The sequence below is a fragment of the Miscanthus floridulus genome, chromosome 9 (genome assembly GCF_019320115.1).
Source record: "Miscanthus floridulus cultivar M001 chromosome 9, ASM1932011v1, whole genome shotgun sequence".
In the NCBI taxonomy this organism is placed as follows: domain Eukaryota; kingdom Viridiplantae; phylum Streptophyta; class Magnoliopsida; order Poales; family Poaceae; genus Miscanthus; species Miscanthus floridulus.
This window is the reverse complement of record NC_089588.1, coordinates 140,188,688-140,260,776: the sequence shown is the minus strand read 5'-3', so window position 1 is coordinate 140,260,776 and position 72,089 is coordinate 140,188,688. Positions and strand designations below refer to the sequence as shown.

At 47.9% G+C, this 72,089-nt stretch overlaps 2 protein-coding genes and 2 pseudogenes across 2 annotated transcripts in view; 2 read left to right on the top strand and 2 right to left on the bottom strand.

Annotated features, from left to right (window-relative positions):
• The first annotated feature begins 14,515 nt into the window (after positions 1 to 14,515).
• On the top strand, positions 14,516 to 40,666 carry LOC136481106 (ferruginol synthase-like; annotated as a pseudogene).
• An 8,859-nt stretch (positions 40,667 to 49,525) lies between these two features.
• On the bottom strand, positions 49,526 to 51,918 carry LOC136481104 (disease resistance protein RGA2-like). Its single transcript, XM_066478473.1, has 3 exons — positions 51,901 to 51,918; positions 49,825 to 51,814; positions 49,526 to 49,656 (listed from the first exon to the last, which is right to left on the bottom strand). Exons 1-3 carry the CDS (start codon positions 51,916 to 51,918, stop codon positions 49,634 to 49,636), a joined length of 2,031 nt encoding a protein of 676 aa, XP_066334570.1. The 3' UTR covers positions 49,526 to 49,633.
• Positions 51,919 to 64,668: 12,750 nt separating this feature from the next.
• LOC136481103 (ferruginol synthase-like) lies at positions 64,669 to 67,952 on the top strand (annotated as a pseudogene).
• A 4,026-nt stretch (positions 67,953 to 71,978) lies between these two features.
• Positions 71,979 to 72,089, bottom strand: part of LOC136481102 (disease resistance protein RGA2-like) — a 3,496-nt gene continuing 3,385 nt past the window's right edge. The window contains exon 3 of the mRNA XM_066478472.1: positions 71,979 to 72,089. This exon is cut by the window's right edge and continues 62 nt beyond it. Within this exon, the coding sequence (XP_066334569.1) occupies positions 71,979 to 72,089 (111 nt within the window).

Here is a 72,089-nt window from a genome sequence, read left to right as displayed (position 1 = left end):
GTCTCTATGTGTTGTTGAATAGGCTGGGCTAATCTTTATGCTGTGTATATTGAAGTGGGCCAGAAAAATGGGTAGAAAAAATTGCGTGGGCTGTTAATCTGCCATGTGGCGTATGTGGGCTGGGCTAAAAAAATTGCGTGGGCCCATTGTTATGAACTAAAATGGGCTGAAAATATAAGTATTAAAAAGCTAAATGGGCTGAAAACTACAAAACAAGTGGGCTGTTTTTTTTTCTGGCCTGCTATAATCCTACCAACCACATGGGCCTTAACATGCCTTATTTTAGTTTTATGACATTCTTTTGTCTTGCCATGTTAGCGCCATGTCAGCTGCCTACATGGCATAGCTAAGGACTTGTGACAAAAAATCAATGTCATAACCTTGTGACATAAAATATACGAACGTCACATAATCAATTTGTGACACTGGTTTTTTGACGTTCGAATTTCCGTCAACTGGATGTCATAAATTATAAGTTGTGACATTAATTTCGTATATTTTGACATAAATAGAATGTCAAAAAACCACACATGTCTTGTAGTGATAGCTTGTTTTATAATTGTTCATCTAATATGTGCCAAAGTCCAAATTGTAGATAATTTCTCCCGAATATCACTTTCAAAAATGATTCTCACATTCATGTGATGTCATCTCTCAAGTAGTATTTTTTATTCTAAAATCAATGCGCATGTCTCCTACATTCATGTGATGTCATCTCTCAAGTAGTATTTTTATTCTAAAATCAATGTGCATATCTCCTACAAGTATTCTATACTTGTGTGCACAAATTTAGGAGAAGGTTACTCTACAAGTTGGATGATTTGAGACTAACACCTTTTCAAGCTTATCATGAGTGTAGTAGTCTCATTGCAAGGAAAATGTAGTCCCCGGAGTTAATCATCAGACTTCAAATAATCCACCACCTATTACAAGTGGTATAAATCAAATTGGTTTCCACATGTGGTATTTCTAAACCAATATCATCATGTTGATTTCACTTTGATATTTATATGCTTTCTCCACGCATTATATAGATTAAACTCTCTTGAGCATTAATTTGTCAATTATGCATAAACTACATTCTATCATATGTATGCATATATTTAGGGGGAGCTTAGTCTATGTAATGTGAGAGTCAAATTTTGTGACCTATTCCACTCCACAAACAAGGATCACAAAGTTTGACCATCCCTTGTGCTACTAATGTCTTTCTTTTCGGTGTTTGATTCCAAAGGGGGAGAATTTGTAGGACCAAAAGCAAGCCCGATCATAATATTTTACAAGTGGTAATGGTCCGAGAAAGGGAAGATAGTGGATTATAGAGTTAGGGCGAGGCTTAAATCCATAATGCCACAAGAGGATATTTGCAAGGGCAAGATAAGTTTCCAAAGATGTTTACATATTGTATCTTTTAGCATCATATAACCTTACCCTTTGCATTGCATCCTAGCAAGTAAAGAGTTTTTAAATTCGAAAATTTTTATTATTTGCTTGCTTTGGTCGTGTTGTCATCAATCACCAAAAAGGGGGAGATTGTAAGGAAAATGGACCCTAGGCCCATTTACTTTGGATTTTGGTGTTTGATGACCAACACAACTAAATTGGACTAATGAATTTGCAAGTAATTGTTTTGTAGTTCAATAAGGTGCAAGACGTGACTTGGACGAAGGCGACATGATGATCCCACGATCAACACCATAAGCAAGACCATAGAAGCACAAGAGAAGACCCAAGATATCAAGCAAAGTCTAAGCACAAAGATGGGAACCAAGCCGGACGCAAGATCGCGAAGAGACAAGCTCAGCAGAGGTGACCAGATGTGGCCCTATGAGGACCGGACGCGTTCGATCAGTTGCTTGGCAACAGCAGGCGTAAGCAGCAGTGACCGAACGCTGAGCGAGGCAGTGACCGGACACATAGACTTCACTGTTCATCGCCGTGGCAACAACTCAATGAGGACCAGACGCAGCGGCACTGGATGACTGGATGCACAAAGTGCAACATCTGATCGAGTCTAGAGAGGTTCCATAGTGGCGCAAATTCGACCGGACGCGTCTGATCGATGATGACCGGACTCGGTAGTGCCTCCGATCTCTACACGCGTGCTCAACGGTTGGGACAAACGGACGCGTCCGGTCAGGACGACAACAGCGTTCGGTCAGTAGCAGAAAGCTAGGTTTCGCTCCCAATGGCTACTTTCTCTATGGGGCTTATAAATAGACCCCCAACTAGCCATTTGAGCAGTGGACAGTTGAGGAAACATACCAAGGGTGTTGATACACCATTTTAGTGATCCCCACTTGCATAGTGCTTAGTGATTCATTAGGTGATTAGCATAGGTGCTTTGCGAAGTGCTTAGGTTGATTAGACCACCGTTTATGCGCTTGCTCTAGGTTTAGGCCTAGTGTTTAGTGAGGTTTGCACATCTCTTATCACTTGGTGCTTGCACACACCATTGTTGTACATCGGAGGGGCTTGTAGTCTTGCGAGATCACACCAACCGCGTTTGTGGTGTGGCCGCCAGCGTGTACCGAAGGGAACAAGGCCCGCGGCATTTCGGCTGGAAGCTTGATAGTGAAGATGGCGGGGAGCGGTCCGAAAGAGGCTTTGCCATGAGTGGCTTAACCGGAGACCCGCTTGCACGTGGGGAAGGCCCGGAGCTTTCCACGGAGTTACCCGATAAGGATCTTGGCCCTTGCTTGGGATTCCTTGCGAGGGGCTCCAACGAGGACTAGGGGGGAAGCTTGTGAGCTTCTCGATACCTCAGTAAAAATACCAGAGTCGTTGGTGGGAGTTTGCATATCTCTACCTTACTCTTTAACTTCCGCATTTACATTGTTTGCATAACTCCTTTTTGCGGTAGAGATAGCAACACACTAGCAAAACCATAGTTGCACATTTAAATAGTTTATCTTTTGCATAGGTTTTTGCTAAACATAGAAAAAGAGGTCATTGTTTAGAGTTAGAGTTTTAACTTGCCTAATTCACCCCCCTCTTAGGCGTTATGGTCCGTTTCAAAACCTATGTATTAGCTTTGCCATATCAGGACAAGAGCTTTATATCTACTATGATGCACCCTGTCAAGGTGTATGATGTGTCCAGAAGAAGTAGCGGTTTGTCGGGTTCATAAACCCGGGGTCCCTAATGGACCTGCTCCCTAGCAAAAGCTCAGCCCAGCAAACGACATTGTGAACGACGCGCAACTCCTGGGCCAGCCCAAAAACCTAACGATAGGCCAGAAGGGCGATCCAGTCTCTGACCAAAAGGCCTGGCCAAGGAGGAACAACGCTCGCTTCTGACTCCGACCCGCCTCTTCGACCGGGAGGCCTAGCCAAGGAGGAATAATGCTCGCTGCCGACTCTGGCCTGCCTCTCCGACTAGAAGGCCTGGCCAAGGAGAAACAATGCTCGCTTCTGACTCTGGCCCGCCTCTCCGACTAGAAAGCCTGGCTGAGGAGGAATAACGCTCGCTTCTGACTCTGGCCCACCTCTTCGATCGGAAGGCCTGGCCAACGCTGCTTCCGACTCTGATCCGCATCTCTGACCGGGGATGCACCAAACCTTTGCTTACAGCTCTTCTCTGACTGGCGTAGTTGGAACTGACTGGGACCAACCGACCGGGGATGCCCGCTCGATGAGGACCTAGGAAACAGGCGGAGCAAGTAAAGCAGGGCGCTCAAGTCAACTGCAATACCAAGGACCGTACCCTGCACACCTACAGGACAATATCGACAGGGCATGTTAGAAGGGTGCCCTACAACCTTCCAGGAATGTCAGAACCCAAGTAGTGTTGTGGGCGCCAACGTTTGCCCTATGGTGTTGTGGGCGCCATCAATTCCCATACCAGACGAACATGGTAAAACCCCCCCACATGCGTCTAACGTAAACAGTATTGTGGGCGCCTACAACCACTTGTACCCAATGGCGTGGGCAACAAGACTTAGTAGATACGTGCACTCTCTCTCTCTCACACACACACACATGTAAGGCCATCCCCTTCATCTATAAAAGGGGATGCGCTCTCTCCCAAATAGATCGATCGATTCGAACAACAATAGACGGATCACTCCGATTCACTCCCTGCTAGCTTTAGACACTCTAAAGCTACACGGAGCACACACTCTAATACCCAGCGCATGTAGGAGCTCCTATCACTCTCGACCCTTTAGTCCAGAGTCTGACCGGACCTCTTACACCCCATCTTACTCCCTCTCGTTTGTAACTCCACAAGCAAACTTCGAGCACCTGTGCTCAAGAATAAAGTCACCAACCGACTCAAACTGGACGTAGGGCATGTTTCCTAAGCTAGTATAAACCCTGTGTCATTGAGTGCTAGGCCACATTCTATCACAACGTACGACAAAACTACAAATATTTACTTGTTGGTCACTTTTCACACCGACAGTTGGCGCCGTCCGTGGGGAAGACGTCGTGCGTTCACGCTTTTGGTCATCGGATGGCCCACTTTTCCGCCATCTTTGCAATGGCAGGCTCAAGCAATACGACTCACTATGGCTTGCTGGAGTTTCCCACACTCCCACCTATTGGAATGTGGGTTCCTCCCATCTTTGAGCCATCCCAGACCTTCCTCTTCGGAAGTCTAGACTTCGTCGCCGATCGGCTCGGCGTGCTTCGCCTTCGTGAGAAGGCACTTGTCCCGGTGCCCATCGGAGGAGGAGCACCCTCTACTGGCTATAGGCCACCCGGCGACCTCAACGACGAGGCGCCTATGCTTCGCTCTGAGCCCACGCTGGGCTCAAACCCCACTGTGAGTAACATACGTTTTGTTCTTTACTCGCTATTTATTATTTTCTGCCAATTATCCAGAGGGACCTCGTTGTCCCCACTACGACCACCATATGATTGGTTCCCCTATGGTCTCGTGTCCCCTGTGGATGCATACACATGGGGGCTCTGAAAGATGCTAATGCCACCCCCTCTCACATCCGAATTCATGGGGATGGCGAGCTACGCTCCGCCTCTTTCCACGATCTCGTGGATGACAAGGTTGAGAGCGAAGGCTCCAGCATCAGTGACATGGCACCTAGCCACCGGCTGTCTAGGGAGTGCGCTATGGTGGACGCTTTGGGGCAGTCACCGGTGGTGGCAGAGTCCCTACAGACTCATACCCCTTTGGACCCTCGTGTGGAAGCCCTCGTGTGTGCGTAGGAGCATGGCAAGGAACTACGACAAAGGCGGCAGAACTAGCCGCCGCCTGTGCCAGCGTGCTCAGTGCAGCACGCTACGCCGTGCACGCGTAACCTAGTGAGCGGCGCTTGGAGGCACACCCGTCAGGTCCAGCGCAACATCATGGATGGTGGAAATGATCCCCCACAGTTTGCTCGGGCTGGCCAGAACATCGCCACTATGTCGATGCTTCTGCGCGGCCTTCCCGAGCTCGTCGACCCCAGGAACAGGCGATCCACCAGAAACTCTGGGCGCTGGTGGAGACCACCGCCGTTCAATAGGCATAGAGCTCTGTGTCACAACACTGACTTGCGACCTCTTTCCCCACCGGGGGAATGGGGGCGCACCAGTCTAGTCACTCCATCCGCTCACTGCTACAGCCGCCGAGCACGACACGGGAGGCGTAGTGGCACCATGGCCTGACCTAGCGCCTGCTCCACACCAATCCCCTATGCGTGAATGGCTCGGGCTGAACCGACATGCTCGCAGCGTCATCAACAACAGGCATCAAGTCTGGCATGATGATGACATCCATCATGCGGTGGTGAGAGCCGGCGGCACGGGCCCTAGCCAGACCATCGAGGGGAGCGATGAAACGCACCCTAGGCATAGTCGCTGGCTGGATGACTGGAGTCCTAGCCTGGATAGCCTAGGACCATGGGCCTTCGGCCGCTGCATCTAGAGAACGCCATTCCCACAGCGCTTTCGGCCGCCTGCCAACATCACCAAATACACCGAGGAGACGAATCCCGGTATATGGCTCGAAGAGTTCTAGCTTGTCTATTGAGCCAGGGGAGTGGATGATGACCACTTCATTATTCAATACCTCCCCATCTGTGTGGGGGAGCATGTTCGAGCATGGCTCGAATTCCTCCCGCCTGACAGCATCCGCGACTGGGTAGACCTCAAGAGGGTCTTCGTTGGGAAATTCAAGGGGATGTATGTCCGCCCTAGGAACTCCTAGGACCTCAAGAGCTGCTAGCAGGAGCCCAATGAGTCCCTATGGGATTACATCTATAGGTTCTCGAAATAATGCAACTCCCTTCCTAATGTCATCGACGTGGACGTCATCAGCGTGTTCCTCTCTAGAACAACCTGTGAGTCTCTGATCCACAAGCTTCGCTATCTGAAGCCCTGTACCACCCACGACCTGCTCGACGTCGCCATGAACCACACCTCTAGTGAGGAGGCGGTCGGAGCGGTCATCAACAGAGGTCGGGACAAGGGCAAGGCCAAGCGTGAGGATCAAGACAAGGGCCCCTCCACGCAGAGGGGTAAAAAGAACAAGAAGGATCGTCGCCGACCGACCAACTCTGCGTTGGTCACCGTGGCTTATCACACGGGCAAGCAGCTGCAGCAGGGCTAGCCTGACCACTTCAACAAGCTCTTGGAGAGCCCATGCACAGACCACGCCTACCCCGTCAAGCACCTCTACAATGACTGCGAACTCCTCAAGTGCTTTCTGCGATAGGCTGGTGGGCCGAAGGAAGGAAAGGGCAACGAGGCGCGATGGGCAAGGATGGGGATGGCTTTCCTGATCTCGAGGAGTGCATCATGATCTTTGGTGGATCTGATGCCATCTACTCCAAGTGCCAGCACAAAGTACGCTACAGGGAGGCATTCGTTGCCAAAATGGTCGTTCCCTCCTTCCTTAGCTAGTCGGAATCTCCGAGCACTTTTGATTAGAGGGACCATCCATCCCATGTTGCCAGACCAGGCCGCTACCCGCTCATCATTGACCCCATCGTCCGCAAGAAGCGCCTCACCAAGGTACTAATGGATGGAGGCAGCGACCTCAACATCCTCTACGTCGACACCCTTGACGCCATGTGCATCGCCCAGTCGAAGCTCCACTCAGTGAGCTCTCCCTTCTATGGCGTGATCTCGAGAATGTAGGCGTACCCGCTCGGGCAGATTGACCTGCCCGTCACATTTAGTGACTGAGCCAACTTCCGCTCAGAGGTCCTCACCTTCGAGGTGGTGGACATCCTCGGGTCCTACCATGCCATCTTGGGGCGGCCATGCTACGCCAAGTTCATGGCGATACCTAAATACACCTACCTCAAGCTGAAGATGCAGGGGCTGAATGGCGTCATCACTATGGGTAGCACCTTTTTGCACGCCTACACATGTGACCGTGATCATTTTGAGCTCACCACTACCATCATCAACTCTACCGAGCTCCTTTAGCTCGAAGAATTGTCGACCCCAGTAGTCCCGGACTACAACAAGTCAACCTCCTTGGCTGCCATCCGCCTGCTCGAGAAAACAAAGGCGGTGGGGATCGACCCCACTGACCCAACCAAGACAGTGCGGATTGGGACCCAGCTCCTGGCCAAATAGGAATGCGAGCTCGTCGACTTTCTATGCGCCAATCACGATGTCTTTGCATGGAAACCTTCTGACATGCTGGGCATACCACGGGAGGTCGCCGAGCACGCCCTCCGCCTCATCCCGGGCTCGAAGCCCACCAAGCAGTACCTGTGTCACTTCGACAACGAGAGGCAAGGGCCATAGGCAAGGAGATCGCCAAACTCCCGGCAGCCGGATTCATTAAAGAGGTATACCACTCTAACTGGCTTACCAATCCTATTCTTGTTAAAAAGAAGACCAGGAAATGGAGAATGTGCGTTGATTATATTGGTCTCAACAAGGCATGTTCGAAGGACCATTTTCCTTTGCCACGCATAGACCAGATAGTCGACTCCACCTCAGGATGCGAAATCCTCTCATTTCTGGATGCCTACTTAGGCTATCACCAGATCGCGATGAAAGAGTCTGACCAGCTCATGACTTCATTCATTATCCCATATGGTTCGTATGTTATGTAACCATGCCTTTTGGTCTGAAAAATGCTGGCGCCACCTATCAATGGTGCATGTAGCAATGCTTCGCCGATCAAATCGACCCACTCGACTAGCCTGATCAGGTTGACTGGCCAAAACAAACAATCGCCGTCTATGTTGATGACTTAGTGGTCAAAACGGCTCAAGCTTGTGACCTGATCGCGAACTTAGCCACAACATTCATAAACCTCCAAAGGTTCAACATCAAATTGAATCCCAAAAAGTCTGTTTTCGGGGTTCTGAGGGGCAAGCTGCTTGGATACATCGTGTCCAAACGCGGTATCAAAGAAAACCCCAAAAAGATCATGGCCATCTCCAACATGGGCCCCATATGCAATGTCAAGGGCGTACAAAGGCTCACCAGCTGCTTGGCCACCCTGGGCCGGTTCATTTCCTGGCTAGGTGAGTGGGGGAAGCCTCTCTACAAGCCTCTTAAGAGGACAGACATATTTGTTTGGACTGAGGAAGCACAACAGGCTTTGGAGAGCCTCAAAGCGTCACTAACATCAGCCCCAATCCTCGTCGCTCCTGAACGGGGAGAACCCCTCCTCTACGTCGCGGCAAGCAACCACGTGGTGAGCACCGCCTTAGTCGGTGAAAGGGAGGAACCAGGACACCACCTTAAGGCCCAACGACTGGTATACTTTGTCGGAGAGGTACTCACCGACCCCAAGGTCTGGTACCCCCAGGTACAAAAACTTCTATACGCTGTGCTGATGGTGACCCAGAAGCTCCTGGACTACTTCATCGACCATGAAGTCACGGTCGTCACTTCATTCCCACTCAGAGACATCGTCCGCAACTGCAACACCGCGGGATGGATCTCCAAGTGGGTGCTCGAACTAATGGGCCGCGACATCAGGTATATCCTACGCACTGCTATTAAGTCTCAAGCTCTCGCGGACTTTATCACCAAATGGATGGAGGTCCAGCTTCCGACCCCAGACGTCACCCACGAGTACTGGACGATGTACTTCGACAGGTCCATAATGGCACCCGGCTTGGGGGCTGGAGTGGTGCTAATCTCCATGGACTAGAGCAGGCTTCGCTACATGATCCGCCTCCACTTTTTGGCCTCAAACAACGCCGTGGAATACGAGGCCCTCATCAACGGACTATGCATTGCCATCGAGCTCGGTGCTATGCGGCTCTACGTCCGCGGTGACTCAGAGTTGGTCGTCGACCAAGTCATGAAGGAGTCCTCTTGCAAAAACCCCCTCATGGCAGCATACTGCCAAGAGGTGCACAAGCTCGAGGACAAATTCCAGGAGATCGAACTACATCATGTCCCTCGAAAGGACAATGATGCCGCCAATTTCCTCACGAAATTGGCTGCTAGGCAGGTTTCGACTCTAGATGAGGTCTTCGTCAATGACCTTCACGAGGCATCCACCCGCATCCTAGGAGGTCCGATCTAGGAACACCCCGACACCAACCTAGCACTCAGGGGCTCTGACCTCAACGCTTTCATGATGACGTCACCCACCGACATCGCCGTGGTAGCACTAGATCAAATAGACTGGCGAGAACCACTACTCGCCTACCTCCTCGAGGAGGTTCTCCCACCCAAAAGGACTGAAGCATGATGGATCACTTGACATGCCAAGATGTTCGTCGCACTCTCGGTGATGAACTTTACGAACGAAGTCCATCGGGGGTACTCATGAAGTGCATCCCTACCAAACGAGGGAAAACAGCTCCTCCTCGAGGTCCATGCCAGAATCTACGGACACCATGTGGTCCCAAGGTCACTAGTCAGAAAAGCCTTTCATCAAGGTTTTCACTGGCCCACCGCACTACAAGATGAATAGGAGGTCATCCGCAGGTTTGAGGGATGCCAGTTCTACGCTCGGCAAACTCATTTGCCGGCACAGGAGCTTCAAACCATCCCCATCACCTGGCCGTTCGTGGTCTAGGGCCTCGACATGGTGGGACCCCTCAAAAAGGGCCCTAGAGGCTTCAGTCACCTACTTGTAGTGGTCGACAAATTCACCAAGTGGATAGAGGCCAAGCCCATCACCAACATCCGCTCAGAAGAGGCAGTCAAGTTCTTCCTCGACATCATCTACCGGTTTGGTGTTCCTAACTGTATCATCACTGACCACAGAACTAACTTCATTGGGAAGAAGTTCCTAGACTTTAGTGATGGATACAACATCAGGACCAACTGGGCCTCAGTTAGACATCCATGTACTAACGGTCAGGTCGAGCGTGCCAATGGCATGGTCCTCCAAGGACTTAAGCCACGCATCTTCGACTGACTCAACAAGTATGCCAGGCGATGGGTTGCAGAGGTCCTAGCAATCCTCTAGAGACTAAGAATGACTCAGAACTGATCCATAGGGTTCACACCCTTTTTCCTGGCCTATGGAGCTGAAGCAGTGCTGCCCTCCGACCTCGACCACGGCGCCCCAAGAGTGAAGGCCTTCGACCACAACTGAGCTATGGAGGCTCAGCAAGACATAGTTGACCTACTCGAGGAGGCCCGTAAGATGACCATCATCCATTTCGCTCGCTACCAGCAGACACTCTGCAGGTACCATGAGAGAAAAATTAGAGGAAGGATCCTGGAGGTTGGAGACCTCATGCTTCGAAGGACCCAATCGACCAAGGAGAAGCACAAACTCTCCCCGCCATGGGAACGACCCTATACGGTGACTGAAGTAATGCTACCAAGCACCTACCAACTGAAGGACGACAATGGCGACGTTCTCACCAACACTTAGAACATCGAACAGTTACGTCGTTTGTTCCCCTAAAAATTCAGTCTTACCGCTTTCTTTCAATCAACGTTTGCTCCTACAAGCACCCTAGCCCAAACACTTTCGGCTCGGGTCACACGGGGGCTCCACGGGGGTGTGATACCACCTCTCTTTTTTACTATCATATGGTAAATACTTTTCACCCGAACGAAAGGGTAGTCCGTTCCTTTAATTACCCTATGTAACTTATGCTTTAAACATTCCGACCGATCACACCCTGCTATGACCTACGGTTACGAGCAGCTGAGCCTCGCGGGCCATGCCCAGGTTCTCAAGCTTGCAGTCTACGGTTCAAACGGGTAGGTGCAAAAAAGAAAGAATAAAAATAGAGCTATGCTAGGGTAAAAATAAGAAATGGATGGGACATGATTCCCCTTACAAAGTGATTCCATCATAAAAACAAAACTAATGTATTCATAAATACACAAAAATGTTTAACACGGGAACTCCCCCATGAACTTATCCCTTACACATATTGCCTATTTCTACTTTACATGCTATTGTGGCTGCCCGGCGGCATCGGCTGCCCGGCGGCATCGGCTGCCCGGCGCGACCGGCTAAGATAAAGGCTGCTCGCTCTTCGATGGGACGACGCACGGCTCGGTCGAAGGTGGGACAATGTTCACTTCCGACCTAGGCTCCACTCCATCCATAGGCTGGGCGATGTCTTCTTGACGTGCGCCTTCAGCCGCGCCCGCACGGTGAGCCTCCATCACCCACTGCGTGGAGACTTGCTCGGCCACTAACTGTGCGTGTGGCAGCAAGCTTTCCCCGAGCGCATGGATGGCATTTAGGCTCTAGCCCTCGGCATACCCGCTGCAGAAGGCGGTGAAGTCTAGGTCCAGGTGGTGCATCACCACCGAGGTCAGCACCCCCAACGTCCTATAGAACATCCCGTCAGAGATAAGCGCCCAAACTTCATCTGAGACATCCGCCTATCGGATGGCAGGCGTGTTGGTGCTCGGCGCCGACCCGAACACTTCCGAGACGACGACCTGGGCAACATTGTGGATCTGGTCAAGCTCCCCCTCGAGAGCACGTCGCTCTTCAAGGGATTTGGCCAGCGCCTCCGCACTCCGACCAATCATCGCCTTGGCCGTCTTCAGGTCCTGCTCTAGCGACCCCACCCTTCCGCCCAGTTCTAGAAGAAGGATGACAAGCTCAGAAGCAAGTTCAAGAAAAAACCAAGACATCAACCAAAAGTGGAACAGGTACATACCAAGGCAGGTGTTCTCGAGGATGGAAAGTCCTTCCTCCTACCGAGTCACCTGCTCATGCAGCAGAGTGTTTAACTCCTCCATCCCAAGCACCCGGCCCCGGAGCATGAGCACTTCCTAGTCGACCTTCGATCGGGCCTTCCGCTCTGACTCTAGGGCTTCTGGGGAACTCTGGAGCACCGCCTCGGTCTCCGCTAGGGACTTTCGGAGTGTCTGAAAGGATCAAGATGCCCAAGAGGGGGGGGGGTGAATTGGGCTAATTCTAAAATTCTTTGCAATAATTAAACCCTACACTTAGCCCACTTAACCCCTTGTGCCTAGAAAGTGTTTCTAATGTTCTAACGTACAAAAGTTTTGCACCCTAAGTTCCAACCCTACTCTAACATGGCAATTCTATGAATGTAAAGACAAGAATTGAATTGCTCAAAGTAAAGAGAGAAGGAGGAATGCGACGATATTTTGCCAAGGTATCGGAGAGTCGCCACTCCCCACTAGTCCTCGTTGGAGCACACACACAAGGGTGTAGCTCCCCCTTCATCCACGCAAGGATCAAGTGCTCTCTATGGATTGATTCTTTGACACTCCATCGCGGTGAATCACCCACAACCGCTCGCAACTTGAGTTGGGTCATCCACAAGCTCCGCCAGATGATCACCAAACTCCCAATCACCACTAATCCGTCTAGGTGATGGCGATCACGAAGAGTAACAAGCACAAACTCTCACTTGACCATGACAAGCCTAATGAAAAGGGTGGATGCACACTTTGCTACTCTTGCTTTCACTAATGAGGCCTTAATCTTGGATTCTCATACCTCAATCACCTCACTAGGACTTTGCTCTGCTTGGCACTCTTAAGGGTGTTTCTCAGCAGTTTAAATGAGCAAAAGTGATCCCTTGAGTGAATAGAGGAAGTATGTATACAACCTCATTCAAAACGAACCGTTATGTGCCTCTGTGGGGTGACCGGACGCCCCGGTCAAGGTGATCGGACGCTCCGGTTAGTTCACCAGCCACTAAGCCATTTAAGTTGTGACCAGACATAGACCAGCATCTGTTCAGCACTGACCGAACACGTCCGATCATGAAAACTACTCTCTGGAACCTTACTAGAGTTGACCGGATGCTGGCACCCAATGTCTGATCACTCTTCACTCAGCGTTCGGTCCCACCAGACGACTTCTGCTTGATCAAATGAACTGACCAGACTCTGCTACCAGCATTCGGTCACACCGAAACCCGCGTCCAGTCAATATTTGACCCTCCATTCACTTTCAACTCGCAATCATATGTGAATGAAATTTTCACCAATTGATCTTAGGGCTACTTAGGAGCTATGTAGTGCTAGATTTGACAAGTGTGCACCACACCTATCCCACTAGACTCACCTAGGTCAAGCTACTAGTCCATACCCCCTTAATAGTATGGTCAAAGGAAAAACAAAGTTCTAAACTACTCTAAGTGTCTCTTCAACACCAAACGACACTTAGAACTAGTCCATCCTTAACATTGTCGTCCATCCTTTGAAAACCGAAATGATTTCCATCATAGGGGCATGACAACCATGATTGCCCAATCAATTGCCATTACCATGACCTAACTTAATTGCATCTACAAAATACACGTTAGTCACAGTAATCTCGTATTGTCATTAATCACCGAAACCCAACTAGGGGCCTAGATGCTTTCAGCACCGCCTCAGTCTCCGCCTAGTGGACCTTCGCCGTGTCAAGTCCCCGCTCAGCGGCAGTCGCCTGCTCCACCATGAGCAGTTCTGCCGCCCGTGCTTCTATCTCCTCGGCTGCCTGGTCTTAAGACTCATGGCAGGTAGACTCCAGCTAGCGCTCAAGCTCAGTGACCCACCATGATGTCGCGGCCTCCCGCTCCATCCGAGCATGCTCCTCCTGGAGGAAATGGGACTTGCGGCTCGACATCTCCTCCAAGCCCTGCAAAGCAAGAAGCAAACACGCTAAAGCAACCAAGCGAGAAACCAAGGAATCAAGGACAAATATAGAAAACTTACCTCTATGACGTGGGGTAGGTCGACCATAACCGCCTAATGGATGGACTTGACCCGCTCCAAGGCCTCCTCAAGCCTCGCCCTAGTTTGGGCGAGATCGGACTCCATCACGAGTCCTCTCCCCCCAAGTATGTCCCAGAGCTGCACCTCCTCCTCATCCTAAAGGATGAACTGAACCTTCCTCGGGTCACTGGGGCAGGGCCACACCATGTCGGTGGTCACCCCCAACCCGCTGGAAGGCCCAGCCGATGACCAGACCATCGCTAGCTCCTATGACGGCAGGATGGCCGGTGGCTCCACATTGGTGCCTGCCTCGACGGGGTAGGGGATCCCCACCTCCTCGACCACATGGCCTGTCGACGGAAGTTTAGCCTCTGGCCTGGCCGCGTCGCCCCCCTGGCACCTCCAACTCTGACTAGGAGGGTTAGCCGTGTGTCCCTCTGCCAGGTGAGGCAGGGAGCCCGGTCTCCCTCCTCTCTTCCACCATGACGATTGGGGGAGGGACCTCAAGGGTCACCTCCGACCCAATCTCCACCGTCGCCACCGGGATCGCCGCCATCACCATCGCCGCCGCTGCCGCAATACTTGTGACCGACCGAGAGAGCTCGACCCCCGGATGGGAAGGTCATGCCACCACCAGTCTACTCTCCCTGCTGCTCACCATGGCTCGCTGCAGGGTGGGTCTCCACTCGTCCCGCATGGTGGTGGGGCGATGCTCAATCCCACCAATACCTGGCCGCTGTCAAAAAGGTTACATGTTAGTCACACTCAAAACACTCAACTGTGAGATAAAAGAAACACGGGTACATACCTAGGCGCAAGGGGCAGGGCCCTGAAGCCCCAACCCACCAGCAATGAGCCTACCAGACGAGGACCGCTCGTGGGTCATGACCTACACCCCCTCATTTCGACCGAGGGGGGAGTCGACCTGGCTGGTTCTTGATCGGCCCACGAGCCACCGTGACCTCCAGCTCGAAGCGCGTCCACCGGAGGAGCTAGTGGGGTGTCCCCCCATTGTAGGTCACGCATCGGCGCCAGCCCCAATGATGCGGGGGTGCGAACCCGCTCCTCCGACCACCTGGCCTGCCTCACCACGCTCGGAGCAAGAGGGGACAAGGCTGACGATGCCTCCGAAGGGTGCGGTGACCGTGTCTGCTTTGCCTCTCGCTCGCCGATGGCGTCCGAGCTTGCGGCGTGCTTCCTTGGCATGGGAACATCGCCACGCCTCTCCACATCCCACCTGCTGCTGGTAGATGTGGTCGCAGGCTCACGACACTCTGCCGAAGTCACGACGACGTCCCGGTCTCCATCCTTAGGGGAGCTCACGTCGTCATCCAACTCCGTGGGCTCCTTCAACTCGAGCTCCGCCTCAACGACGCTCCTACTTTTGCCTGCCCGAACTCATTAGGCGATCTCCTTCTCCTTCTGGTGCCGACACTAAGCCTTCTCAGCTCTCTTCTTCTTCTTCACATCCGCCACCTCCTTCAGGGTGGCATGCTGAGCCACGCTCTCCAGCCCCTTTGGAAGATGCGGCCAGGACTTGTAACCTTCGACTCCCTATGAAATGGACGACTCAAAGTCAAGATACAGGAAAGAAAAAGGGAAAAGAACATGGAATAAGGAGAGGGGAGCATACCAGATTGGACAGCTTTGAGGCATGAAGAGGTCTGGGCTTTTCGTCGAGGGACTCTTTGGGCCTTAGTCGCAGCACCCGGTGAAGTCCGCTCCAGACTTTGTCCTTCACCAACTCCTCCGACGACGTGCGATCAGGGTCTGTCGGGCCAGTGTACATCCACATTGGCCATGTCCTTTCCGCCAGCGGGGTGACCCGATGGTGGAAGAAGGTGTGGAACACCCGTAGCCCATTGAGGCCATGCTGCACCAGCTTCTAGAGCTCTGCCCCAATGATCTCTATCTTGGTCTAGCGGCTGGTAGGGCCCTACGACCAACTCTCTCACCTCTCCAGCCTTCTACCGGTGAATGGTGGGAATGGCGCCTCCACTAGGTTCCTGATGTAGAACCACTCCCCATGCCATCCCCGATTGGAGTCGCAGGGGGAGTACGTGGGGTAGGCACCCGATGAACTCGGTTTCTTCTACAGGATGAAGCCCCCCACCGGTGTGGTCCTAGATGGATCCCCCTCTGATAAGGCTCACCCGGAGAATAGCCATCGAAAGAAGTCCATGTGCGGCTCCATCTCGAGGAAGGCCTCACAGATGGTGACAAAGCCAGCGATGTGCAGCACCCTAGTTGGATTGAGGTCTTGCATCTACAGGCCCCACTCATTGAGGAGCCTGTGCAGGAACCAGTGCATGGGGTATCCTAGCCCGTGCTCGTGGAAGGCAAGGAATGAGACGACCTCGCCGGCCCGAGGTCACGAAAAAGCCTCCCACACAGGAGCCCTCCAGTGCTCCACCTCGTTCGGCGGCAGTAGCCCCTTCTCAGCAAAGGCGGCCAGCACTGACTTGCTTACATTGGATGACCTCCAGCTCAACATCGCGCCTTAGATTTATGAATAGATCTATGAGTTTTCCTCTCCCTCGCTTTATCTTCTCTCTCTCTTAGGAACCGCCGTGGCACATGAACGCACTTGGCGAGAAGGAAGAAGGAGGAGAGGCGGCAGTTGGAGAATAGGTGAAGGAATGGGACGAAAACCATCTCTCTTTCCCTATTTATGGAGGAGACATAGCGGTTGGAGAAAGGTGAAGGATTGGGGCAAAAAACCCTCTCCCTTCCCCTATTTAATGCAGATGGGAATGCGATGGGACACGTCCTGACTGATGGGATGCGCCCTACCCGACGAGACGGCACCTGGTTAGACGGGATGTGGCCTGGGCATGGCCCACCACTACCGCACGCCAGGTGCAGGAAACAAGGCTCAACCGCTGGCAAGCGGCCCTCCGCCTTCCCAGGCAAGACTTGGAAGGACCCAACAATGGGATCTCCACCTAGGAGAGACCAACGGGCTTCTTGAGTCGATCGGATGGCTCAGGTGAACGCCGATAGACAGGTAAGGAGCAGAGGGATGCCCCATGCGGGCTAGGCCGTCTCTGCCACGAACGGTGGACACGAATCCTGGTCGGACACATCCAACAAGAGCTCCTCAAACACATCACTCGAGTCCTCAACATAACTTTACCGAAACCTTTTATTTCATTTATTTGCACGATCATTCATTCATCATTTCTCATACATGCATTCACACATTCAGCCATGCACGCATTCATTCATCCATCCCATGCATCCAAAGCATCGCATATGCAGTTGATGCATCACAACTCTTCGTGTTGCGTCACGAAGCGGTAGTTGCCTCATTCAACATGAGCAACGACCAACCGAGGTTCGAAGGCCGACCCACGAAGGGCTCGAGGCCGCCTTGCATCAAACAGAGCTAGGGGAGAAAATGCAGATGAGCCCTAGCGGCCCTCACCCGATATGCTCAGAAGTAGACAGGTACATCTCAACTTCTCGTTCGATCCCATGGTTGTCCCTCGGCTATGCCCGACACCTAGATCTACGAGTCCATCTCGCCTGAACCCTCGGCACGCCCGACGCCTTGGTTGGTGACTCCAACTTACCTGATCCCTCAATGCGTGACTCTGACTTGCCTGAACCCTCGGCATGCCCAATGCCTTGGTTGGTGACTCCAACTTGCCCGATCCCTCGTTCCACGACTCTGACTCACCCGAACCCTCGGCGCGCCCGACGCCTTGGTTGGTGACTCTGACTCGCCTGATCCCTGGATCCACGACTCTGACTCGCCTGAACCCTTGGCGCGCCCGACACCTTGGTTGGTGACTCTGACTCACCTAATCCCTAGATCCGTGACTCTGACTCGCCCGAACCCTCGGCGCGCCCGATGCCTTGGTTGACGACTCTGTCTCGCTCGGTCCCTCGGCCATGCCCAAACGCCTGGGTCCACGCTCCCGGAAACGATGGATCAGAAACTAGAAAGAGGAGGTTACGCCCACCAAGGTGCACTCGCACGCACCCCCTGACAAAACCCCTAAGGCGATTCTGCCTAAATCGCTTGGGCGCTCGGGGCTACACCCGCGGGTGCGCTCGCGTGCACCCGCTGTCGAAACAAAAAATTCCCCCATTGGCAACACGAAAACCCCCGGACAATTCTACTCGAATCACCTGGGGGCTCGGGGGCTACACCCGTGGGTGCGCTCACACGCACCCGCTTTTGAAACAAAAAAAATCCCCCAGATGATTCTACCCGAATCGCCCGGGGGCTTGGGGGCTCCTATCGGGTTCATAAACCTAGTGTCCCCAATGGACCTGCTCCCCAGCAAAAGCTCGGCCTAGCAGACGACATTGCGAATGATGCGCAACTCCTGGGCTAGCCCAAAACCCTAATGATAGGCCAGAAGGGCGATCCAGTCTCCGACCAGAAGGCCTGGCCATGGAGGAACAACGCTCGCTTCCAACTTCGACCTGCCTCTCTGACCGGGAGGCCTGGCCAAGGAGGAACAGCGCTCGCTGCTGACTCCGGCTCGCCTCTCCGACTAAAAGGCCTGGCCAAGAAGAAACAGCGCTCGCTTCCAACTCTGGCCCACCTCTCTGACCGGAAGGCCTGGCTAAGGAGGAACAGTGCTCACTTTCGACTCTGGCCCGCCTCTCTGTCCGGAAGGCCTGGCCAACGTCGCTTCTGACTCCAACCCATGTCTCCGACCAGGGATGCACTGAACCTCTGCTTATAGCTCTTCTCCAACTGGCGCAGTCACAACAGACTAGGACCAACCGACCGAGGATGCCCGCTCGGTGAGGACCCAGAAAACGGGTAGAGCAAGTAAAGCAGGGCGCTCAAGTCAACTGCAATACCAAGGACCGTACCCTACACACCTGCAGGACAGTACCAACAGGGCATATCAAAAGGGTGCCCTGCAACCTTCTAGGCATGTCAGAACCCAAGTAGTGTTATAGGTGCCAATGTTTGCCCTACAGTGTTGTGGGCGCCATCAATTCCCATACTAGGCGAACACGGTAAAACCCCCCACATGCGTCTGACGTAAACATTATTGTGGGCGCCTACAACCATCTTGTACCCGATGGCGTGGGCAACAAGACTTAGCAGCATACGTGCACACTCTCTCTCTCACTTGCAAGGCAATCCCCTTCATCTATAAAAGGGGATGCGCTCTCTCCCAAACAGATCGATCGATTCGAACAACAACAGACGGATCACTTCGATTCACTCTCTGCTAGCTTTAGACACTCTAAAGCTACATGGAGCACACGCTCGAATACCCAATGCATGTAGGAGCTCCCATCACTCTTGGTCCTTCAGTCAAGAGTCCTACCGGACCTCTTGCACCCCCATCTTACTCCCTCTCATTTGTAACCCTACAGCAAACTTCGAGCACCTGGGCTCAGGAATAAAGTCACCGACCAACTTAAACTAGACGTAGGGCACATTGCCTGAACTAGTATAGACCCTATGTCATTGAGTGCTAGGCCACATCCGATTACAACATACGGCAAAACTACAAATATTTACTTGTTGGTCACTTTTCACACCGACATTTGGCGTCGTCCGTGGGGAAGACGCCATGTCTTCACGCTTTGGGTCATCGGATGGCCTACTTTTCCACCATCTTTGCCATGGCAGGCTCAAGCGATACGACTCGCTTTGGCTCGCCGGAGTTTCCCACACTCCCACCTATTGGGATGTGGGTTTCTCCCGTCTTCGAGCCATCCTAGACCTTTTGCTTCGGAAGTCTGGACTTTGTCGCCGATCGGCTCGGCGTGCTTCACCTTCGCGAGAAGGCACTTGTCCCTGCGCCCATCGGAGGAGAAGCGCCCTCCACCGGCTCTGGGCCACCCGACGACCTTAACGATGAGGCGCCTGCACTTTGCTCCGAGCCCATGCTGGGCTCAAACCCCACTATGAGTAACGTACGTTTTGTTCTTTACTCGCTATTTACTATTTTCCACAGATTATCTGGAGGGACCCTGTTGTCCCCACTGTGACCGCCATACGATCGGTTCCCCTATGGCCTCGTGTCCCCCATGGATGCATACGCACGGGGGCTCCGAAAGATGCTAACGCCACCCCCTCTCACATCCAAATTCGTGGGGATGGCGAGCTACGCTCCCGCCTCTTTCCACGACCTCGTGGATGATGAGGTTGAGAGTAACGGCTCTAGCATCGGCGATGTGGCATTCAGCCACAGGCTGTCCTAGGAGTGCGCTATGGAGGACGCCCCGGGGTAGCCACCGGTGGTGGCAGAGTCCCTGCAGACTCATACCCCTTCGGACCCTCATGTGGAAGCCCTCGCGTGTGCGCAGGAGCACGGCGAGGAGCTACAACAAAGGCGACAGAACTAGCCTCCACCTGCGCCAGCGCACTCAGTGTAGCATGCTACGCTGCGCACGTGTAACCCGGTGAGCGGAGCCCGGGGGCGCGCCCGTCAGATCCAGCGCAACATCATGGATGGGGGAAACGATCCCCCATAGGTCGCTCGGGCTGGCCAGAACATCGCCACTGCGACGATGCTTTTGCGCGGCCTTCCTAAGCCCATCGACCCCTAGGAATAGGCGATCCACTGGAACCTCCGGGCGCTGGTGGCAATGTTTTCCTAAACGGTAAACGGTCTTTATACGGTCGCCCTTCGTTTAGCGTTTAGGCTGTTTACATGGTGTTTAAACGAGGTTAAACGGTCTAAACGGTTTTTACTTTAAAAAATACATATAATTATATATGTGCATGTAAAAAATCAAGTATTCTAGCATTTATACATATTTATCCGAGTAAAAATCAAGTCTTTTGGTATGTATATATATTTATGCATGTGAAAAGAACCAAATATAGATATTTATGCATGTAACATATCAAGTGTACACATTTATAAATATAATAAACTTAAGTATACAAATTTATCCATACAAAACTAAACTAGATTTACCTCGTGTTTGCCTAAACAACCGTTTAAACAGCTGTTTAGCCCGTTTAATGTTGTTTATCTCCGTTCCATTTGGCCGTTTAGACCGTTTTTCCAGTTTTTTGACCGTTTAAATGGTCAACCGTTTAATTTCCGTTTACCGTTTACTGGCCGTTTAGGCCGTTTAGGAGAACACTGGCTGGTGGAGACCGCCGTCATTCAATAGGCGGAGAGCTCCACGTCGCGACACAGACTCAAGGCCTCTATCCCATCCGTGGGAATGGGGGCGCACCAGTCTAGTTGCTCCATCCGCTCAACTCTACAACCACCGAGCGCGGCATGGGAGGCCATAGCTCACCATGGCCTGACCTGGCGCCCGCTCCACACCGACCCCCTGTACGTGAATGGCTCGGGCCGAACCGAGATGTTCGCAGCGTCATCAACAACCGGTGTCAAGTCCGGCATGATGATGACGTCCATCATGCGGCGGTGAGAGCCGACGGCACAGGCCCTGGCCGGACCATCAAGGGGAGCGGTGAAATGCACTCCAGGCATGGTTGCCGGCTGGACGACCAAAGTCCTAGCCCAGATGGCCTGGGACCGTAGGCCTTCGGTCGCCGCATCTAGAGAGCACCGTTCCCATAGCGCTTCCGGCCACCTACCAACATCGCCAAATACACCGCAGAGACGAATCCCGGTATATGGCTCGAAGACTTTCGGCTCGCCTGCCGAGCTAGGGGAGTGGATGATGACCACTTCATCATTCAATACCTCCCCATCTATGTGGGGGAGCATGTTCGAGCATGGCTCGAACTCCTCCCACCTGACAGCATCCGCAACAGGGCAAACCTCAAGAGGGTCTTCGTTGGGAATTTCCAGGGGACATATGTCCGCCCTGGGAACTCCTAGGACCTCAAGAGCTACTAGTAGGAGCCCATTGAGTCCCTATGGGATTACATCGGTAGGTTCTCAAAACAATGCAACTCCCTTCCTGATGTCGTCGACGCGGACATCATCAGTGCGTTCCTCTCCAGAACAACTTGTGAGTCTTTGATCCACAAGCTTGGTTGTCTGAAGCCCCGTACCACCTGCTACCTACTCAACATCACCACGAACTAGGCCTCTAGCGAGGAGGCAGTCGGAGCAGTCTTTAGCGGAGGTCGGGACAAGGGCAAGGCCAAGCGCGAGGATCAAGACGAGGGCCCCTCCACACAGAGGGGCAAAAAGAACAAGAAGGATCATCGCCGACCGGCCAACTCCACATTGGTCGCCACGGCTGATCGTGTGGGCAAGCAGCCCCAGTAGGGCCTGCCTGACCAATTCAACAAGCTCATGGAGAGCCCGTGCACCAACCACGCCTACCCCGTCAAGCACCTCTACAAGTACTGTGAACTCCTCAAGCGCTTTCTGCGACAGGCCAGCGGGACGAAGGAAGGAAAGGGCAAGGAGGCAAGGCGGGCAAGGATGGGGACAGCTTTCCCAATCCCAAGGACTGCATCATGATCTTTGGTGGATCTAATGCCATCTACTCCAAGCGTCAGCACAAAGTATGCTACAGGGAGGCATGCATCGCCGAAATGACCGTTCCCTCCTTCCTTAGCTGGTCGGAATCTGCGATCACTTTTGATCAGAGGGACCATCCATCCCATGTCGCTAGACAAACTTTTCATCTTGATTTTATGTTGTTGGTGTACTATTCTAATCTATAGTCTTTGTTTGGTATACATGATTGCTCCTAGATGTTTGTATGTTGCTGTGTTGATCGAGTATAGATGGTTTGCAATTCGTGGGTGATCAAGAGTTCTATTTTGACGAGCAGGATCAGCAGGAACGCTTTGATCAAGGCAAGTGTAACATGGGATTATCCTTGTTTTCTATTCACCTTAATACATTTAATTCATGATTGCATGTGTCACCTTGACAAGGATTTTCTAGAATTGAACTTATACCTTGTTTCCTATGAATTATGCATTGGGTAGCTATTGCTAGTGCTCAACTAAACCATGATCTTATAACTTGACTAATGGTATATGCAATAAACGTTAAAACATGACTTTTTAGCAACATGAAAACAGGGGGCTAGAGTATTTAGCTACTTTCTAAATGCTCTAGATTCCTCTCTCTAAGGACTTATCTGTAAGTGATCATCCGAGACTTACAGTACAGCTGTGAGGGTCATATGGCTCTGGCTTTATCTCAGTACAAGGACCTTTTCTAGCTTGTTAGAGGTTACCTTTATAGCGCAAATGGGGTGTGCTTCGGGTTGGGTGTAGTGCGGCCTCTGTCCTTGTGTGTATATCCTGCGCGGAATGTGCCATCGAAAAGGGGAGCCCTACATTTGCAGGGCACAAAAACCTAGCGTCCCTAACTTGTTAGACGAACCTTTGAAAGGCTTCATAGTGTACCCTGCCTGCTCACCTTGGAAGTGTTTTGGGAGTTATAAATCCGGGCATATGGGTAATCACAACTCACAGTGAAAGTGTATAACCTCTGCAGAGTGTAAAACTGTTTATAACAGCCGTGCTCATGGTCATGAGCGGCCTTGGAACCCTTATGGAACAGGTGATCACTATTATATCACTTGTTTATGCTATTCATTAATCATGTTTACATTGATTATGAGTTTTACTTTGGGATTATGACAACTTGATGCTACTCTTATGCTAAAATTATGACAATTAAAAGCTAAACGTTGTTAAACCTGTGTCAAGCTTTTTGAGCCTCATGAACCCCATGTTATATTGCTGAGTACGACATGTACTTACGCTTGTTTATTTTTACTATTTAGAAAAATCCCGGATGGGTACTAGATTGCTAGAGTATGGAGAAGTTAGGCTTGTGATCAACCAGTCACTTGTCCATGTGAAATTAGAGTCTTCGCCTGATGAAGAACGGAGTGTCTTTCCGTTGTTTGCAGTCTAAGGTTATATCTCTTGTAATAGTACGTTATATTAAGCATTGTCTTTTGATATTACCCCTTATTTGTAGCTATATGTAAGATTTTACTTCCTGTGCTCATATATAGTGTGTATCTGGTTTTATCCTTAAAACCGGGTGCTACACATAGGGATATTTACCATAACGTTATAGTAAATCACATAGTAAGGAGTTACTATAATCTCATAAATTAGTATAGTAATTATAGTGGCTACAGAATAAGTTAATTTATAGCTAGATTACTTTGAGCTATATATATAATACCTGTGAACTTAGTTTGGTTAGATTCTTTGTACGTAGGGAGGCTAGCTAGTGCACAAATGGGAACGTTCATGCATGTATGTGCAACTAGTACGGTTGGATTTTTTGATTAAACCAAACTATAATTTCATAGGGCCATGCAACTAGCTAGCTAACTATAATTTCAAGAATTGTTTAAAGTTGTTTTGTCCTAAACAGGGTAAATAACAACTTCAGTAGTAGACCCAGCGCGTGCGGAAGCGCGTGCAAGCTCGTCCGTCGGTAACTGAGGGCACATGGGGATGCAGAGGTCCGCTAGAGGTGTGGGCGCAATAGAAGATGTGTGAACGGCTTAGCAGATAAATAAGAAGAAATAGGAGACAAAAAAAAAGAGCAAGAGAAGGGCATTACAGTCATTTCATTATTTTTGTCTGTCATGAGGAGCTAATTTGCTAAACAATTCATGAGAACAGCTTCACTTCTACCGATAGAGCTACACATACACTAGTAGAGAACAGATCTTTGATCCTCGGTCAAAATGGGCTCTAGTCCCGGAATTTTTTTTCTCCCGGGACTAGAAATACCTTTAGTCCCGGTTGGTGGCTCCAACCGGGACTAAAGGTCCCTGCCCAACGGCTACTGTGCCAGACAGAGGTGGCAGGGACCTTTAGTCCCGGTTGGAGTCACCAACCGGGACTAAAGGTCTACTCCCGGGCCGTGGCTGCGCCCGGGGTTGAAAAGTTACCTTTAGTCCTGGTTGGAGCCACCAACCGGGACTAAATGTTCTCCCTTTATATATCGGCCATCTCCTTCTTCCTCCTCAAGCCCGAGCTCAGCACATTTTGAAGCTCACTGCACTAGTGTTCTTGCTTCCTCCCTCCCTCCATTGTTCCTCCATCCATTCTTCGATTCCTCCGTCGATTTCTTTGATTCCTCCGTCGATTCTTCAGTTGTAAAGGTTACCAATCTCATACTCTCATTTTTCACCATTGTCTTATGCCATTTTGTTCACTATATATATATATGGTTCTTTATTGTGGTTTTTTTCATTTGTAAGCAATTTGAGCTTAAAATCACTTCAAGCTTGCATATTTACATGAAAGAAGGTTAAAGTATATATAAATATAAACTTAGAAAATAGTTAGAAAATTATAGCAAATCCGTACTAGTTGAACTTGCGGACCGTGTTCAGCTCGCCGAGCATGTTCTCTGCCGAGCGGTAACGGACGTCAAGGAGGAGCTTTGATTCTACGAGGGAGAGCGACAATGGTCGTGAAAGACCGTGTTCCCTTACTCGTAGAATCAGAGCTCTTCCTTGACCAAGTACGGTGCCGTCTGGTGGAGAAATGCTCGCCGAGATGATCACGTAAGCAAGGTCAACTAGTACGGATGGTTATTTATTCATATGTCCCGATATCGTCGCAATAGTCTGTCAATCACCGTACCTAAACGTAGTATATATAAATATAAACTTAGAAAATAGTTAGAAAATTATAGAAAATCCGTACTAGTTGAACTTGCGGACCGTGTTCATCTCGGCGATCATGTTCTCTGCCGAGCGGTAACGGACGTCAAGGAGGAGCTTTGATTCTACGAGGGAGAGCGACAACGGTCATGGAAGACCGTGTTCCCTTCCTCGTAGAATCGGAGCTCTTCCTTGACCAAGTACGGTGCCGTCCGGTGGAGAAATGCTCGCCGAGATGATCACGTAAGCAAGGTCAACTAGTACGGATGGTTATTTATTCACATGTTCCGATATCGTCGCAGTAGTCTGTCAATCACCGTACCTAAACGTAGTATATATAAATATAAACTTAGAAAATAGTTAGAAAATTATAGAAAATCCGTACTAGTTGAACTTGCGGACCGTGTTCATCTCGGCGATCATGTTCTCTGCCGAGCGGTAATGGATGTCAAGGAGGAGCTTTGATTCTACGAGGGAGAGCGACAACGGTCGTGGAAGACCGTGTTCCCTTCCTCATAGAATCGGAGCTCTTCCTGACCAAGTACGGTGCCGTCCGGTGGAGAAATGCTCACCGAGATGATCACGTAAGCAAGGTCAACTAGTACGGATGGTTATTTATTAAAACATGTTTTTGAGCTATAATGTTTTAAAAAATGAGTATAGAGATCTAGATAATTTTATAGTTTCTTAATTTTATTTGTTTATAAAAGGAGAAATTTATAGTGTATTAAAAAATGAGTATAGAGAGTAGATGGCAACTGCTTCCGGGTCCTCGGCCTCTCATGGGTTTCCAAAGCGACTTAGGCCGGGCCTCCCTCTCATTCCATACGGCAAGTGTCGTGATTAGACGAAGATTGTGATGGAGTACCGAGTGAAGAAGGAGGGTCCCAACAAGGATCGTATCTTCTACAAGTGTCCGGATCGCAATGTGTGTTATTTTATCGTATTTAATGATTATGGTTAGTTTATACCTATTTTCATGATGGTTGTGATTAAAGTTCTAATTTTTTGTTTTAATTTCAGTGGAATGGCAGTGGACGATGTTCAGGCTTCTACTGGGAGGAAGAGTATGTTGAACTCGTGCAAAAATATCTTACACAACAGGCAGATACGGCGGCTAATGAGGCAGTGATCCAGCAGAAGAAGCCCAAAGATGTTGCACAATCGGGGGATCTATCTGTTTTAGTTCAGATTGGTCGCGAAATCCTTGTGCTCCTGAAATGTATTTTAGCTTTAGTTCTTTTAGTGGTAGTTGGGATTGTCTACATTGTAGCGATGCTTTCATAAATTTGTATCTTTTGTGGTGGCACGCATGTTGTATAAATAATTAATTATGATCTAGGTTTTAATATGATATTTATGTCATGTAATGCAGATGAGCCGTCATTGGATGTATAATGCTGATGGCCGCTCCCAAGAGTTCATTGACGGCGTGCATTCTTTGTTACGTGCGGCCGAGGCAAACAAACGCGACGGTTTCATGTGCTGCCCATGTGCCATATGTAAGAATACGGTGGAATATCCTTGCTCAAGGACTCTTCATTCACACTTGTTCAAGTCAGGTTTCATGCCAAACTATATTTGTTGGACAAAGCACGGAGAAACCGGTGTTGTAATGGAAGAAGGTGAAGAAGAACAATGGGACGACAATGATATTATTCCCGATGGTGCGTGCTTCAATGATACTGCAATGGAAGAAGCTGAAGAAGAGGTAGCCACAGAAGATGAGCCGGCTGATGATCTTTCTCAGGTCATTCGTGACGCACAAAGAGAATGTGAAAGTGAAAAGGAGAAGATCAAGTTCGAGCGGATGCTAGAAGATCACAAGAAATTGTTGTACCCAACTTGTGATGCAGGGCAGAAAAAGTTGGGAACCACACTAGAATTGCTGCAATGGAAGGCAAAGAATGGTGTATCTGATAAGGGATTTAGAGAGTTACTAAAAATCCAAAAGAAGATGCTTCCGAAGTACAATGAATTGCCCGCCACTACCTACGAAGCAAAACAAGTTGTCTGTCCTATGGGGCTAGAAATAGAGAAGATACATGCATGTCCTAATGACTGCATCCTGTACCATGGCAAAGAGTACGAGAAATTAGATGCATGCCCGGTATGCCATGCGTCGCGGTATAAGATCAGGCGAGATGACCCTAGTGATGTTGAGGGCGAACGTCCGCGTAAGAAAATCACTGCCAAGGTTATGTGGTATGCTCCTATAATACCACGCTTGAAACGTCTGTTCAGAAACAAAGAACATGCAAAATTGTTACGATGGCACAAAGAAGACCGTAAGGTAGACAATATGTTGAGACACCCTGCTGATGGGTCCTAGTGGAGAGCAATCGACAGAGAATTCCCGGAGTTTGCAAATGACGCAAGAAACTTAAGGTTTGCTTTAAGTACAGATGGTATCAATCCTTTTGGAGAGCAGAACAGTAGTCATAGCACTTGGCCTGTTACTCTAAGTATCTACAACGTTCCTCCTTGGTTATGCATGAAGCAGAAGTTCATTATGATGCCTGTGCTCATCCAAGGCCCGAAGCAACCTGGCAATGACATTGATGTGTACCTGAGACCACTTATTGACGAACTTCTCATTTTGTGGAATAAAGAAGGTGTACGTGTGTGGGATGAGTACAAACATGAACACTTTGATCTGCGAGCATTGTTGTTCGTAACAATCAATGATGGGCCTGCTCTAAGTAATCTTTCAGGACAATCAAACAAGGGATATAATGCATGCATACACTGCTTCGGTGATATTAGAGGTGCATTCTTGAAAAAATGTCGAAAGGTCGTGTACCTTGGCCATCGTCGATTTCTTCCTACAAATCACCCCGTAAGAAAGAAAGGCAAGCATTTTAAAGGGAAGGCAGACCACCTGACCAAGCCTCGCAACCGAACCGGTGAGGATGTACTCGATATGGTCAATGATGTGAAAGTCGTCTTTGGAAAAGGACATGGAAGCCAACCTGTTCTGAAAGACGCTAACGGTCACGCACCCATGTGGAAGAAGAAGTTCATATTTTGGGACCTACCCTATTGGCAAGTCCTAGAGGTCCGTAGCTCGATCGACGTGATGCACCTGATGAAGAATCTTTATGTGAACCTGCTAGGCTTTATGGGTGTGTATGGAAAGCCTAAGGACACATTTGAAGCACGACAGGACCTGCGTTGTTTGAGAGAAAGAGACAACCTGCATCCAAAGAAGACAGATGATGGACGCCATTACTTACGTCCTGCTAGCTACACTCTAAGCAAAGAGGACAAGGAAATCATGTTTGAATGCTTAAACAACATCAAGGTACCATCTGGATTCTCCTCGAATATAAAGGGTATTATAAATGTGCCAGAGAAGAAATTCTGTAACTTAAAGTCCCATGACTATCACGTTCTCATGACGCAATTACTTCCAGTTGCATTAAGAGGAATTCTACCTCCAAATGTATGTCTAGCCACCGTGAAGCTATGTGCATTCCTCAATGCAATTTCTCAGAAGGCAATTGATCCAACTGATCTAGCTAAACTACAGAATGATGTGGTTCAATGTCTCGTCAGCTTTGAGTTGGTGTTCTCTCCTTCCTTCTTTGATATTATGACATACCTCCTAGTTCACCTAGTCAAGGAGATTTTCACTCTCGGTCCTGTGTTCCTACACAACATGTTCCCCTTAGAGAGATTCATGGGAGTCCTGAAGAAATATGTTCACAACCGTGCTCGCCCAGAAGGAAGCATCGCCAAGGGCTATGGAACAGAAGAGGTCATTGAGTTCTGTGTTGACTTTATTCCCGACCTTGACTCGATTGGTGTTCCTGAATCGAGACATGAGGGGAGACTAAGCGGAAAGGGGACACTAGGGAGGAAAACATATATTGGTATGGATGATGATTATTTCAATAAAGCGCACTACACAGTTCTATAGAACTCCTCTTTGGTAGATCTGTATATTGAGACACACAAGGATCTCTTACGATCTGAGTTTCTAGGGAAGACTAAAGCTTGGATTACGCGTAAGCACATGGAAACTTTCGGCGGTTGGTTGCGAAAAAAATGTCAAGGTGATGAGAGCATCCATGAGCAACTATATTTATTGGCTATGCAACCATCATGGCATATCATCACATACAAAGGGTACGAGATAAATGGGAACATATTCTACACAGTAGCCCAAGATAAAAGGAGTACCAACCAAAACAGTGGTGTCCGCATAGATGCCACAGACCCGAATGGGAATAAGCAGACATATTATGGACGCATAGATGAAATATGGGAACTAGAATATGCACCTACTTTGAAGATCCCATTGTTCAAGTGCCAATGGGTCAAGGTGACCGGAGGCGGGGTAACAGTAGACAATGAGTATGGAATGACAACAGTAGACCTTAGTAATATTGGGTACAAAGACGAACCATTCGTCCTTGCCAATGATATGAATCAGGTGTTCTATGTCAATGATATGTCTACCAAACCAAAAAGAGGGAAAAACGATAATGACTCAACCAAAGAGCCAAAGCACCACATAGTTCTTTTAGGGAAAAGAGTCATCGTGGGAATTGAGGACAAGTTGGACATGTCAGAAGATTATGAAAAGGATGACCGAATTCCGCCCTTCAAAGTGAACAAAGACCCTAGCATCTTGGTAAATGATGAGGACACTCCATGGTTACGAAGCGATCATAACCAAGGGACATACGTAAAGAAGAAGTTCACTACTGTGCCCACTTGATGATATAGTGATTTAATGTAGTGTGTGTTTGAGATATTATGTAATAATTGTGAATTCAGATGTTTATTATGTCATGTTTCAAATTAAATCAATGTTTGATTTGGTGGGATTTCTCTCTCAAAAAGGTAAATTAGGATACTGAGTGATGAAAAATTAAAATATTAACGTTAAAATCATGTGAAAACAAATTTTCTGTCCAAAACCAATAGTTTTAATAATTTTAATTAAACACTACATTTTTGCATTAACGAAATAATAAATATTAGTTACATTATGTTTTATAATTCTAACAAAAAATAAAAAAAGTTAGGTTATAGATTTTTCCTATGTGCAATAAACAAAAAGAAAATCCATATTTTTAACAAAATAATTTTATGCCTTTTATTTAATTTACTATGTATTTAACAAAAACTATTGCATTTCTATTGTATTTAACAAGACTATTGCTTAAAACAGGCGGGAAACGAAACTGCAGCCCACCTTTACTCCCGGGTGGGAAGCCCACCCGGAAGTAAAGGTGGGCTGCAGTTTCGTGGCCCGCCAAAAAAAACCCTTTACTCCCGGTGCGTGTTACCAACCGGGAGTAAAGGTATAGTAAAGAGACGTTTACTCCCGGTTGGTAATACGCACCGGGAGTAAAGGGTTTTTACTCCCAGTTGGTGGCTGGCACCGGGAGTAATTCTCTCTGATATATAACCTCCAGCGCCTGGCGCAGATCGATCCGCTCGTCTTCTTCCTCGTCGAACACCGCCGCCCTCCTCGCGCCGCCGTCCGTTCGCCTTCCGTGACACCGCCGCCCTCTTCTTCCTCGTGCGGCCTCCACCGCGCGCGTCCGTGCCCCTCCTCCGCGCGTGACCGTGGCCCTCCACCACGCCCTCCTCCGCGCCCGAGGCCCTCCACCGCGCCCGTGGCCCTCCACCGCGCCCGAGGCCCTCCACTGCCGAGCTCTAGGTGATATGTTCGTCGATCTCTTTGTACATTCTCTTTGTACATTCTCAGACGAGGCCCTCCACTGCCTTTGCTCAATAGAAGAATTTTTTCTATCTTCATAGATCAATGTTTGTTAATGAAATTTTATCCAAATATATTTATGTAGGGTCTTTTTTTTGAAGGATTTGTTGTAGGATATATAATATGGTCAAATAGGAACTCAATTTGGATTGTAAACTAAGCGTTTTTTAGTTTATAAAAAATATCACATGTGATGATGTAAGCAGTTTTGGTTGGACTTGCATGCATGGCTACAGACAATGAAGGAAAACTTCAACGTTTCTTCATTTGTGAACTTTGAATATACAGATATAATATATTAATGTTGCTAAAGTAATATGAGCATTAAATATTTTTTCAACTTTATATCATAGCATCAGAGATCGCCTGTAGAAGAAGAAAATAAATTCTTATCATTTCGGAAATAGTAATGGTTATATTAGCAATAAGACACATATACTTACATTTCATAATGACTTATACTTACATTATCAACATAGAATTTTCTCATATGATGAATGACTACATGGTTCACATGGTACATAGGATCACAACATCACGCACCGACACCGCCCTGGCCCGCCTCACGTCGTCGTCAGCACGCCGGCCCGCCTCATGTCGTCGTCGTCAGCACACCGGCCACCGCGCCGACACGCATATATACATCATTTGTATTCATATGCATGTATATATACGTCGCGGAGCACCGCCGCCCTCGTTCGCCCATGCGTTTCTATGTATACGGCGGAGCACCGCCGCCCTCGTTCACCCATGTGTACAGACATATATACGGCGGAGTGGAGCACCGCCACTCTTGTCACACCGCCCTTTCTCGTGGCCTAGTTGATCAACATTCGTATTATCGTTATCGTTAATGCTAAACAATCACACCAGGGCGAACCGCGCTGTTGATGTCACCGACATGGTTCGCCCTAGTCACCGACGCAATTTGCCCTCGGCCGTTTATGTATAGCCCTAATTCGCCCTAGTACCGACGTAGTTCGCCCTAGTGTGGCGAATTGCATCCATGGCCGAGGGGCAAGATTTAATAATGCATATTGTTCGTAGATTTTACGCATGTAAGCAAAGATTTGACGTACTATATATTGGTTTTGTTTTTTGAAGCTAGATGGCCGACCCGAGAAACATGGATGAGGAGGAGTTGATGATGAATTTGATCAACACTGGCACTCAAGTTGCCGGCGATGATGGTGCTAAAAATAACGTGCAAGAGGATGCAGATGACGGGAGTCAGTACTTAGCTCTTGAACAAAATGAGCAACAACATATTGGCCAAGTATATATTTTTTATTATTAGCTATATATATTATCATATGTCTTATATGTGCTCATGACATTAAAAATAATGTTTATGTTTTGTAGCCCTCTGGATCGACATCAACAACTACAACGAAGAGTAAAAATGTTCGAGGTCCCAAAAAGCCATTGGAGGGCTGCTTCATCATCTCGGAGTTCAATGTGGATACAGGAGAACCGGGGGGGCCGAATAAAATGAAATTTGTGCACCACTGTGGTTACCTTGTACGGGACTGGCTCCCGATTAGTACCCGTGAATGGAAGAAGAAGACCAATGCTCCTCATATCAGTTTTGTCTTCGATCGTGACAAGGCGTTAATTTGGAAAGATGTCTTGGTACATTTCATGCTCCAAACAGATGGTTATGATGATATAATAGATGGTGATGAATTGAAGGAGCGAGTTAGGGATTGGGCAATGAAGAAGATGGCCACCCAGTTTTAGACTTGAAAGAAACACCTATACACGATGTATGTCAAGAAGAACATAGCACCAGATTTTACTGTCCTAGGCCCGATCTCAAAGTAGAGGCCCTATTGGGATGAGTTTGTACAGTACAAGACTTCGGAAGAGGGTGTGAGTCGGGTGATAAAGAACCAACGTAATGCCCAACAGAAGACATACCACCATACCTTGGGATCAGGTGGCTACCCGACTACCATTAAGAAGTGAAACAAAATGGAAGCAGACCTTCTTGCCAAGGGTATCAGACCAGAATCACTCTAGTGGGGAGAACGTGCAAAGAATTGGTTTTTCGGTCATGGGGGAACACTAGACCAGGAGACAGGGAAGTGCGTTTATGGCGCAAGACTACAAGAAGCAGCAGAAAGATTGTTTTATGCTCAGAGAGCTACTGCTAGTGGTGCGTTCAGGCCCAACAGAGAGAAGGATGAGCTGACATACACCATCGGGACTATTGAACATGGTGGCCGAACTAGAGGCAAAGGAAGTGTCTCGTGGGAGCATGGATTCCCTCAGGACAGACCTTCCTACAGAAGTCGCCAGAGAAAGAAGGAAGAAGAGGCACAGCGGCTCCAGAGGTTGGAGGAAGCGGTGCGTGAAGCACAGGAGCGGAAAAAAAACCTTGAAGCGAGAATGCAGGAGGAAATCAGAAGGCAAGTGCAAATAGCAGTGAGTGCAAGCAAGCAGGCATCAGAGCCAGGAATCAACATTAGCCAATCTGTTCAGTTGAAAAGCAGCTGCGCTTCCACGGAGATACCAAATCAAGGGGACACAGGACTGCGCTTCCCTGTGGATGACGTCACTGAACCTTGTACAACGTGTGAGCTACACATTCCGAAGGAGAATTCCACAATCAAGGTGGCTATCGGTCTTGTTAATCCTATCGACCGAACCAAGACACCAAGGATTCATGGGAATATAATCCAAGAAGGATATGCTACCATCTCGGTAGATAAAGCTGAAAAAGGTTTTAGTGATTTGTCTCTTGACATTCTTGGAGGTGATGGCGAGAAGACTCTAGGAGAAGCGGAGAAGACATTCATTCTATGGCGCAAGCGCTACATCATCATTCCAGGGATGTCGGCTCCACCTCCTCCTAAACTACCTCACCATAGGTACGTGCGGATGAAAACACTACATCATTAATTTGTATTGGCTTAAATAATTAACAATCTGCTCATAATAATATGTCATTCCTTTTTTTGTAGCAGATCCTCCCCCAACCTAAATCCAATTGTTCAATCGCTAGATCATCATAGTGCACTATACGATGACATTGTGTTGGAAGGCGAGGCTGCATCCACACCATCTCCAAGGAGGTCTCCAACACCGCAGCCACCACCTCCAAGGAGGTCTCCAACGCCGCTGCCAACACCTCCAAGGAGGTCTCCAACGCCTCCCCCGCCCCCGCCTACCAAGAAGCCTAGCAAGAGGCCAGCCCCTCAAACGAAGAACCAGTCCCCGCTTGCAAAGAAAGCCACCGTGAAACCAAGGGCTATTCCCAAAATAATATCTGAAGAGAAGGAAGAAGGAACTGATGCATATAAAAAAGACATGTCTAGATTCTATGACAAACTTAAAATGAATCAAGAAGCAAGGAGAAACCCGGAGAAACCGTACTTCTTCGTAGCTCCAGATATTCTAAGAAAAAAGGTGACTTCTTATCAGCAACAACAGCGGGAATCTCGTAAGCCGTCCAAATCAACGTTATCGGACTATGACCGCACTCTCACCAAGTCAATTGAGGCGGCACAGAAAAAGAAGCGGGTAGGGAAAGGAGTTGCCCAACTCGGACAACAAGCGCACCAATCAATCCCCCCGCTAGTTGTTGGTAATGAATATGGTTCGAATTTAGGATTAATGCATCAGGCAAACATACCTCCGGATGTCGATTTGGATCACCTTGGTGAATTTCTTGATGAGACTGGTCTCGACCTTTACCAGATGTTTGGTGATGGAAACATTGAGAGTGCGGCGGAGGTTGATATTTGGAAGAAAAAATTTGTACTAGGCCAGAGTCTATACAACCCTCAAGCCTTATCTGATCTGGGGACGCAAATGTACCTGCTAAACAAGTGGTACATGCAGGCGTCTACCAGTGGAGACTTCTGCGTTGGTGTCAGAATTAGAGACGAACATTGGTTCCGTGGCGATGATGTTATGTATGTTGACTTTGCAGAATTTCATCAACTATGGCACCTGACCTCTCTGGACAAAGTTATCATTAGCTGCTATTGCCTATAAGTAATAATTCTTTCGATCTATTATTAAACTCATCATATGTGTGTATATGCATATAAATTATCCTAACAAGTACTATATATATGCAGATTTACAATGACAGAGCTCAGAAAGGAAGGCTGCAATGAAATTGGTTTTGTTGATCCCCATATAGTATTCAAAGACCCAATTTCTCCAAAGACTAATTGGAAGTCTGAGTCAGAGAGTAACCTCATGAACTTCTTAGTGAACCAACGCCACAAGAAGGATATACTCCTTCCCTATAACTTCAAGTGAGTGTTAATCATATCGATCATCCTTAATGGCTCATATGTTGATTCTAGTTAATTAATGAGTGTTATGCGTTATATCCTATAAACACATGCAGCAATCACTGGATATTGATGGACATCGATCTGGTGAAAAGTCACTTGATAATCTATGACTCGATGAGAAAACCACAACAAGACTACCAAGATATGATAGATATTATCCAGAGGTAATTTCGGGATCTCTAGCAACTATATATACACACAAACATGATGATTAACTATATCTGATGACGTGGCAAATTTTTTATTGGGCAGTGTTTGGAAAACCTTTATTGAGAAGCAACACATGGAAAAATGCAAAGCGCCACTGAATGTAATCCCTTTGAAAGTAAGTCCCCTGAATCGCATCATCTTTATTAATTAAACATATAGCTTTCACCAGATCACCAGATTGGATGACAAATCTTTTTCTCATAAAGTGGTGTCTGAGGCAGGAACAGGGGAACAACTACTGTGGTTACTATGTTTGCAAGTTTATCAAGGTGCTCTCCCAAAGAACTCCTACAGAGAGACTCAAAGTACGTTAAAAATACACTATATATTCATTTAATTATTATTATTGATTGTGTTACTATGTCTTTATATATATATATGTACATATATTAATTTATTTTCCTTTAATTCAAACCTGTAGACTCGATGGTTGGAGGAAAAGGTCATACGGCAAGACCAAATCAAAGCAATTCAAGAGTCTATAGCCGGATTTTTTAATGAGTAGGTCATCGATTCCAAGGACGAGTTCTACTTCGACCCAACACTACCATTGAAGCCAAGCTAGAGGATGAGAGGAAACTTGTTATGTCACAACAACTGTAATGTAATCTTTTGTAATATATGCACATGAAATAATATAATGTAAAATACACATATGCATGCATGCATGTAAATATATATATGATGCATGCATGCATATATATATATATATATATATATATATATATATTTCTATGCTTGAATTGTGTGATTTAATATGTTCATTGTGCTTGAACCGAAACATACTATACGCGCGTATAAATGTATAATTAGCAGCGTACAATACGACTTCGAAAACCTATTTTGAAAAGAAAACAAAAAAATGAAAAGAAAAAAAAAAGAAAAAAACCTTTAGTCCCGGTTCGTATTACCAACCGGGACTAAAGGTGCCGGCCATCGTGGCATGTCAGGAGGCACCTTTAGTCCCGGTTGGTGTTACCCACCGGGACTAAAGGTCCTCCTTTAGTCCCGGTTCCTGACCCGGGACTAAAGGACCCCCCTTTAGTCCCGGATGCTTGGTCCCGGGTGGGGAACCGGGACTAGAGAGGGTTCCCCACCGGGAGTAAAGCTCGGTTCTCTACCAGTGATAGAGCTAAAAACAAAGAAAAAAAATTGCTTCACTAATGAACCTGAGTTGTGCTAAATTGGACCTTAATGTAGGTGAGCCCACAGGCTCTCTAAAAGTCCTACAAATTACTCTTTTGTGTGGTCTAAAATTTAAATACAGAAATATCAATTTTTTTAGGATGGGCATATTGTTATGAAAGTATTGTGTAAAATAAATCTTGTGATGCCAATTTTATGTTACCAATGTAAATAGAATCTTTGATAATGAATATTAAATTACTAATAATTAAGAATAAAAAGTTGTTTTAAATTATTAATAGTTAAGGATAAAAAGTTGTTTTAGGATAAACCTTGATAGAATAATATATTGATTATGATCAAAGAAAATATGGTATAAGCACCGGGTTAAAAGCTGATACTAATCCTTGGGCTACTCTTGTATATATGAACAAACTCATGTATGCAAGGTCACAATAGAGGAACGTAGATAGTGCTGAACACAAGAAGATCATGGCTTTCTTCCTCCTATTCATCTCGTCCCTTCTCATTATCCTCATAACCACCTACATCTTCCAACCGCTCATCCCGCCGCCTACCTCTCGGTCCTCGCCGACTACTCGTCATCGGCAACCTCCACAACATCGGCAAGGACCCGCACAGAGCGTTCGCCCGCCTCGCCGACCGCTACGGCCCGCTCGTGTCGGTCCACCTCGGCGTCGTCCACGCCGCGGTGGCCTCGTCCAGCGACGACGCCAAGGAGATCCTCCACGTGCACAACGCCGACCTCGCCGGGAGCGGCAGCATGGACGCGTGGCACGCGTGCGGGCACCACGCCAACTCCATCATCGCGCTGCCGCCGCGGCGCAAGTGGCGCGCCCTGCGGAAGCTCTGCACGGAGGAGCTGTTCACGCCGCGGCGGCTCGCCGAGCAGCGCGCCGTGCGGGAGGAGAAGGCGCGCGAGCTCGCGCTCGCCGTGTCGTCGGAGGCCACGGCCATGGGCGGCGGGGCGCCGGTTGCCGTGGCCCGCGCGGTGTTCCCGGCGGTGGCCGGCGTGCTGTGGCGGAGCATGTACTCCGAGGACCTGGACCCAGCCGCCGCGCGCGAGCTCGGGGACGTGGTGCGGGTCTGCGGGAGGCCGTGGTGGTGGCCGGGACGCCGAACCTGTCCGACTACTTCCTGGCGCTCGCGGCCGCCGACGTGCTCGGAGTGAGGCGCCGGATGGAGAAACTCGTCGCGTGGACTTATGGCGTTATTGACCGGCAGATAGACCTGCGGCGGCGCAGTCGGGCGGCCGGCGAGCTGCGGAGGAATGACTTGCTGGACGCCGCGCTTGACATGGAGGGCCAGGTGGATGGGACGGAAGGATGGGTGATGAACCAGGAGGCCAGGCCGGAGAGGAATGTTCATGGACTTGCTCGTCACGGGAAGTGGATCGACGACGAGCACGATAGAGTGGGCAATGGCGGTGCTGCTGCTGCACCCACGGTGCATGGCGAAGGTGCAAGACGAGCTGCGACGAGTCGTCGGCGCAAGACACTCCAGCTGCACCCCAAGGTCCCCATCGGCCTGAACAAGGCGGAGGCGACGGTGGAGGTCCAAGGCTACAGGATCCCCGAAGGAACGACGGTGTACGTGAACATCTGGGCGATCTGCCGGAGGGAGAAGGCGTGGGGCGATGACGCCGACGAGTTCGTGCCAGAGAGGTTCGTCGGCAGGGACGACGGCGTCGGGTTCTTGGGGAACAGCTTTGAGCTCATCCCGTTCGGCGCCGGGAGACGGATCTGCCTGGGGTTGCCCCTGGCCGAGAGGATGCTGCACCTCATGCTTGCCTCGCTGCTGCATCGTTTCCAGTGGGCGGTTCCTGATGATGGCCGAGGTTGTGAGGCCGACGGCGGCGTCGGCATTGACATGGCGGAACGGTTTGGGCTCGTGCTGTCCATGGCGACGCCGCTTCGTGCTGTGGCCAAGAAAGTACTGTAGGAAAGTGAGTGTAATTATTGTGTGCTGATTGCTGAATTAATTGTGAACGCGCATGCGCCACAAACATGATCGGCACTTTCATTTGGTTAGCAGAAAGATCAGTAGAAACTGAAAATCCAGCAGGAACAAAGCTGCTCAACGGCAATCCCATCGTGATCTTGCATTCCTATTCCTACTTATAATAGTTTATAAATTTGTGTAGGTTTCATTTGGATCAACATCAATGTGTGCTCACATGCCACAAGAAGCAACGTGTGCTGGGTTGAAGGAAAGCTTTGTGCTCGGCGGCGTCCCGTCCATCGACAGTCCACACAATGGGCTCAGTTCGTGGGCCTATGGATATTCGCGGTCCATGAGGACTGTAATCAACCTTATGATTAATGGGCCGACCTGGTGGACTTACACTCGTACTATGGTCATAATGCAATGGGCCTCTAGGCCTGTGGAAAAATCTCAAAGAAGCCTGTTCTTGTATGGTATTGAATTTGTCTGATTCATGATTGAGATTGGTTCCTGCACAACCTATGCTTGCGTATTCATTCAATTGGAGATATTTAGGAGTGATTAGATTCTTAATCGCCGATCATTTCGAGATGTGAACCTAAGCAACATGTTTTGAGCTAACCTAATGCAACCAAACTATAGTAATATGGTGAAATATTTAAGCAACTTTATCAACAAAAAAGATAAAAGATCATTCATAATGTTATATAACTTCTTGACATGTGTTAGTGAATTCTAGTGGCCAAAGTATTAAATACTAGTACTTAAAAAACTTTGAACATTAACACAAACCAAAAAAAAACTTGTGGTAAGTACTCCCTTAGTACCAAATAAGTATTATTAGATTTATCATGAAATATATTTTTATATTCTACCAATTCGGTGTCATAAATATTAATGTTCTTTCTTGTAATTTGGTCGAACTTAAAATTGTTTGACTTAGGACAAACCTAAAACATTACTTGTTTTGGGACGGAGGGATTATTAAGATTATTCTTTGTAATTTATATATATGAATGTATTGACAGATAAAATAACAGTAAAAGCCTAAAAGGTATTGTAGTGAGACAATGACCCCATCTTAAAAAGACACTGAAAATGGTGCAAAGGCGTCTTGCCACAAGGATACTGTTAGTCCCCGGCGCCGGCGGCGGACGGAGAGCAAGAGGAAGAGGAGTTGAGAGGGGAGGAAGAAGCCGAGATGGGTTCGCCGCTGCCTTGACGATGGCAGGATTGGGATAATTGAAGGTTAAACTGTGTTCATTACATGGATAGTGCCCTCCACTTCTTCAGCTACCACTTATCTTGGTTGGCTCGCAGGCTCAGCCTGTTACACGCCCACTGCGGGTCAAACACTTTGGAGCTCCTGGGCTGGGTCCGTATACCTCTTCTGGGCCTTGGCTCCCCTTGTGTATCACCCGTATGGTGGGCGCTGACACCCCCCTCCCTTGAGGACCAGCATGTCCCCATGTTGGCGCATTCGGGAACTATTGGAACAGGGCTTCGGCATTCTCCCAGGTAGCAAGCTCCGGGGCGAGACCAGACCACTTGACCAGGACTTGGACAATAGAACCATCACCATGTGGCTGAAGGTGCCGCTGCAAGATCTACTCAGGCACCTGGAGACCAAGGTCAGTTTCAGGAAGATGAGTCGATACCTGATACTTGCTGGAAGGAGCCGGCCGCAACAAGGACACATGAAAAACCGGATGTATAGCCGAACTTGGTGACAACTCTGGTTGCACGCTCAGAAATGAAGGACTCGACCTCAGAGCAATCGGTTGCAGAATCTGCAGTAAGGCCAAAATGGCGAGGGCTATGGCCATAAAGAATTTCAAAGGGAGAGTGCCCGAGTGAGGAATGTGGTGAAGTATTGTACCAATACTCCGCGAGGGATACCCATCGAGACCACTGTTTGGGGCAGGAATGCACGAAACAACGAAGGAATGTTTCGAGGCATTGGTTGATGCGCTCAGTTTGGCCGTCGAACTGAGGCTGGTAAGCTGAGCTCATGGAAAGAGTGGTTTGAGCAAGGCGGAAAAGCTCACGCCAAAAGGTACTAGTGAAAATTCGGCCGCGATCCGAGATGATATGGGTGGGAAGAGTATGCAGGCGACAGATATTATCAAGAAAAAGCTGAGCAACTTGCTGAGCCGAAAAAAGGTGGAGAAGAGGTATAAAATGGGCGAACTTACTGAACTTGTCGACCACAACCATTAAGAAGTCTGCAGAGCCGGAGCGGGGTAGACCCTCGATGAAGTCCATGGAAATGACTTGCCAAGACTCCGAAGGAACAGGCAAAGGAGATAGCAGGCCCGGGTACCGACAATGCTCAGGTTTAGCTTGCAAGCAGACTGTGCAAGAGGAGACAAACTCCTTCACTGATGACTTGAGACCTCTCCAAGCAAACAGCTTGCAAACGAGGCTGTAAGTGATGGGAAAGCCTGAGTGACCGCCCAGAGGTGAAGAATGCAAGGCCTGCATGATGCGCAGCTGCAATATATGTAGGGTTGGCACCAATCCAGATTCGTCCCTGATACCGGAGGACACCACTGCATAAAGTGAACGTCTTGTGGGACTCCGAGGCGATTGACAGTTCTTGGATGAGCGAAGTGGTTGCCGGATCTTGAGCATAGCCGTCGACCACAGCAGACAGCCATTCAGGAGTGGAGTAAGAGACAGAATGGAGCTGAGCTGGTGGAGATGGGTGCCGCCGAGACAGGGCATCTGCCGCGATGTTTGAAGCACCCGGCTTGTAAATTACTTTGTACTGCAGCCCAACCAAACTTGGTATACATCTTCAACTGCCACGGAGTATGAAGTCGCTGATCCGAAATATGAGTCAAACTGCTGTGGTCAGTGAAGATGACAAACTCGGCGTGCTGAAGGTAGGAGCGCCGCTGCTCAACTGCTACAATAATTGCCAGAAACTCCTTTTCATAAGTGGACAGACCACGAGTGCGAGGTCCCAATGATTTACTGATAAACGCCAGAGGGTGGCCGTCTTGGAGTAGCACCGCGCCAACTCCCAAATCACTAGCATCCGTCTGCAGCTGGAACGGCTTAGAGAAACTGGGAAGGGCCAAGACCGGAGCTGAGACCAGACCACGCTTAAGAGTCTGAAAGGAGTCTTCATGAATGGAAGTCCAAAGGAATAATGTCCCTTTCTTCAACAAGTCGTTGAGGGGCCTGGCAATGATGGCGAAACGCTTAACAAATTTGCGGTAGTAGCCCGCAAGTCCTAGAAAACTGCGCAACTGCTTTGCATTAGAAGGAGTCGGCCAAGATTGTATAGACTGGATTTTGATTGGGTCAGTGGCGACCAAGGTTTTCATTTTCGGAAATTAAAATTTATTGGAGGTCATATATAAAGAGGATAAACAGGATATATCGGAAATATCGGACCAAATTCAAATAAAATTTAATTTGAATTTAAGTAAATTTAAATAAATTTAAACAAAATTTGTACGAAAAATATAGATATTTTTTTATCGACACCTACGGATAAAGAGGATATATCGGAAATATCAGGAGATTTCGGCCGATATTGGAAACCATGGTGGCGACGCCTTCCGCGCTGACAATATGGCCGAGATATGATATCCGCTGCTGAGCAAACTGGCACTTGGACTTCTTAATCAGCCAATTATCCTTGGCCAAAAGGCGGAAAACTTGCCTGAGATGCTCAATGTGTTCTTCCAAACTGTTACTGTATACTAGGATGTCGTCAAAGAAGACGATGACACACTTCCATAGCAACGGTTGGAGCGTATGGTTCATCGCGCTTTGGAAGGTGTTTGGAGCTCCTGTCAATCCAAACGCCATGACGGTGAACTCAAAGTGGCCCCAGTACATTTGAAACGCGGTCTTGTGCTCCTCGCCTGGTGCCAGACGAATCTGATTGAACCCAGCCCGTAGATCTAAGCTAGTGAACCAACGGGCTGCCGACAACTCATCCAACAACTCATCAATAACAGGTATAACAGGTATAGGAAACTTGGACTTCACTGTCAATGAGTTGAGCATGCGGTCACTACGGGAGAGGCAAAATTCCCCGAGTGTCGCTGGCTTCCCCGAGTGCCAAAAATCGAGCACTCGGGAAAGAGAATCTTCCCCGAGTGTTGCACTCGGGGAAGAATTGCACTCGGGGAAGAGAGGCTTTCCCGAGTGCCGCAGAGATCCTGGCACTCGGTAAAGAGCAGCACTCGGCAAAGGCCCTCTTCCCCGAGTGTAACACTCGGGGAAGATTGGCACTCGGCAAAGAAACATGTTACTTAACGGTCCACCCCGCCCACGCCGTTAAAACTTTTTTAAAAAAAATCTTCCCCGAGTGCCTTCCCTGGCACTCGGGGAAGAGGCCCTTTCCCGAGTGTCAGAACAGGGCACTAGGGGAAGAGGCTGCCTTCCCCGAGTGCCCTGTCCTAGCACTCGGGAAAGGGCCTCTTCCCCGAGTGCCAGGGAAGGCACTCGGGGAAGAATTTTTGTTTTTTTTGTTTTTTTTGCCTCATTTTTTTGTGAGGCCTTCCCACATTATTTAAAACTCTCTGTTCAAATTTGGGACAATTTTGACTTTTTTTGTTATATTTCGTTAGTTTTTTTCGTTTCGTTGAATTTTTTTGCATACTTCGAATTTGAACTGCAGGTGCATGAAATAATGGAATTTGGTGATTCAAAAAATTATATTAATGATATTTGGTGTATGTTGAGGCCTTATCCAGGAACTCGCATAAAATGTCGAGCATCTTGTTGACGTAACATGACGAATAACTTGCGGAAAAAGTGTTTTTAAATTATATAAAATCCGAACGAAGTCCGAAAATCACAAAACTTGTCTGGGCGTCATGTTATCGCATGTAGAGGCTATGATAAAAAATCGAGAAGGTTTCGAGCAAGTTGCGACGTCGGATGCCTAAAACCCAGACATCTACCTGGCCTTTTCTTGCTTTTGATAATAACCTGACCGGCCATATCTATATTATTTGGCCCTTTCAGAAACTGAAGCTCAGCTCAAAAAAACTCACTCTGTTTCCCTCTCATTGATCTTGAAAGTGGCGAGAAATGGATCGTGATGATGTGGCTGGCTTTTATTAGTGGAGGTTAATTGCAAACATATATTCCTGACCTCGATCTGGGACTTCTAATTAACCCAGTACAGTACGCAGCGGGATCTGTTCTTTTCATCTTTGGTATTAATATGTTTCTTGATTCGAATGGGCAGGGCCTACCTAAACCTTGGATCTGGTGGTATTAATATTAACTCCTTGAACGATCCTTGACATTGGAGCATGTACAGATCAGCGAGCAGTAGAGTATAAAGGTACTTCCATTGGCACACTACTACCACATGCCATGCATGTTGTGCATGCTCTCTATTAATTTGTCAAGTTAGCACGACATATAGCTTGTATAGACAGCGAATCGATCGACGTTTACTTGCAGGTGTCCGAACTCCTGAGCTGACCCGGCCCGGTTGATGAATGGCAGGTGATTCAGCTAATTAATTCATTGTGATATGTGAAAAAAATAAAGCCAAATCAACTCCTCCGCTGAGGATGGAGCTGAGGCCACCGACTGGCCAAATCTGGTCCGCTTCAGCTCAGCTCTGCTCTCGATCCCGGGGCTTCCTTTCTTGGCATACGGTCCGCCCACCAACAACAACCACATAGGCGTTGGTCCTGCCTGGGGCGTGTGCTCACCTCAGCTCGATAGATAAGGTAGCAGCGACCAAATTTGCTAATAATAGCATTGTAATTAATTTTTGGGATTGTGTGACCATGATCAAATTAGAACTGCGTGATGGAATCCGTGTGCTTAATTCTATCTCGGTCTATGCAACAGGGTGTGTGCTCGTGCTTAATTACTCGATCTAGCTTCTATTTGTACTCGCAAGTCAGGTTTTCCAAGTCTTCTATGTGCGTGACACTAGAAACAAGAGACGACGAGTGGTTCTCCCTGGGAAGAAGCGGGTTGTCAGAGTTGAAAATCAAGTGGAGGAGGAAGAGTTCAATTATCAATCTAATGAAATCCCTCCTTTCGATACTTCCATCCTCCCTAAGATTTCGGCGAGCGAACTAACACCATACCTAAGAGATGGTCATAAGGAGGATGGCCCCATGGCAAAAAGACGTGGACAAATGGTTGGACGCGGACTGGCAGAAGGCGCACCAAGAGAAAAGCGAGCACCGTATGATGATGCCAGGTGTACCTCACCATCAGGGCAGCGCCAGCCTCAGCAAATACAAAAAGGCATATGTAAGTCTCCACCATTTGTCTAATCTAGCCACGCCCAATTCTGCATGATTCCTAACCACATGCTGTTGTCTTTCTCGCAGGAGGCGGCGCACGGTGGACACCACTGCATAAAGTGAACGTCTTGTGGGACTCCGAGGCGATTGACAGTTCTTGGATGAGCGAAGTGGTTGCCGGATCTTGAGCATAGCCGTCGACCACAGCAGACAGCCATTCAGGAGTGGAGTAAGAGACAGAATGGAGCTGAGCTGGTGGAGATGGGTGCCGCCGAGACAGGGCATCTGCCGCGATGTTTGAAGCACCCGGCTTGTAAATTACTTTGTACTGCAGCCCAACCAAACTTGGTATACATCTTCAACTGCCACGGAGTATGAAGTCGCTGATCCGAAATATGAGTCAAACTGCTGTGGTCAGTGAAGATGACAAACTCGGCGTGCTGAAGGTAGGAGCGCCGCTGCTCAACTGCTACAATAATTGCCAGAAACTCCTTTTCATAAGTGGACAGACCACGAGTGCGAGGTCCCAATGATTTACTGATAAACGCCGGAGGGTGGCCGTCTTGGAGTAGCACCGCGCCAACTCCCAAATCACTAGCATCCGTCTGCAGCTGGAACGGCTTAGAGAAACTGGGAAGGGCCAAGACCGGAGCTGAGACCAGACCACGCTTAAGAGTCTGAAAGGAGTCTTCATGAATGGAAGTCCAAAGGAATAATGTCCCTTTCTTCAACAAGTCGTTGAGGGGCCTGGCAATGATGGCGAAACGCTTAACAAATTTGCGGTAGTAGCCCGCAAGTCCTAGAAAACTGCGCAACTGCTTTGCATTAGAAGGAGTCGGCCAAGATTGTATAGACTGGATTTTGATTGGGTCAGTGGCGACCAAGGTTTTCATTTTCGGAAATTAAAATTTATTGGAGGTCATATATAAAGAGGATAAACAGGATATATCGGAAATATCGGACCAAATTCAAATAAAATTTAATTTGAATTTAAGTAAATTTAAATAAATTTAAACAAAATTTGTACGAAAAAGATAGATATTTTTTTATCGACACCTACGGATAAAGAGGATATATCGGAAATATCAGGAGATTTCGGCCGATATTGGAAACCATGGTGGCGACGCCTTCCGCGCTGACAATATGGCCGAGATATGATATCCGCTGCTGAGCAAACTGGCACTTGGACTTCTTAATCAGCCAATTATCCTTGGCCAAAAGGCGGAAAACTTGCCTGAGATGCTCAATGTGTTCTTCCAAACTGTTACTGTATACTAGGATGTCGTCAAAGAAGACGATGACACACTTCCATAGCAACGGTTGGAGCGTATGGTTCATCGCGCTTTGGAAGGTGTTTGGAGCTCCTGTCAATCCAAACGCCATGACGGTGAACTCAAAGTGGCCCCAGTACATTTGAAACGCGGTCTTGTGCTCCTCGCCTGGTGCCAGACGAATCTGATTGAACCCAGCCCGTAGATCTAAGCTAGTGAACCAACGGGCTGCCGACAACTCATCCAACAACTCATCAATAACAGGTATAACAGGTATAGGAAACTTGGACTTCACTGTCAATGAGTTGAGCATGCGGTAATCGACACTTTACCGCCACGAGCCATCTTTTTGTGGACTAGAAGCACGGGCGAGGAGAAGGTGCTGCCATGGTTTTCAATATCGGTCGAAATCACCTGATATTTCCGATATATCCTCTTTATCCGTATGTGCCGATAAGGAAATATCTATCTTTTTCGTACAAATGTTGTTTAAATTTACTTAAATTCAAATTAAATTTTATTTGAATTTGGTCCGATATTTCCGATATATCATGTTTATCCTCTTTATCTGTGACCCCCGATAAATTTTAATTTCCGAAAATGAAAACCTTGGGTGCTGCTACTTGGCTGAACCATACCAGTCTTGAGCATCTCAGAAACTTGGGTTTCAATTTCTGACTTCAGAGATGGGGAATATCTGTAAGAGCAGATGGCGATAGGCTGAGCTCCAAGAATGAGCGGAATGCGATGATCACAGGCACGCCGAGGAGGAAGCTCAGTGGGTTCAGAAAATAAGTCAGTAAACTCATCAAGAACTGGCTGGACCAGGGACTCATCGGAAGCAGGCTAGAGGGAAGCTGAATCTGCTGTAACCTGGAACAGCTGGATCAAGGAGCATTCCGCTGGCTCAGGAGATATGCCTTGCAGATGGACAGTAGAAGTCCCATAAGGAATGGCCATCCACTTGTTGCGCCAGTGGACCTTCATCGGCGAAAATGCCTCCAACCAGTCCATTCCCATAATCATATCAAATGTACCGAGTGGCAGAATCTTGAGAGCGGAACGAAAAGAATACCCCTGCACTGTCCACTCCACAACCGGTAGCTCGGATTCACAGAGAATAGTGCCGCCATCAGCAATCTTGACTGACACTGGTGTTTGCAGAGGAACACAGCCACCAATCTTGCGTGCAGTTGCAGAGTTGAGAAAAGAGTGGCTACTCCCAGAGTCAACAAGGATCAGCACTTCCTGGCCTGACAAGGGTCCCTGGAGCTGCATGGTGCGAGGCGCAACAGAGCCCGAAACCGCCGCGGCAGACAGCAACATGAATAACTGATTCTCTGGCGCAGTTGGCGTGGTATTCTCGGACTCCCACTCTTGAAAATCATCTTGGCACATGTTCCATACCTCCTGGAGTGCGTGGAGCTAAAGCTCCAGGGCGCATTTGTGGCCGGGCGCCCGCTTCTCACCGCAGCGGACGCAGAGACCGCGGGCTTTGCGGAAGGAGCGAAGCGCGGAAAGCCTATCGTCGAAAGTCGCACCGCGGCCGACGGGCTTCTTGTCATCGGCGGGGCGCTGATCGTGGAGATGTTGATTGCCCGGGCGTGGAGGAGGGGGAGGCAACGGAAGGGCTCCCTTGATTGTCGCCGACTTGGAGAAGATAGAGTTATCCGACTTCTTGAAGTCAAGGCATTGGCCCGGCTCCAACGCCTCCTCCTGTAACAGAGCAAGAGTGCAGGCAGCATCCAAATCGCCAGGGCGTTGAACCATCACAATAGAGCGTATGTCATGTCGCAAGCCGTCGATGAAGTGGGTAGTGCAGTAGAGGATCGGGGTTTGTATAGGCTTTAAGTTGTTCCACCAATTCGGTGAAACGCTCGATGTTGCAGGACGGTGCTCGTCGGGCCATTCGAGCATAGCGGTCGGAGCTGAAGGGTGCGCGGCGGCCGGTGCTCGAACCTAGGGGATCACCACTCCTAGTTGCACTTGGCGTGACTCCAGGAGAGATCGATCCCAGCTTTGTTTGAGACGGCGGACCTCCAATTGCAAGTCGTCGAGTGTCCCTTCGATCTACGGCCTCCACTCCTCGTACGCTGCCGCCGCCGACTCCAGGGCCGAAACCCTATTGTCGCGCTCATCCCGGAGCTCGTTGGTGCGGATGAGCTCGAGATCTCCGACCCGTAGCTCGATCTCGGAGACCCGCTGCTCGAAGTCCTGTGCTCGGATGTCGGCGAGGACAGAAGCTTGGGAGTGGGTGGAGCAAACCGGTCCAGGGCGGAAAGGCGGAGGTCGATGGCAGTCGCTCGCTCCTCCTGCACCTGGACCTGAGCGATAGCCGTAGTAGACGAGGCGGCTTGGGTGGCCAGCGCCTCCTCCAGCTGGTCGACGCGGAGCCCCGTCGCGACGTCCCGCTCCACACGCAGCCAACACAGGCATATAGATCCGACATATCCTTACTGGTCATGAAAAAAAAAACAGATTTTTGGTTCTACAGGACAAGCAGCCAACACAGGACACCCCTCCCTCGACTCATATGAAAACTGATGGAGGTTAAAATGCAGCAGAGACTGAGGCAGCATCGGAAGTGACCATAGATTCTTGAAATCGTCAAATTACCAATGTCTGGAGTGACGTGAGGCACTCCATAATATGTGGAAAAGCGTCCCAGCTGCACACCGAATTTCCAAGTTTAAGAAGATGAGACAACTCATGACATCTATGAATAGCCCCTAGTCGGCTGCACCGGTAGAGATGAAAACGTCACACAGCGACACCCAATCTGTGGACTGTGGGTACCTTCAACCGTTGTACCAACAGAGTTGCAGTGCATCAAGGTGCAAAGGAAGGCAGAGAGTATCTCTGCTTGAAGGTCTGTACTGCAGCTTTGTAGTGCATCACTGTCCTGATCAAGAGTAGGATTTGTTAGGCGTTCCTTGACAGCTAGATTGGCAGAACGATAATGATATACTAAATAAAGCACAAATCGTTATTAGCTTAGATTTTAGGCTTAAAATGTTATCCAGCATTAATTACTCCATCGCGACCTAAGCATCAACATTATAGATCAGGATGTTATGAAACAATTAGAATAACCGTTTACCAGTTTGCAGCCTCAACATTTTCCACGAACCTTCACTCACAAGTCACAGTGAACAAATTTGTCAAAGTGTTCACCCAGTGAAAACCCATGCATCATTCTGTCCTAATATCAGGAGAGTTCCTCGAAGTCGTCTGTTTGGCAGGTCCGCATCACAAATGGATTAGCAAACATCAGCAGAGTTAGTTGTGGTTCTCAATAATGGGAGCAACGTTCTATAAATATAAGATTGGAATCGACGCAACTGTATTGGAAAACATATCCAGAGTTCCAGACAACAGCAAAGGGCTTTGGAGTCTAACCTTCTGAGCTGTTGCTGTCATGCAGAGAGTCAGTTCGTTCTGATCTAGGAGAGATCTTTTTCATGCATACATGCTGGATCTTTTCCCAATTTGGATCTCCAACCGTTTCGCAGGACCTCATGAACTGGCGATCACAGTCCGATAGCGAAAAGTGCAAAAGGGACTGGGGCAGACTTGGAAGTGACCGGATATTCATGCACTCATTGATCTCCAATGTCTGGAGCGAAGTGAGGAGCTTCATATTATATGGTAAGGCATGCCAACTGCAGGAGTGGATAAACAGTTGAAGAAGATGAGCAGAGAACCCATGCTGTTCAGGAATAGCTCGCAGGGGGCTGCACTCCAAGAGCAAAAGATCTCGGGCACCAACAACCCAGTCTGGGTACATCGAGCCATTGTAGCTCCAGAGTTGAAGTGTATCAAGGTATACCGGAGGGCAAAGTCCCTCCAGTATATCTGCTTGGAGCTCTGCACTGCAGGTCCGTAGTCCGTCATCACTGTCCCAACCAAGAATTAGATGTGAGAGGCGTTCCTTGGCAGATAGATTGGCTTCAAGAGCTTCTTCTCTGCTTCCAACATTTTCAAGGCCATGGATCCCTAGCAAGCCTTGGAGCATGTTGAGGTACTTCAGCTGATGTAACTCATAGCCAGGTTCCTTCTTTACCCTGAAGGAACCAAAAGTTCGGAGTGACATCAGCCTGCCTATGTTTGGAAAATCCATAGATCCTAAGCATGACAGGTGCCGCAGGTTAATGAGCTTAACTATATCTTCACAGGAGGAAAATACTATAGTAGCACAATGCAGATGCTGCATATGGTAGAGCTTGCAAAATGTTCTAGGCAGAATAATCCTCGTTGGTTGACCATTCCTTTGGAAAGAAAGATAGCGTAGATGCTTTAACTGTCCAATTGATACTGGGAATGAGAATGTTTCCGTTCTCCAGAGTCTTATGCACAGTACCCGCAATGCCCTCAGACTCCTGAACATATCCTCAAAGGCTTTTTCCTGGATTGCCGTGTCGTTTTCATCAGTATAGAAGATCAGAGTGCGTAGGTTTTCTAGTTTGACAATCTTTTCAGTAACCATTGCTGAATTACAAGTCTCGATGAAAAGATGGCGAGTGCATGGAGAAAATTCTCCTTCCCGGCCATAGCCAACTCTGAAGCAGTCACTTCCTGCTACCTTCTCTACTAAATCGTGCAGCAAATCATGAATCATATAGCGTTCCTTGCCACCACCTACTGGTTGTAGAAATGAGGTTGACACTAATTCATTGATGTAGCTTTGACCAACAGCTTCCATTTCTTCCCCTGGATTGGTGCTAATAAAACCTTCTGCAACCCACAAGTTGACTAACTCATCACGGTCCAGCTCATACATTCTTGGAAAAATGCTGCAATAAGCGAAGCATCGCCTGATCTGCTCATTTAATTGCTGGTAGCTCCACCATAGAGCTCCCATTGTGTCATTTAAAAGGTCCTGATCCAGAGCATTTCTCCAAATATTAAAATCTGGTCTTATACATAGCTGTCCTCCCACTATTCTGGCTGCTAGAGGTGACCTTTTGAGCTTGCTTGCAATCTCAGCCCCAATCATTACAAATTTTCTTTTATCCCATTCATTTATGTTTACAACATCCAATGCATAATGCATGAACAATTTAAAGAATACATTATCATCCAAATCAGGTATAGCACATCTCACAGCATGCAAAGCCGTCACAGCACCCAAACTTAGCAATGCATCCGATGTCCTACTAGTGGCTAGGATCTTGCTTCCTGCCTTGCCAGCATTCAATGGGCACATTAACTGCCGTAAATTCTCTTGATCTTTACTGTACCAGACATCATCCAATACTAACAGGAACCGTTTTCGACACAGCACCTCCTCCAAATGTTTTTGTAGGGCGGTGGTGCCATCAAATCTTGGGCTTGGTTTCTTTGTAATCTGCTCGATCATCAACCTCAAAATAGTATTCACACTAAAATTCTGTGAAATATGAACCCACATAACAACATCAAAATGGACACCATCTTCCATATGAGCACAAACATACTGTGCGAGGGTAGATTTACCAGACCCAGGAACACCATGAATGCCAATTATAGAATATCATAGAGCAGTGCTGCATTCTGGTTGACCATCACCAACTGTCTCATGAAGCATGGCTATCACTACTGGATTCAGGTTCTTTGCCGAGTGCCAAAGGCTAAATTGCACTCGGCAAAGCCTTTGCCGAGTGCGGCACTCGGCAAAGCACACACGGCAAAAAATTGATCGGCAAAGCACTCTTTGCCGAGTGTATTTTATCGGGCACTCGGCAAAGGATTTGCCGAAGAAAAGCGACCGTCACGGCGCCGGTCCCGTTGACGGTCACTTTGCCGAGTGTCAACCCTGCAGGCACTCGGCAAAGATTTTTTTATTATTTTTTAAATTTTTTTTTTGCCGAGTGCCAACCCGTGAGGCGCTCAGCAAAGATTTTTTTTAAAAAAAAAATTCTTTGCCGAGTGCCAAACCGTGAGGCACTCGGCAAAGAGCTTTTATTTTTTTTTGAAAATTTTCTTTGCCGAGTGCCAACCCTCCAGGCACTCGGCAAAGATTTTTTTTTTTTAAATTCTTTGCCGAGCGCCAACCCGGAAGGCACTCGGCAAAGAGCTTTTTTTTTTTTTTTGAAAATTTTCTTTGCGGAGTGCCACCCCTCTAGGCACTCGGCAAAGATTTTTTATTTTTTTAAAAAAAATTCTTTGCCGAGCGCCAACCCGGAAGGCACTCGGCAAAGAGCTTTTATTTTTTTTTGAAAATTTTCTTCGCCGAGTGCCAACACGCCAAGCACTCGGCAAAGTTTAATATTTTTTTTAATTTCTTTGCCGAGTGTTATAGTCACGGCACTCGGCAAAGCTAGAAAATCTGTTTTCTGGTCGCCCATTTTGCCAGCTTTGCCGAGTGTTGTGACCATTGTGCTCGGCAAAGGGGTCCTTTGCCGAGTGCAACACTCGGCAAAGTGACCCAAAACGGCAATTTTTTTTTTTGCATTCCATCATGACAAAATACATTCATACAAACATATATCACATATATATCTCATCCATCACATATATATCTCATCCATCGCATATATATCTCATCCATCACATATATATCTCATCCATCCACACATCCATCCGCCCATATCACATCCATCACAATATATAATAATAAGTGCTCAAGTCCATCCAAATAAGTTTACAAGTCCATCAAAGTCCACAAGTGCATCACAAGTATATCACAAATCCATCACCAAGTGAACAACAAATGTAAAAAATACAACATGCACTCATCTCGGCCACTGCGACTGTGGTGAAGGCCCAGATGCATCATTCGTAGGTGCATGAGGTGGATTATTCGAACCACCGTCAGATGGAGACTGCACAAAGGAGAAAAGATTGCATGTGAGACAAGATTATTTTGATAGATAATCTAGGACGATAGAGGCCATACAAGCAAAGCACAAGCGAAAGTAAAAAACTTTGATACTCACAGGAGTAGCTGCAGCTGCAGGACGCGGAGGCAGAGGTGGAACCAACAGCCCAGGTGGTAGAGACAAGCCCATACGTTGCCCAAGCCCTTGTAGGAAATCCGTAATGTCCATCAGCCTCTGCGTCTGGGCCTGCCGCTCGGCCCACTCGGCCTCCAGCTGGCCCCCAGCTCCTGACGTTCCTTCATTTCTTGTTCCAGCCGGGCCTGCAATATTTCACTCTAATGTTTCAGTAATGCAAAGCTAATTAAGCTGTGTAAAGATCAATGTATGACGAGTAAAACAGGAATAACCTCGAGTGCGTCGACCCGGTGCTGTGCAGCGGTCGGCCGTGTGCGAATGGTCGGGCTCTCGCTCGTGCTCCGTGCTCGGATCTGGGAGAGAGAGGGAGTAGAGGCCGTGTCGATGACGCCGTCGCCAAGCCAGAACCACCCATGCTTCTTGCCTTGCCCCGCCCTCATGATGGCCTCTCCATCGAAGTCCTGGGTGCTCAGATCGTGGTCTGCCCCATGGAGCGACCTCGCCACCTCAGTGTACTCACTGATGCGGGAGTGGACGCTCGGGTTCGTGTATGCCTCGGGCGGATCCTCCAGGTTGAAGGAGACGTCGGACGTCGCCTTGCCCTTGTGGGCCATACACCATGCCTGGAAGTCTGAGCAAGCCTGGCCACTATGTGACGCCGACTACGAGAAAGACAGCACGATGATTAGAAATCAGACAGAACTGAGCGTGACAATAGATAAATCAATTCGCGTACCCATGCTTGTTTGTATCCGGCGAGGTTGCGGCTACCTTGATGGTGTGCTGGACCTTGCATCAGTAAACGACGGTCCCAGGCATCCCTGTGCATCTTGAGGTACTCCTCCATGAACCACCTGTCCACCATCATCGCCCAGCACTCAGGATACGCTTGGCACCACCAGGGAATCACCTACACGTCATCAAGTATTGGACATATAAGAAGATCAAATTAAACCAACTTAATCTCAAAACGAATCAATATTGATGTTCTTCATTTACCTCAAGGTACTGCTCCCGGATCAGCTGCATCTCTCTTGCGTCTTTCTTGGTTTCCCTCTCTCCAAGCTTCGACCCGTAGTAGGTTACGATGGCCTGGATGTGCGCCTCGTGATGCATGTCGGTGACGAGTTTTTTACAGGCTTTGGTAGTCGCCTGCTCCGCCCTGGCCTCAAATCCCTCCTCGCATCTATAATAAGTCTGCATACAAAAGCGATGTATCCATTCATTATTTCAAGAAAAGTCCAATGAATGCGACGTATTGAGCAATGTTGTGCAAGGGAGACTTACCCAAAACTCTGCCTTCACCTGCGCCGCCTTGTTGGGGTACTCCGCATCGGAGGCGATGACGTAGTGGTCAAACGAGTAGGCCGGCTCCGTCTTCGATGCGTACGTGACAATGCCGGGGAAGTGTTGCCTGCACAGAAGACCCAGGATGCCATTGACTAGCCGTGCGCTACCACCCGACACAACCACCCAGTTCCTGCACAAGTAATTAAGAAAAATTATTAGTTTTTTTCATCATATCATATGAAGTAGTGGTGATAACATATACAGTTACTTACTTTTGTCCTTCGGAGCGAATCAGTGGGCGTTGGTGAGGAAGCGGAACTGTGGTATGCTCCTATAATACCACGCTTGAAACGTCTGTTCAGAAACAAAGAACATGCAAAATTGTTACGATGGCACAAAGAAGACCGTAAGGTAGACAATATGTTGAGACACCCTGCTGATGGGTCCTAGTGGAGAGCAATCGACAGAGAATTCCCGGAGTTTGCAAATGACGCAAGAAACTTAAGGTTTGCTTTAAGTACAGATGGTATCAATCCTTTTGGAGAGCAGAACAGTAGTCATAGCACTTGGCCTGTTACTCTAAGTATCTACAACGTTCCTCCTTGGTTATGCATGAAGCAGAAGTTCATTATGATGCCTGTGCTCATCCAAGGCCCGAAGCAACCTGGCAATGACATCGATGTGTACCTGAGACCACTTGTTGACGAACTTCTCATTTTGTGGAATAAAGAAGGTGTACGTGTGTGGGATGAGTACAAACATGAACACTTTGATCTGCGAGCATTGTTGTTCGTAACAATCAATGATGGGCCTGCTCTAAGTAATCTTTCAGGACAATCAAACAAGGGATATAATGCATGCATGCACTGCTTCGGTGATATTAGAGGTGCATTCTTGAAAAAATGTCGAAAGGTCATGTACCTTGGCCATCGTCGATTTCTTCCTACAAATCACCCCGTAAGAAAGAAAGGCAAGCATTTTAAAGGGAAGGCAGACCACCTGACCAAGCCTCGCAACCGAACCAGTGAGGATGTACTCGATATGGTCAATGATGTGAAAGTCGTCTTTGGAAAAGGACATGGAAGCCAACCTATTCCGAAAGACGCTAATGGTCACGCACCCATGTGGAAGAAGAAGTTCATATTTTGGGACCTACCCTATTGGCAAGTCCTACAGGTCCGTAGCTCGATCGACATGATGCACCTGATGAAGAATCTTTATGTGAACCTGCTAGGCTTTATGGGTGTGTATGGAAAGCCTAAGGACACATTTGAAGCACGACAGGACCTGCGTTGTTTGAGAGAAAGAGACAACCTGCATCCAAAGAAGACAGATGATGGACGCCATTACTTACGTCCTGCTAGCTACACTCTAAGCAAAGAGGACAAGGAAATCATGTTTGAATGCTTAAACAACATCAAGGTACCATCTGGATTCTCCTCGAATATAAAGGGTATTATAAATGTGCCAGAGAAGAAATTCTGTAACTTAAAGTCCCATGACTGTCACGTTCTCATGACGCAATTACTTCCAGTTGCATTAAGAGGAATTCTACCTCCAAATGTATGTCTAGCCACCGTGAAGCAATGTGCATTCCTCAATGCAATTTCTCAGAAGGCAATTGATCCAACTGATCTAGCTAAACTACAGAATGATGTGGTTCAATGTCTTGTCAGCTTTGAGTTGGTGTTCTCTCCTTCCTTCTTTGATATTATGACACACCTCCTAGTTCACCTAGTCAAGGAGATTTTCACTCTCGGTCCTGTTTTCCTACACAACATGTTCCCCTTAGAGAGATTCATGGGAGTCCTGAAGAAATATGTTCACAACCGTGCTCGCCCAGAAGGAAGCATCGCCAAGGGCTATGGAACAGAAGAGGTCATTGAGTTCTGTGTTGACTTTATTCCCGACCTTGACTCGATTGGTGTTCCTGAATCGAGACATGAGGGGAGACTAAGCGGAAAGGGGACACTAGGGAGGAAAACATATATTGGTATGGATGATGATTATTTCAATAAAGCGCACTACACAGTTCTATAGAACTCCTCTTTGGTAGATCTGTATATTGAGACACACAAGGATCTCTTATGATCCGAGTTTCCAGGGAAGACTAAAGCTTGGATTACGCGTAAGCACATGGAAACTTTCGGCGGTTGGTTGCGAAAAAAATGTCAAGGTGATGAGAGCATCCATGAGCAACTATATTTATTGGCTATGCAACCATCATGGCATATCATCACATACAAAGGGTACGAGATAAATGGGAACATATTCTACACAGTAGCCCAAGATAAAAGGAGTACCAACCAAAACAGTGGTGTCCGCATAGATGCCACAGACCCGAATGGGAATAAGCAGACATATTATGGACGCATAGATGAAATATGGGAACTAGAATATGCACCTACTTTGAAGATCCCATTGTTCAAGTGCCAATGGGTCAAGGTGATCGGAGGCGGGGTAACAGTAGACAATGAGTATGGAATGACAACAGTAGACCTTAGTAATATTGGGTACAAAGACGAACCATTCGTCCTTGCCAAGGATATGAATCAGGTGTTCTATGTCAATGATATGTCTACCAAACCAAAAAGAGGGAAAAACGATAATGACTCAACCAAAGAGCCAAAGCGCCACATAGTTCTTTCAGGGAAAAGAGTCATCGTGGGAATTGAGGACAAGTCGGACATGTCAGAAGATTATGAAAAGGATGACCGAATTCCGCCCTTTAAAGTGAACAAAGACCCTAGCATCTTGGTAAATGATGAGGACACTCCATGGTTACGAAGCGATCATAACCAAGGGACATACGTAAAGAAGAAGTTCACTACTGTGCCCACTTGATGATATAGTGATTTAATGTAGTGTGTGTTTGAGATATTATGTAATAATTGTGAATTCAGATGTTTATTATGTCATGTTTCAAATTAAATCAATGTTTGATTTGGTAGGATTTCTCTCTCAAAAAGGTAAATTAGGATACTGAGTGATGAAAAATTAAAATATTAATGTTAAAATCATGTGAAAACAAATTTTCTGTCCAAAACCAATAGTTTTAATAATTTGAATTAAACACTACATTTTTGCATTAACGAAATAATAAATATTAGTTACATTATGTTTTATAATTCTAACAAAAAATAAAAAAAGTTAGGTTATAGATTTTTCCTATGTGCAATAAACAAAAAGAAAATCCATATTTTTAACAAAATAATTTTATGCCTTTTATTTAATTTACTATGTATTTAACAAAAACTATTGCATTTCTATTGTATTTAACAAGACTATTGCTTAAAATAGGCGGGAAACGAAACTGCAGCCCACCTTTACTCCCGGGTGGGAAGCCCACCCGGAAGTAAAGGTGGGCTGCAGTTTCGTGGCCCGCCAAAAAAAACCCTTTAATCCCGGTGCGTGTTACCAACCGGGAGTAAAGGTATACCTTTACTCCCGGTTGGTAACACGCACCGGGAGTAAAGAGACGTTTACTCCCAGTTGGTAATACGCACCGGGAGTAAAGGGTTTTTACTCCCGGTTGGTGGCTGGCACCGGGAGTAATTCTCTCTGATATATAACCTCCAGCGCCTGGCGCAGATCGATCCGCTCGTCTTCTTCCTCGTCGAACACCGCCGCCCTCCTCGTGCCGCCGTCCGTTCGCCTTCCGTGACACCGCTGCCCTCTTCTTCCTCGTGCGGCCTCCACCGCGCGCGTCCGTGCCCCTCCTCCGCACGCGACCGTGGCCCTCCACCACGCCCTCCTCCGCGCCCGAGGCCCTCCACCGCGCCCGTGGCCCTCCACCGCGCCCGAGGCCCTCCACTGCCGAGCTCGAGGTGATATGTTCGTCGATCTCTTTGTACATTCTCTTTGTACATTCTCAGACGAGGCCCTCCACTGCCTTTGCTCAATAGAAGAATTTTTTCTATCTTCATAGATCAATGTTTGTTAATGAAATTTTATCCAAATATATTTATGTAGGGTCTTTTTTTTTGAAGGATTTGTTGTAGGATATATAATATGGTCAAATAGGAACTCAATTTGGATTGTAAACTAAGCATTTTTTAGTTTATAAAAAATATCACATGTGATGATGTAAGCAGTTTTGGTTGGACTTGCATGCATGGCTACAGACAATGAAGGAAAACTTCAACGTTTCTTCATTTGTGAACTTTGAATATACAGATATAATATATTAATGTTGCTAAAGTAATATGAGCATTACATATTTTTTCAACTTTATATCATAGCATCAGAGATCGCCTGTAGAAGAAGAAAATAAATTCTTATCATTTCAGAAATAGTAATGGTTATATTAGCAATAAGACACATATACTTACATTTCATAATGACTTATACTTACATTATCAACATAGAATTTTCTCATATGATGAATGACTACATGGTTCACATGGTACATAGGATCACAACATCACGCACCGACACCGCCCCGGCCCGCCTCACGTCGTCGTCAGCACGCCGGCCCGCCTCACGTCGTCGTCGTCAGCACACCGGCCACCGCGCCGACACGCATATATACATCATTTGTATTCATATGCATGTATATATACGTCGCGGAGCACCGCCGCCCTCGTTCGCCCATGCGTTTCTATGTATACGGCGGAGCACCGCCGCCCTCGTTCACCCATGTGTACAGACATATATACGGCGGAGTGGAGCACCGCCACTCTTGTCACACCACCCTTTCTCGTGGCCTAGTTGATCAACATTCGTATTATCGTTATCGTTAATGCTAAACAATCACACCAGGGCGAACCGCGCTGTTGATGTCACCGACATGGTTCACCCTAGTCACCGACGCAATTTGCCCTCGGCCGTTTATGTATAGCCCTAATTCGCCCTAGTACCGACGTAGTTCGCCCTAGTGTGGCGAATTGCGTCCATGGCCGAGGGGCAAGATTTAATAATGCATATTGTTCATAGATTTTACGCATGTAAGCAAAGATTTGACGTACTATATATTGGTTTTGTTTTTTGAAGCTAGATGGCCGACCCGAGAAACATGGATGAGGAGGAGTTGATGATGAATTTGATCAACACTGGCACTCAAGTTGCCGGCGATGATGGTGCTAAAAATAACGTGCAAGAGGATGCAGATGACGGGAGTCAGTACTTAGCTCTTGAACAAAATGAGCAACAACATATTGGCCAAGTATATATTTTTTATTATTAGCTATATATATTATCATATGTCTTATATGTGCTCATGACATTAAAAATAATGTCTATGTTTTGTAGCCCTCTGGATCGACATCAACAACTACAACGAAGAGTAAAAATGTTCGAGGTCCCAAAAAGCCATTGGAGGGCCGCTTCATCATCTCGGAGTTCAATGTGGATATAGGAGAACCGGGGGGGCCGAATAAAATGAAATTTGTACACCACTGTGGTTACCTTGTACGGGACCGGCTCCCGATTAGTACCCGTGAAAGGAAGAAGAAGGCCAATGCTCCTCATATCAGTTTTGTCTTCGATCGTGACAAGGCGTTAATTTGGAAAGATGTCTTGGTACATTTCATGCTCCAAACAGATGGTTATGATGATATAATAGATGGTGATGAATTGAAGGAGCGAGTTAGGGATTGGGCAATGAAGAAGATGGCCACCCAGTTTTAGACTTGAAAGAAACACCTATACACGATGTATGTCAAGAAGAACATAGCACCAGATTTTACTGTCCTAGGCCCAATCTCAAAGCAGAGGCCCTATTGGGATGAGTTTGTACAGTACAAGACTTCGGAAGAGGGTGTGAGTCGGGTGATAAAAAACCAACGTAATGCCCAACAGAAGACATACCACCATACCTTGGGATCAGGTGGCTACCCGACTACCATTAAGAAGTGAAACAAAATGGAAGCAGACCTTCTTGCCAAGGGTATCAGACCAGAATCACTCTAGTGGGGAGAACGTGCAAAGAATTGGTTTTTCGGTCATGGGGGAACACTAGACCAGGAGACAGGGAAGTGCGTTTATGGCGCAAGACTACAAGAAGCAGCAGAAAGATTGTTTTATGCTTAGAGAGCTACTGCTAGTGGTGCGTTCAGGCCCAACAGAGAGAAGGATGAGCTGACATACGCCATCGGGACTATTGAACATGGTGGCCGAACTAGAGGCAAAGGAAGTGTCTCGTGGGAGCATGGATTCCCTCAGGACAGACCTTCCTACAGAAGTCGCCAGAGAAAGAAGGAAGAAGAGGCACAGCGGCTCCAGAGGTTGGAGGAAGCGGTGCGTGAAGCACAGGAGCGGAAAAAAAAACCTTGAAGCGAGAATGCAGGAGGAAATCAGAAGGCAAGTGCAAATAGCAGTGAGTGCAAGCAAGCAGGCATCAGAGCCAGGAATCAACATTAGCCAATCTGTTTAGTTGAAAAGCAGCTGCGCTTCCACGGAGATACCAAATCAAGGGGACACAGGACTGCGCTTCCCTGTGGATGACGTCACTGAACCTTGTACAACGTGTGAGCTACACATTCCGAAGGAGAATTCCACAATCAAGGTGGCTATCGGTCTTGTTAATCCTATCGACCGAACCAAGACACCAAGGATTCATGGGAATATAATCCAAGAAGGATATGCTACCATCTCGGTAGATAAAGCTGAAAAAGGTTTTAGTGATTTGTCTCTTGACATTCTTGGAGGTGATGGCGAGAAGACTCTAGGAGAAGCGGAGAAGACATTCATTCTATGGCGCAAGCGCTACATCATCATTCCAGGGATGTCGGCTCCACCTCCTCCTAAACTACCTCACCATAGGTACGTGCAGATGAAAACACTACATCATTAATTTGTATTGGCTTAAATAATTAACAATCTGCTCATAATAATATGTCATTCCTTTTTTTGTAGCAGATCCTCCCCCAACCTAAATCCAATTGTTCAATCGCTAGATCATCATAGTGCTCTGTACGATGACATTGTGTTGGAAGGCGAGGCTGCATCCACACCATCTCCAAGGAGGTCTCCAACACCGCAGCCGCCACCTCCAAGGAGGTCTCCAACGCCGCTGCCAACACCTCCAAGGAGGTCTCCAACGCCTCCCCCGCCCCCGCCTACCAAGAAGCCTAGCAAGAGGCCAGCCCCTCAAATGAAGAACCAGTCCCCGCCTGCAAAGAAAGCCACCGTGAAACCAAGGGCTATTCCCAAAATAATATCTGAAGAGAAGGAAGAAGGAACTGATGCATATAAAAAAGACATGTCTAGATTCTATGACAAACTTAAAATGAATCAAGAAGCAAGGAGAAACCCGGAGAAACCGTACTTCTTCGTAGCTCCAGATATTCTAAGAAAAAAGGTGACTTCTTACCAGCAACAACAGCGGGAATCTCGTAAGCCGTCCAAATCAACGTTATCGGACTATGACTGCACTCTCACCAAGTCAATTGAGGTGGCACAGAAAAAGAAGCGGGTAGGGAAAGGAGTTGCCCAACTCGGACAACAAGCGCACCAATCAATCCCCCCGCTAGTTGTTGGTAATGAATATGGTTCGAATTTAGGATTAATGCATCAGGCAAACATACCTCCGGATGTCGATTTGGATCACCTTGGTGAATTTCTTGATGAGACTGGTCTCGACCTTTACCAGATGTTTGGTGATGGAAACATTGAGAGTGCGGCGGAGGTTGATATTTGGAAGAAAAAATTTGTACTAGGCCAGAGTCTATACAACCCTCAAGCCTTATCTGATCTGGGGACGCAAATGTACCTGCTAAACAAGTGGTACATGCAGGCGTCTACCAGTGGAGACTTCTGCGTTGGTGTCAGAATTAGAGACGAACATTGGTTCCGTGGCGATGATGTTATGTATGTTGACTTTGCAGAATTTCATCAACTATGCCACCTGACCTCTCTGGACAAAGTTATCATTAGCTGCTATTGCCTATAAGTAATAATTCTTTCGATCTATTATTAAACTCATCATATGTGTGTATATGCATATAAATTATCCTAACAAGTACTATATATATGCAGATTTACAATGACAGAGCTCAGAAAGGAAGGCTGCAATGAAATTGGTTTTGTTGATCCCCATATAGTATTCAAAGACCCAATTTCTCCAAAGACTAATTGGAAGTCTGAGTCAGAGAGTAACCTCATGAACTTCTTAGTGAACCAACGCCACAAGAAGGATATACTCTTTCCCTATAACTCCAAGTGAGTGTTAATCATGTCGATCATCCTTAATGGCTCATATGTTGATTCTAGTTAATTAATGAGTGTTATGCGTTATATCCTATAAACACATGCAGCAATCACTGGATATTGATGGACATCGATCTGGTGAAAAGTCACTTGATAATCTATGACTCGATGAGAAAACCACAACAAGACTACCAAGATATGATAGATATTATCCAGAGGTAATTTCGGGATCTCTAGCAACTATATATACACACAAACATGATGATTAACTATATCTGATGACGTGGCAAATTTTTTATTGGGCAGTGTTTGGAAAACCTTTATTGAGAAGCAACACATGGAAAAATGCAAAGCGCCACTGAATGTAATCCCTTTGAAAGTAAGTCCCCTGAATCGCATCATCTTTATTAATTAAACATATAGCTTTCACCAGATCACCAGATTGGATGACAAATCTTTTTCTCATAAAGTGGTGTCTGAGGCAGGAACAAGGGAACAACTACTGTGGTTACTATGTTTGCAAGTTTATCAAGGTGCTCTCCCAAAGAACTCCTACAGAGAGACTCAACGTACGTTAAAAATACACTATATATTCATTTAATTATTATTATTGATTGTGTTACTATGTCTTTATATATATATATGTACATATATTAATTTATTTTCCTTTAATTCAAACCTGTAGACTCGATGGTTGGAGGAAAAGGTCATACGGCAAGACCAAATCAAAGCAATTCAAGAGTCTATAGCCGGATTTTTTAATGAGTAGGTCATCGATTCCAAGGACGAGTTCTACTTCGACCCAACACTACCATTGAAGCCAAGCTAGAGGATGAGAGGAAACTTGTTATGTCACAACAACTGTAATGTAATCTTTTGTAATATATGCTCATGAAATAATATAATGTAAAATATACATATGCATGCATGCATGTAAATATATATATGATGCATGCATGCATATATATATATATATATATATATATATATATATATATATATATATATATATATATATATATATATATATATATATATTTCTATGCTTGAATTGTGTGATTTAATATGTTCATTGTGCTTGAACCGAAACATACTATACGCGCGTATAAATGTATAATTAGCAGCGTACAATACGACTTCGAAAACCTATTTTGAAAAGAAAACAAAAAAATGAAAAGAAAAAAAAAGAAAAAAACCTTTAGTCCCGGTTCGTATTACCAACCGGGACTAAAGGTGCCGGCCATCGTGGCATGTCAGGAGGCACCTTTAGTCCCGGTTGGTGTTACCCACCGGGACTAAAGGTCCTCCTTTAGTCCCGGTTCCTGACCCGGGACTAAAGGACCCCCCTTTAGTCCCGGATGCTTGGTCCCGGGTGGGGAACCGGGACTAGAGAGGGTTCCCCACCGGGAGTAAAGCTCGGTTCTCTACCAGTGATAGAGCTAAAAACAAAGAAAAAAAATTGCTTCACTAATGAACCTGAGTTGTGCTAAATTGGACCTTAATGTAGGTGAGCCCACAGGCTCTCTAAAAGTCCTACAAATTACTCTTTTGTGTGGTCTAAAATTTAAATACAGAAATATCAATTTTTTTAGGATGGGCATATTGTTATGAAAGTATTGTGTAAAATAAATCTTGTGATGCCAATTTTATGTTACCAATGTAAATAGAATCTTTGATAATGAATATTAAATTACTAATAATTAAGAATAAAAAGTTGTTTTAAATTATTAATAGTTAAGGATAAAAAGTTGTTTTAGGATAAACCTTGATAGAATAATATATTGATTATGATCAAAGAAAATATGGTATAAGCACCGGGTTAAAAGCTGATACTAATCCTTGGGCTACTCTTGTATATATGAACAAACTCATGTATGCAAGGTCACAATAGAGGAACGTAGATAGTGCTGAACACAAGAAGATCATGGCTTTCTTCCTCCTATTCATCTCGTCCCTTCTCATTATCCTCATAACCACCTACATCTTCCAACCGCTCATCCCGCCGCCTACCTCTCGGTCCTCGCCGACTACCCGTCATCGGCAACCTCCACAACATCGGCAAGGACCCGCACAGAGCGTTCGCCCGCCTCGCCGACCGCTACGGCCCGCTCGTGTCGGTCCACCTCGGCGTCGTCCACGCCGCGGTGGCCTCGTCCAGCGACGACGCCAAGGAGATCCTCCACGTGCACAACGCCGACCTCGCCGGGAGCGGCAGCATGGACGCGTGGCACGCGTGCGGGCACCACGCCAACTCCATCATCGCGCTGCCGCCGCGGCGCAAGTGGCGCGCCCTGCGGAAGCTCTGCACGGAGGAGCTGTTCACGCCGCGGCGGCTCGCCGAGCAGCGCGCCGTGCGGGAGGAGAAGGCGCGCGAGCTCGCGCTCGCCGTGTCGTCGGAGGCCACGGCCATGGGCGGCGGGGCGCCGGTTGCCGTGGCCCGCGCGGTGTTCCCGGCGGTGGCCGGCGTGCTGTGGCGGAGCATGTACTCCGAGGACCTGGACCCAGCCGCCGCGCGCGAGCTCGGGGACGTGGTGCGGGTCTGCGGGAGGCCGTGGTGGTGGCCGGGACGCCGAACCTGTCCGACTACTTCCTGGCGCTCGCGGCCGCCGACGTGCTCGGAGTGAGGCGCCGGATGGAGAAACTCGTCGCGTGGACTTATGGCGTTATTGACCGGCAGATAGACCTGCGGCGGCGCAGTCGGGCGGCCGGCGAGCTGCGGAGGAATGACTTGCTGGACGCCGCGCTTGACATGGAGGGCCAGGTGGATGGGACGGAAGGATGGGTGATGAACCAGGAGGCCAGGCCGGAGAGGAATGTTCATGGACTTGCTCGTCACGGGAAGTGGATCGACGACGAGCACGATAGAGTGGGCAATGGCGGTGCTGCTGCTGCACCCACGGTGCATGGCGAAGGTGCAAGACGAGCTGCGACGAGTCGTCGGCGCAAGACACTCCAGCTGCACCCCAAGGTCCCCATCGGCCTGAACAAGGCGGAGGCGACGGTGGAGGTCCAAGGCTACAGGATCCCCGAAGGAACGACGGTGTACGTGAACATCTGGGCGATCTGCCGGAGGGAGAAGGCGTGGGGCGATGACGCCGACGAGTTCGTGCCAGAGAGGTTCGTCGGCAGGGACGACGGCGTCGGGTTCTTGGGGAACAGCTTTGAGCTCATCCCGTTCGGCGCCGGGAGACGGATCTGCCTGGGGTTGCCCCTGGCCGAGAGGATGCTGCACCTCATGCTTGCCTCGCTGCTGCATCGTTTCCAGTGGGCGGTTCCTGATGATGGCCGAGGTTGTGAGGCCGACGGCGGCGTCGGCATTGACATGGCGGAACGGTTTGGGCTCGTGCTGTCCATGGCGACGCCGCTTCGTGCTGTGGCCAAGAAAGTACTGTAGGAAAGTGAGTGTAATTATTGTGTGCTGATTGCTGAATTAATTGTGAACGCGCATGCGCCACAAACATGATCGGCACTTTCATTTGGTTAGCAGAAAGATCAGTAGAAACTGAAAATCCAGCAGGAACAAAGCTGCTCAACGGCAATCCCATCGTGATCTTGCATTCCTATTCCTACTTATAATAGTTTATAAATTTGTGTAGGTTTCATTTGGATCAACATCAATGTGTGCTCACATGCCACAAGAAGCAACGTGTGCTGGGTTGAAGGAAAGCTTTGTGCTCGGCGGCGTCCCGTCCATCGACAGTCCACACAATGGGCTCAGTTCGTGGGCCTATGGATATTCGCGGTCCATGAGGACTGTAATCAACCTTATGATTAATGGGCCGACCTGGTGGACTTACACTCGTACTATGGTCATAATGCAATGGGCCTCTAGGCCTGTGGAAAAATCTCAAAGAAGCCTGTTCTTGTATGGTATTGAATTTGTCTGATTCATGATTGAGATTGGTTCCTGCACAACCTATGCTTGCGTATTCATTCAATTGGAGATATTTAGGAGTGATTAGATTCTTAATCGCCGATCATTTCGAGATGTGAACCTAAGCAACATGTTTTGAGCTAACCTAATGCAACCAAACTATAGTAATATGGTGAAATATTTAAGCAACTTTATCAACAAAAAAGATAAAAGATCATTCATAATGTTATATAACTTCTTGACATGTGTTAGTGAATTCTAGTGGCCAAAGTATTAAATACTAGTACTTAAAAAACTTTGAACATTAACACAAACCAAAAAAAAACTTGTGGTAAGTACTCCCTTAGTACCAAATAAGTATTATTAGATTTATCATGAAATATATTTTTATATTCTACCAATTCGGTGTCATAAATATTAATGTTCTTTCTTGTAATTTGGTCGAACTTAAAATTGTTTGACTTAGGACAAACCTAAAACATTACTTGTTTTGGGACGGAGGGATTATTAAGATTATTCTTTGTAATTTATATATATGAATGTATTGACAGATAAAATAACAGTAAAAGCCTAAAAGGTATTGTAGTGAGACAATGACCCCATCTTAAAAAGACACTGAAAATGGTGCAAAGGCGTCTTGCCACAAGGATACTGTTAGTCCCCGGCGCCGGCGGCGGACGGAGAGCAAGAGGAAGAGGAGTTGAGAGGGGAGGAAGAAGCCGAGATGGGTTCGCCGCTGCCTTGACGATGGCAGGATTGGGATAATTGAAGGTTAAACTGTGTTCATTACATGGATAGTGCCCTCCACTTCTTCAGCTACCACTTATCTTGGTTGGCTCGCAGGCTCAGCCTGTTACACGCCCACTGCGGGTCAAACACTTTGGAGCTCCTGGGCTGGGTCCGTATACCTCTTCTGGGCCTTGGCTCCCCTTGTGTATCACCCGTATGGTGGGCGCTGACACCCCCCTCCCTTGAGGACCAGCATGTCCCCATGTTGGCGCATTCGGGAACTATTGGAACAGGGCTTCGGCATTCTCCCAGGTAGCAAGCTCCGGGGCGAGACCAGACCACTTGACCAGGACTTGGACAATAGAACCATCACCATGTGGCTGAAGGTGCCGCTGCAAGATCTACTCAGGCACCTGGAGACCAAGGTCAGTTTCAGGAAGATGAGTCGATACCTGATACTTGCTGGAAGGAGCCGGCCGCAACAAGGACACATGAAAAACCGGATGTATAGCCGAACTTGGTGACAACTCTGGTTGCACGCTCAGAAATGAAGGACTCGACCTCAGAGCAATCGGTTGCAGAATCTGCAGTAAGGCCAAAATGGCGAGGGCTATGGCCATAAAGAATTTCAAAGGGAGAGTGCCCGAGTGAGGAATGTGGTGAAGTATTGTACCAATACTCCGCGAGGGATACCCATCGAGACCACTGTTTGGGGCAGGAATGCACGAAACAACGAAGGAATGTTTCGAGGCATTGGTTGATGCGCTCAGTTTGGCCGTCGAACTGAGGCTGGTAAGCTGAGCTCATGGAAAGAGTGGTTTGAGCAAGGCGGAAAAGCTCACGCCAAAAGGTACTAGTGAAAATTCGGCCGCGATCCGAGATGATATGGGTGGGAAGAGTATGCAGGCGACAGATATTATCAAGAAAAAGCTGAGCAACTTGCTGAGCCGAAAAAAGGTGGAGAAGAGGTATAAAATGGGCGAACTTACTGAACTTGTCGACCACAACCATTAAGAAGTCTGCAGAGCCGGAGCGGGGTAGACCCTCGATGAAGTCCATGGAAATGACTTGCCAAGACTCCGAAGGAACAGGCAAAGGAGATAGCAGGCCCGGGTACCGACAATGCTCAGGTTTAGCTTGCAAGCAGACTGTGCAAGAGGAGACAAACTCCTTCACTGATGACTTGAGACCTCTCCAAGCAAACAGCTTGCAAACGAGGCTGTAAGTGATGGGAAAGCCTGAGTGACCGCCCAGAGGTGAAGAATGCAAGGCCTGCATGATGCGCAGCTGCAATATATGTAGGGTTGGCACCAATCCAGATTCGTCCCTGATACCGGAGGACACCACTGCATAAAGTGAACGTCTTGTGGGACTCCGAGGCGATTGACAGTTCTTGGATGAGCGAAGTGGTTGCCGGATCTTGAGCATAGCCGTCGACCACAGCAGACAGCCATTCAGGAGTGGAGTAAGAGACAGAATGGAGCTGAGCTGGTGGAGATGGGTGCCGCCGAGACAGGGCATCTGCCGCGATGTTTGAAGCACCCGGCTTGTAAATTACTTTGTACTGCAGCCCAACCAAACTTGGTATACATCTTCAACTGCCACGGAGTATGAAGTCGCTGATCCGAAATATGAGTCAAACTGCTGTGGTCAGTGAAGATGACAAACTCGGCGTGCTGAAGGTAGGAGCGCCGCTGCTCAACTGCTACAATAATTGCCAGAAACTCCTTTTCATAAGTGGACAGACCACGAGTGCGAGGTCCCAATGATTTACTGATAAACGCCAGAGGGTGGCCGTCTTGGAGTAGCACCGCGCCAACTCCCAAATCACTAGCATCCGTCTGCAGCTGGAACGGCTTAGAGAAACTGGGAAGGGCCAAGACCGGAGCTGAGACCAGACCACGCTTAAGAGTCTGAAAGGAGTCTTCATGAATGGAAGTCCAAAGGAATAATGTCCCTTTCTTCAACAAGTCGTTGAGGGGCCTGGCAATGATGGCGAAACGCTTAACAAATTTGCGGTAGTAGCCCGCAAGTCCTAGAAAACTGCGCAACTGCTTTGCATTAGAAGGAGTCGGCCAAGATTGTATAGACTGGATTTTGATTGGGTCAGTGGCGACCAAGGTTTTCATTTTCGGAAATTAAAATTTATTGGAGGTCATATATAAAGAGGATAAACAGGATATATCGGAAATATCGGACCAAATTCAAATAAAATTTAATTTGAATTTAAGTAAATTTAAATAAATTTAAACAAAATTTGTACGAAAAATATAGATATTTTTTTATCGACACCTACGGATAAAGAGGATATATCGGAAATATCAGGAGATTTCGGCCGATATTGGAAACCATGGTGGCGACGCCTTCCGCGCTGACAATATGGCCGAGATATGATATCCGCTGCTGAGCAAACTGGCACTTGGACTTCTTAATCAGCCAATTATCCTTGGCCAAAAGGCGGAAAACTTGCCTGAGATGCTCAATGTGTTCTTCCAAACTGTTACTGTATACTAGGATGTCGTCAAAGAAGACGATGACACACTTCCATAGCAACGGTTGGAGCGTATGGTTCATCGCGCTTTGGAAGGTGTTTGGAGCTCCTGTCAATCCAAACGCCATGACGGTGAACTCAAAGTGGCCCCAGTACATTTGAAACGCGGTCTTGTGCTCCTCGCCGGGTGCCAGACGAATCTGATTGAACCCAGCCCGTAGATCTAAGCTAGTGAACCAACGGGCTGCCGACAACTCATCCAACAACTCATCAATAACAGGTATAACAGGTATAGGAAACTTGGACTTCACTGTCAATGAGTTGAGCATGCGGTAATCGACACTTTACCGCCACGAGCCATCTTTTTGTGGACTAGAAGCACGGGCGAGGAGAAGGTGCTGCCATGGTTTTCAATATCGGTCGAAATCACCTGATATTTCCGATATATCCTCTTTATCCGTATGTGCCGATAAGGAAATATCTATCTTTTTCGTACAAATGTTGTTTAAATTTACTTAAATTCAAATTAAATTTTATTTGAATTTGGTCCGATATTTCCGATATATCATGTTTATCCTCTTTATCTGTGACCCCCGATAAATTTTAATTTCCGAAAATGAAAACCTTGGGTGCTGCTACTTGGCTGAACCATACCAGTCTTGAGCATCTCAGAAACTTGGGTTTCAATTTCTGACTTCAGAGATGGGGAATATCTGTAAGAGCAGATGGCGATAGGCTGAGCTCCAAGAATGAGCGGAATGCGATGATCACAGGCACGCCGAGGAGGAAGCTCAGTGGGTTCAGAAAATAAGTCAGTAAACTCATCAAGAACTGGCTGGACCAGGGACTCATCGGAAGCAGGCTAGAGGGAAGCTGAATCTGCTGTAACCTGGAACAGCTGGATCAAGGAGCATTCCGCTGGCTCAGGAGATATGCCTTGCAGATGGACAGTAGAAGTCCCATAAGGAATGGCCATCCACTTGTTGCGCCAGTGGACCTTCATCGGCGAAAATGCCTCCAACCAGTCCATTCCCATAATCATATCAAATGTACCGAGTGGCAGAATCTTGAGAGCGGAACGAAAAGAATACCCCTGCACTGTCCACTCCACAACCGGTAGCTCGGATTCACAGAGAATAGTGCCGCCATCAGCAATCTTGACTGACACTGGTGTTTGCAGAGGAACACAGCCACCAATCTTGCGTGCAGTTGCAGAGTTGAGAAAAGAGTGGCTACTCCCAGAGTCAACAAGGATCAGCACTTCCTGGCCTGACAAGGGTCCCTGGAGCTGCATGGTGCGAGGCGCAACAGAGCCCGAAACCGCCGCGGCAGACAGCAACATGAATAACTGATTCTCTGGCGCAGTTGGCGTGGTATTCTCGGACTCCCACTCTTGAAAATCATCTTGGCACATGTTCCATACCTCCTGGAGTGCGTGGAGCTAAAGCTCCAGGGCGCATTTGTGGCCGGGCGCCCGCTTCTCACCGCAGCGGACGCAGAGACCGCGGGCTTTGCGGAAGGAGCGAAGCGCGGAAAGCCTATCGTCGAAAGTCGCACCGCGGCCGACGGGCTTCTTGTCATCGGCGGGGCGCTGATCGTGGAGATGTTGATTGCCCGGGCGTGGAGGAGGGGGAGGCAACGGAAGGGCTCCCTTGATTGTCGCCGACTTGGAGAAGATAGAGTTATCCGACTTCTTGAAGTCAAGGCATTGGCCCGGCTCCAACGCCTCCTCCTGTAACAGAGCAAGAGTGCAGGCAGCATCCAAATCGCCAGGGCGTTGAACCATCACAATAGAGCGTATGTCATGTCGCAAGCCGTCGATGAAGTGGGTAGTGCAGTAGAGGATCGGGGTTTGTATAGGCTTTAAGTTGTTCCACCAATTCGGTGAAACGCTCGATGTTGCAGGACGGTGCTCGTCGGGCCATTCGAGCATAGCGGTCGGAGCTGAAGGGTGCGCGGCGGCCGGTGCTCGAACCTAGGGGATCACCACTCCTAGTTGCACTTGGCGTGACTCCAGGAGAGATCGATCCCAGCTTTGTTTGAGACGGCGGACCTCCAATTGCAAGTCGTCGAGTGTCCCTTCGATCTACGGCCTCCACTCCTCGTACGCTGCCGCCGCCGACTCCAGGGCCGAAACCCTATTGTCGCGCTCATCCCGGAGCTCGTTGGTGCGGATGAGCTCGAGATCTCCGACCCG

Excerpts from the sequence above, each read along its gene's own strand:
- LOC136481104 (XM_066478473.1), bottom strand. Across the intron at positions 49,657-49,824 it reads TGACAGCAACAGCTCAGAAG|ACGACTTCGAGGAACTCTCC; the intron begins GTTAGACTCCAA and ends CCTGCCAAACAG.